This window comes from Taudactylus pleione, unplaced genomic scaffold (assembly GCF_031769625.1).
Source record: "Taudactylus pleione unplaced genomic scaffold, aTauple2 ptg000004l, whole genome shotgun sequence".
In the NCBI taxonomy this organism is placed as follows: Eukaryota; Metazoa; Chordata; class Amphibia; order Anura; family Myobatrachidae; genus Taudactylus; species Taudactylus pleione.
In genome coordinates, this window is record NW_028284407.1 from 2,519,358 (window position 1) to 2,591,446 (window position 72,089).

Below are 72,089 nucleotides of genomic sequence, written 5' to 3' on the forward strand. Positions count from 1 at the left end.
GTGTATTCTTTCTCAGGATATGTCTTATATGTCCCAGATTCCAAGGAGTCGCCAATCTCTATAAATAATTGTCTCTGTACATATAAGTCCAATAGCTGTGGGTAGGGTGTTCTTATATACGAAAATCCTTTGTGTACAAAAGTCCTTCACATGGATAGAGGTCCCGTGTGCAATAACTTAGGTCTGGTTGTTCCTATATTAGATCTATTTCCTTAATATAATTCCCCGATATCTTATGTCAGCATATTACTGTCTCCATCTCCACCATCTCCAGTGTTATTTCACACAGTGACGTGCGGTTAGGGTAAGCAGGGGAGGCAGAGCCTTCCCTATCATACTCCCTCCCCTATCATACTCCCTGTCATGCTCCAGAGTTTTGTTATAAAAACTGTGTTCTTATACTTGTTTGCCTCCCCAGCCATTGACCTCACCGCACATCACTGATTGCACATATGCGTGCGGTCACTCCACCTCGAATAGAATACGCAGTACCAGGAACGGAAGAGCCTTGGATGGAGATAAAGTGAACAGAGATAACGTACCAACCAATCAGCATCTAGACCCCAAAGATACTGTTATGCAACTGCCGATAAGGTAAGTATTGTCAGACTTGCCCAGATTCGGTGGTGCTGCTGCTGGTCCGCGTTTGTCCCGTAAGTGTTCTGCTGCTGCGTGAGTGTGAGGGAGGGTGAGGTAAAGTGAAAATAAGGTGTGGTCGAGAGTGTGGTATGGTAAAAATAGCTAATTTATTGTTATTACAGTAGTCATACACTACACTTTCAATAAGTGCTGCTTGTGTACAGCTATTCAAACATCATAAGAGTAAAATGATAAAACTTCAAGAGTAAAGTTCATGTAGATGAGGTAAATATATAAGTTCATCATATACTGTAGATTAGGTAAATATACAAGTTAATCTACATAATCCTGCATAGTACTTCATAAAGCTAGTACATGCTTTCCTACCTTTCCGGAATGGCCAGGAGGCTCCTGAAAATCCGGTGGTGCTTCCAGCCACTGGTAAAGGTGGACAAGTGTCACGGTTACTGAGGCCACGCGACCATGGCCGCCCACTTTCCCAGTGTAGTGGGCAGCACAGGCGGCCGATGATGCAATTCGAGTTGAATCATGTCATTGTGGCTCCGTCCCCCACTCCTCAATGCCAGTAATCTCGTCATGGCATAGAGGGGGTGGGACTATGGTGATGTGATCATGTCAACATGCCGCCAGACCCACCTACTGTACGTACGCCGAGTCCCCGCCCAGTGCAGTTCTGACCTGGCTGCCTCATCCTGGAGGAGGCAGCCAAAAGGTCAGCAAGTATGTGCTAGTATCAGCCCTTCTCTGTTGTACAATGTGGAATGGCTGGAATGTAATTTGCAGTCAAAACCATCGGGACTTGGACCAGTCCCATGCTAGGTGCAGAATCTCTGTCAGATTACTGTCTCCCAATGAAATTAAGCATCTGAGTCCAAAACCACTCCTGCGACACGCCCACAACACTCCCATAACACGCCCGTGAGAAGGATTGTCCTTGTGTGTCTGCATAGCCACCTCCCAGTCACCGCCCAGGAGCGCCCAATACATTCCAGTTTCCTGCGACTGGGCGGACACACTACGTGACACATGTGCCATTCGACTTCTTTTTAGGGATTGAGACGTATTCACAAATATAAAATTGCCAACTAAGTGAACATTGCGCCCGACTGAAAATGACCTCCAAAATGTCTACGCACAAGTGCATTTATGTCCAGCTCCACAATGTAAGCCATACCCCTTACTACATCAGCAGCTCTCTGCGCTCTACAGCCAAGCTCCTATCTTTCAGTGATTACCGCTCATCGCTCTTCACCCCTTCACAGACCCGGACTTCATCTGGTGATATACCGCAGACCGGCCTGGGAGTTCCAGCAGGAGGGCGGCTCTGGCCACATCTGCACATACGCCAGGTCAGCAATTTGACCAGCTCCGGGACCTCTGATCGGGACTTTACTGCAAGAAATGTACTGGCCTCCCAAGGCATAACATGTAGCTGTCTGTCATTAGACATAACAACGTGAATTTACTTGCTATATGCATTAACCCACTGCCCGCTCAGTTGTGATGCTGGATTGAGCATATTCACAGGCATCTACAGCAGCGGTTCTATGCCTATAATAAAACTGTAAACAATTTTCCTCTGTACAGTGCCTGTTTTAAGAACTTTCTGGTATTTATACCAGTTTATAATCCTGAGAGACTCATTGTGCTAATAGGGGTGTGAGCATGGGCGTAACTACCATAGTTGCAAGGTGTGCAGCTGCTGTGGGGCCCAGAGCTTAGGGGGCCCATCGTCCTTGTCAAAGTTACATGTGTTATATACATTTATCACTATTGGATGGTACATAGGGTGTCATGACCAGAGTTGTTGTACCTGGTGAGTCGCGGTCTCTGCCTGTGCGGGTGCTTCGGTGCAGTCCTACCAGTGGGGGTGCTGGTGTCTGGAGGTTGGCGCGTGGATGTCTGAGGGGTACAAGCCATGTGGTGACAGGTAAGCATGGCAGCGCTGCCATGCTGGGGATTGCTGGGTGCCGCCATCTTGGTTTTGGGCATGTGACCTGAATGGGTCAATCAGGTTGGAGCATCTTGTGTTTTACTCTCAGCATCCTATCATGCACTTTCCCATCTAATTAGAGTTTGTTTTCCTGCCAGACATTTGTTTTCAGCCACACATCACTTGGACTTTATTTTTGGCAGTTAATTTATTTATCACCATTTCATGAATTATAATACTAATATTAAACCTGCTGCATTTCAATACTGCAAACCCGTTCCAGTTTCTTCTCCCGTATCCACTCCGGGTTCAAAAAATAATCCAAACCTGACATAGGGGCTCTTACAAACTTTTGCTATGGGGCCTTCAATTACCCAGTTGCGCCCCTAGGTGTGAGGACTACTAAGGAACCAAAACATTATTAAACACTTACATTGTATCCAACCTAGAAACCATCTGATCCTTATTTGTGACTTTGATTCGATCCACACAAGATGCTCTTTATTGATTGAGAAATCATTACCATCTGCACTTCAGTATGATTTGAGCTGTGGTTACCAGAGAAGCTGTATTTTTAACCTTATTAAATGTGATATTTATTGTTTTTTTTAGATGTATTTGTGTGTCTTTATCTAGTCGTTGATTCTTAATCAATATTGGTCTGAGAACATTTTTGAAATCTGACCATTTTATAATACTGGTCTATGTAATATGACGGCGCTCCACCTTGTTGCTACAGTATTTTCTGCCTGTTCTGTTTTCAGCAGCAGCAATCTTACAGGGCCTCTATCTATTTATTCATTTATTCCTCGTCATTTAATCTATTACATTCAGCGCCCCCTGTGTTGTGATTTATGTGAGCACTCAGGTCACTTGTGGAGCTTCCCATAACGTGGAGGGTCCCAGCACGTAACTTGTACTTTGTCATTAAGGAGACATGACTGCGCACCCTGTGCGACTCCATTTTTAAAATGCGTACTTGGAAGATCTGCAATACTGTTGTGTGTGATATAAAACACCCTGATCTGGCTTTAAACAGGATGTGATAAATAACAACTGCCTAGAAGTTAATTTCTCTTTCTGGATTTCTATACGGTTCTGTACCAACCTTGCCACTGATACTTTAATTGTGATGAGGCTTAGAGGTCTGTGGGACCACAGCCAGAATGAAGTTGCACAACACATTCTTCCTGTTATTTTAACAGAGTAAATGCTCCCAGCGAGTAACCCCCCCCTCCATCCACTCTCCTCCTTTCTTCCATCACATCAGGGGAGGGCAGGAGGTGTGGGCCCACTGTGCTGGCTGGCTTTATGCAGGCACTGCACAGTTTAGTAGTGGAGTATGGACTGCTGAAGATGGAAGGTTACAAAACTTTTCTGCTCTTCCTGGTGTCTTCGCTGCTACTGGGATTAATTCTCATCATCTTTGCTTTTGTCTGGATTTTCGTCTACGCTGAAGGGCTTGGATGGGATGGCAGCAGTACTGAATTTAACTGGCATCCCTTATTAATCATCATAGGATTCATCTTCATCGAAGGCATTGGTATGTGTTTTGCACTATATACGTGAATGAATATTATATACCTGGTCTTACTATTATTATGTACCAGATTGTAAGACCAGACAGTTTAGGTTGTCTTTAGGCTGCTAACATCTTTTGACCGTGTCAGAGGATGGCAAGGCATGTTGGGACTTGCAGTTCCATAGCAGCGGCAGAGCCACAGGACTTTGGGTTCTGTTCTACAGTGAAAAGTAGGGAATGCAGCATATCCTAGTACGAAAACAAAATAGCATCAGTTTTATATTCACATTCCATTAATACCAGACCGTCACTTATACTGGCATACGTTACACAGAGTAGCTGCTGTTACTCTCTACACCACACAATCAACATCTGGCAGGAAACTGAAACTCTGGGGGTTTAACATAGTTAAACTTTGTTACAGGTTTACTCCAACCTTCATTTAGAAGCTGTGGGTCCATAGGTTCTCAAACTCAGTCCTCAGGACCCAAAACGTTTTCCAGGTCTCCTCACAGAGGGCCTGATTCAGATTTGGGAATAGATAGTTACTTGCTCTATGTACCTGGACAAACCATGTTGCAATGCAAGGGAGGCAAATACATGCATACTTTTTTTTGCATGCAGGGTAAATACTGGCTGCTTTTGCATGTAGCCCACAAATGCCAGACAGCTTTATTGTTAAACTGTAATTTAGATGTCAGTTTGGACACACCCCTCCCAGATCTAATGGATCATACATACGGTCAGATTTGTCAGATGAACGATTTTACCAAAGATTTGAACGATTTTTGACTGCATTAAAATGTATGGAATCGTCCAAGTCTGACTGCAAACACATCAGATGTCAGATATCGTTATCTGACCATCGGGAACGTGCATCGTTCAAATCGTTCATCTGACAGATCTGACAGATATGTCAGTTTTTTCCTTCAGATATGAACGATTGAGCGATTTTTTTTTTTTTTTTTTTAATCGTTATCGTTCAGATCTGAAGAAAAATCTGACCGTGTGTGTGCACCATAACTCTCTCAGCACATTTTACATCTGCCCCACCTGCAGTGCAGCTTGGTTTTTCCAAGATGATCAGTTACTTACTCTTTCTTTAGGGCCCCATACTACCCATCTACTGAGCAATCCGCCAATTCCCAGGTCAGACCGGAGCCGCCAATCCGTCAGGGAATCGGTGAAATTCTACATGTTAAAAATCCCTGATTTGCTAATCCCGATCCTACTTCGATCGTGTTTGGCAAATCCGTGAAATCCAACATGTGGCGACCCCGGCGCCTGGGGATCGACCTATTGGCCTGAACTGTCTCTAACAACAATATAATCCGGCGCGATATTACCTAATAATAAACTAATGAAAATACGGGTGATGAAGGGTTGCAGCAAAAACTAAACAAACTCTGTGTAGGTTTGAGATAAATAGACAATGGACATGAAATATAGTATGCGCTACCTATGATATCTACCCTAGAAATACATTCTATGTAATAAATTAAATAAATTGAGACAGGTAAGGTGGGTATAACATTGATAATTCTACTGGATACCCAATGTATAATAAAATCAATATACCGTATCAAAAAAGTACAAATATTAATTTAAATATCCCACTAAAAATTAATCACATTATAAAATATACAAATAATCATGGAATCGACCTAATAAAATACCAATATGATAGTGTTGCATAAAAAAAAATTAATATTGCTAATTACCGAAATCCCAAACATTAGCACATGAATAAATATTAGAATGTTCGCTTCTCCCAAATGTGCAGATATGATCGTATAAACGCAAAGTAAAAAGGGTCACAGAAGCAGTCCCGTATGTTGTGGTTTTTACGTGTTGTTTTTAAATTACATTCCACTTCACAGATGTGTATATTACACACTCATCGTCTGGTTTAAATGATGTATTTCACCGCTGCTGGCTTAGGTGAAGTATATACAGTGTCCCGACAATGGTTAGCAATAATGCAACTTGATCAACCAAGGTATTTCTTGCACAGATTCTTAGACAAACAAGGTCAGCCAATTAGCCGGGCATGTATCACAGCAATATTAAAGATGGCTGTCTCCAGTGGACAGACCACGTATACTTTGGATCTCTGGACGTACTCACGGAAGATAGAAAGATCGTAGTGATGGGCATACTCTTCCGGATCCAGAGTCCCGTAGATTCAGCTGGAGTACGGAAGAGTGTATCCGGATACTAAGGATCAGCGTTCCGTCAGTGAAAGCCGTAGTCCTCCTGTTAGTGTGGCATGGATCAGGGGCATCTTTGCAACAATATAACAATGGTGTATTAAATGAAAGGAGCGTCAATGACTAACGCGTTTCGTCACACGCCATGTGACTTTTTCAAAGGTGTAGTGTATGGGGGCCTTTAGGCTGCGTACACACCTATAGATATCTGTCTGGTGGGAAGGAAAATCTGGTCCATTTTCCAGTGTTTTGTAGCAAATTTCTATTGTTATTTGCTCCCATACATTACCAGATTTTCTTTTCCACCAGACGGATTGGACATATATCTATATGTGTGCATGCAGTATTAAGGCCCCCATACATCAGCAATTGATTGTGGCAATTCTGTATTTTGCAGATGAGTGCATAAAAAAATCTGTAATGTATAGGTACAGATTGCTAGATTGGGACATCCTAACATGAGCAACAAATCTTCAAAATGTTCAGTTGTGGTTTTCTGAATGCTGATGTATGGGGGCCTACATCTAGACGCCCGGCATTTCACCCTCGCCGGGATATGACAGTCGGGAAGCCGGCTGCCGGTATTAAGGCAGCCAGCTTCCCGATTGTATACCACCTGCAGTACACCAGTATAGGGAATTTGTAACCCCACTACAGCCAAGACAAAAAAAAATTTTTATACACCTTTAACCCAGCGCTGGTACGCTTTAACTCAGTTTGCAATAATGCATCAATACTAAAGTGCTGCAACTGTCATTTAAAGTAAGATTGCAGTGACCCAATCCTCATTTTTCAAAAATAAAGTGTGTTTACTACTCTGGAAAGGGGAATGTTGTCCATATGTTAGTGTTCACTCTAAATAAAATAATAATTTATTTGCGTCTGGGTGGACTAGCATTTCACGTGCTCTAAGTGACTTGGGTACTTATCTGCACTCACCATTTACTGGGATGATTGGATTGTGTACTGTGATTTTGAGCATCTTTGGTACTCGCGGTGATGTTGTTACTTGCATGGGGAGGCAGGCGCATTTGCTACATATGCATTTCGCATTTGTGGCCAGGTCAGCAGCTTTTTTTTATAGACGCATTACATATTATAATAAATGTCCAAGTCTGAATGAGATCCTATATGCTAACGTAATACAAGTTCTAAATGTAAAATGGCCTCACTTGGAAAAAGGTTTGATAGAGTTCCCTGAGCCAGGGGCGTAGAGATCTGAGCTGAGCCCCAGAATTTTTTTAATTTTCAGGGGACGTGGCCTAGTAGCAGAAGGTGTAACCACAACCCCTTAGATGAACAAATTGAAGAATATTTGCAGCTCAGTGAACAGAGGATCACCATAAACCCCTCAGCCAGGGACAAATCCGGGGGGCATTCTGTGTGATTGCTCTCCCCTGCACAGGCAGAGGAGCCACCCTGGCCCCACTGCAGCCCAGCACACAGCAGTGTGTGCTAGGTATGGGAGAGAGGCTGCTGCTGCTGATAGGCAGGGGTCCAGCGGTGGGCTCGGGCTTGTTGGAGGGGCCCGTCCGCTGCCTCCCCTCCCTCTTACCTGTAATTAGTACCTGCTCCCCCCATCTTGTCAGACCTGAGCCCTTTAGAAATGAAATGGTTAAAAGGTTCATTTAGTGAGGAATCCATCCTGAGGGTCTGTGCAGTCTAACCATCCACAATGGATATTGTAGCCATCATAATGGGCTCTGCCACATAGAGTTTATTGCACTATTATCCTGCTACCATGGTAAATAAACACATAAGAAGAAATGATCCTTGCCAGCAGTACACTCACTATGGAGTCATGGTCCCATGCACTTAGATGTCAGCCTGACCTTTCTCACCTGGGAGTTATTTGTTCCTGTATTTACACCAACCTTCTAACTGAATTCATTTGGGATTTGCAACAATTAACTGAGCTATTATAAATTTAGTTGGAAACTAAAGCTGGCCATACATGCTGCAATTATCGGGACGATCCGCCATAATTGTAGCGTGGGGGGGGCAACCGGGGGTTAAATATTGCTCGGTCGGGCATGCTGGATTGTCAAGCATGCCCGTCCGATGCGATATTACCCGGTAAACTGTCGGCCGCATCGGGCAGTGTATGCCCAGCGCAGCCGACAGACAGACATTTCCTGTGTTCCTTCCTACGGAAGGAACAGGGAAATGTCTCCTCCTCCGGCGGCGGAGCGCGGATGTCGGGCTATACACTGTGAGATTTCTCTCACAGTGTATGCCGCGGACATCTGCGGCTGGCAGCCGGCCAGATAAAATGTCTGTCGGTCTGACAGACATTTTATCTGGCAGTGTATGCCCAGCATTAGTAGAATACAAAATGAAATACAATATAAATGGACAAAGCACTGCAGGAACACCTATGTACTGATAATCATGTATTGATATTCACTGCATGGTGGAGATGGAAGAGGCAGCCTTATGTAGGAGAAATCAGCCGTCAGGAGCCACAATGACAATCTTTGAATTATTCCTAATAAGTTTTTTTTTATTTCCAGCCCTAAAAAGAGAAAAAAAAAATCTTCTATGTTACCTGTGATCTCCCAAGTACAGTAGTTCTGTTGCTAAGATAAAATTTAGGTACTTCTATACTTTTGGTTTACCAATTCCTCCTTATAGTAACAGATTGTTACTATAGATGTTCATAAAGCGAATTGGGGCCTGATTCAGAGGTGGAAGCAGGGGCGTATTAACGCCCCGAAGGGGTCTGTGTGGAGCGGGCCCCCTCCTCTGGGCCCCCGTATCTTCTTACCCATCCTCCTCCCGGGCGCCATCCTCTCAGTGATCTTCTGGAAGATGGTGCATGTGTACAGGAGAGCAAAGTATTTGACACAGGCTCAGAATCTTTACTTTCACTGATCAATGCAGTCCCTCCCTGCATTGACACCCAGTGTGGGGAGAGACGCCATGCACACTGCGCCCGCCGAAAAAGGGGCATGGCCTCAGGGAGGGGGCATAGCCTCGCGGCTTCTACCCGATCCCTGGCCCGTGGTAAGCGAACTTATCAATGGGGGGGTGCAGGAGGCACGGGCAGTGGCGGATCTCTCACTGTGACAGGAGCCAAGTACTGCACTTAATACTACAGTGCAGCACCCGGCTCCTGTCACTGAGGGGGAGCCTGCACCTTGGTGTCACCCATTGGCGGGTGACACCCGTGTGCGGGCCACACCCCCCTTGTGACGCCACTGGTTGCGCCATCTTCCCAAAGATGTCACTGGAAAGATGACGTCGCAGAGAAGGAGGGACCCGCTTGCTGGAGCAAGGTAAGTATACTTTGGGTGCAGTGCGGGCCATCCAGGGGCCCGTGTGCCCCACACACACTGCATCCATTCATTATAAATATGCTTATGGGTGGATGGTAATGCAGCTGCGACTGCGTATTCTTATGCAACGCGACTGCGTCTTTATGCTATTGCCGCAGCTGGTGGGGTTCATACAGAGACGCCCAGCGACTTACTAGCAAATCTTTGCATAATAAGTCACAGCATCAGATGCACTATCAGAGACAACATCAGACATTAGAGCTGCCCTATAGTTGCTTACAAAGTCCATTAACATGGCAGCCGGTGCAACTGCTATAAAAGGTGGTCGCTGGCTGCGACAAGCCCATGTCTAGCAAGCCCATCCCCTGTTACCACCCAGGCACGCCCACTAACATTGTCTCTCTCTGTGTCCAGATTCGTTCTGCATCCTCCAGGCAGTGATCATCGAAAGGCATGTGCAGACGCATACGCCGAGGAAAAACATCGGCCGCTTGCATCCGAAATCAACATGGCGTCCATTTCTGAATCAGGCCCTTAGTTCTGATACTTAAAGCACTAGATTTACTAGGCGGCAGCTTTTACACGGGTTGAGTATGAAATCCCGGCTGTTGGGATGTCGCTGGTCAGCATACCGACAGCGGTATTCTGACAGCGGCATCCCAACACCGATAGAAAGTAACGGTAAGTATTTTTCCAACCCCTACCCTAACCCACTCTCCACGGTGCCTAACCCTAACCTCCCCCCTAATTCCTAAACCTAACCTCCCACTCCCCGTACCCTAAACCCAACACCCCCTCCCCAGTGCCCAAACCTAACTCCCCCTTCCCCCTCTAGTGCCTACACCTAACCTTCCCCTCCCGACACCCTAATCCTACCATTCCCTACCCGGTGCCTAACCCTAACCTCGCTACCTACGCTAACCTCCCCCTAACACCCCGATACTTACCTTCGGGATACTAGTTCTGGGATCACGACCTGTCGGGATTTTGGCGCCAGTATTCAGACCGTCTGCATTCTGTACGCCGGGATACCGACTACATCTCCTTTTGCACACCTATTCCTGGTGGTTTTGACCCCAAAATTTTAAATGGCAATAATATTAAGTGCCAAACCAGGCATGTTTAGAAATTTCTGTTAATGCTGTTTTACATTTCGTGGTCAAAACCGCTGCTTAGTAAATCCAGACCAAAGACTGTAAACATTGGAGAACCCTGGTCATCATATTAGATGTAAAGTTGTTTTGTTAACCTATTGCCTGCTAAGTAGGATAGTCCAGAGGATTACTGCTTCTTCAGTGAACATAAGATATGAAGTTATGTGTGATTACAAAATACTGCATTATATACAGCTTTCATTGAGCATAAATGCATGTCTGGAAAGCCCCAGAAAGAACCCCTAGTGGAAGGATTGCACATATTGTCAACAGATGGTACTATGTAGTGCAGCTATGTTTGTTCCTCCTGTATAATTTGTGACTATCGGATAAATAAAGCTCTATAGCGTTAGCTGCAGGGGTTAACAGTGGCTCCAACCAACCATCTCCGGAGGCAGCTACCGGAATGCTGCCTTTCTCCCTCTGTGAAATATTCACATTAAAAGATAACGGCATCCAGAGCTAGAACTTTTATTTTTTGAAGAATCTTTTTATTGAAGGTTTTATAGTATAAACAGGGAAAGCTTTTATACAGAACCGAGCACGGTCAATACAGATACTGTATGACGGAATGCCAACAAAAGTATTACCGGGATTGCACACATAAATATAGAGTGTGTTAATTAGTAAAAAGATACTGGAGGAGATGTACTAAGCCTTGAAAATTGATAAAGTGGAGAGTGATAAAGTACCAACCAATCATCTCCTATCTGTCACCTTACAGCAGTGGTGGCCAGACTTTAGGACTCGATCTACTTATAAAGCCAAAAAAATCTTTCCTGATCTAAGCCTGAAAAAAGGGGGTGTGGCATGAAAAAGGGGTTGTGATTGCACAGCAAGGACCTGCCGAAATCACACATTGGCCCCCACAGGAAAAAAAAAACACAGAACCAAAAAACAAAGGCGCTATTGGGAAAGGTTTTTGACTCTTAAAGTAAATTAAAATTCCACTACCACTATCGAGCGACTGCTGCTCCCAAAAAAATTAGGAGCTGACCCTCAACCAAAATTCTCTCAGAAAAAAAGCATGCAAGGGAAGCGCAGCCTGAATCTTATTGGATATTGCTGTCACAATGACAGCGGTCAGAGACCGCCACAGCTTCAGTTCAGCGCTGCAGCCAATAAGAATCACACTGATGCTTATTGGATGCTGCTAGCTGCTGCTGGGTGGGCCAACATGATCAACTTGTTGAGTCTCTGCGGTCGACCAGTCGATCGCAATGAACGCTTTGGCCACCTATGCTTTACAGGCTGCGTTTGAAAAATGGCAGTTAGGAGCGGATTGGTTAGTACTTTGTCACTCTCCACTTTATCACTTTTCGAAGCTTAGTACATCTCCCCCAATATATGTAAAAGAAGCTAGATAGTAGTTAAAGGCAGTGATGTGTGGTGAGGTAACTGGCTGGGGAGGCACACATGGAGATGGGTCTGAGTGCTGGGAGCCTGTCTCATCCCCTATTCACTATAATGCTCCTCTCACTACACTAAGCTTCAGTGTCCATTGATTCTCCTACCTGCATCACTGTGTCTTCTCTTGCTGCTGCTGACTGAGCTCCGATCTCTAAACACTGCAGTGCACTTCCTGGTCACAAGATACATCCAAGGTGTCCATCAGTGCTCAAGGCACGCCCCCATATTCAGAGGCATGCCTCTGTTAGCTCTCTTTCTGTGAAGCTTACTGCCTATGCTGTGTCCCCCAGCTCTGCAAGCAGTGTCTGACTATACAGAAGCGAGGCTGAGCTGTTGCCGCCTGCAGTCCCAGGGAGCTCCACAAAGCTGGTGAGTATTAACTATAAAAATGATTACAATAAACAAAGAAGATATTTATAAGTTAGAAATATATTCTTTGTATAATTCTAATAATTTTATATCAATTCTCAGGAGTATGACAGGGGAAACTCTGCCTCCCCTGTCTACCCTGACAGCAATGTCACTGGTTAAAGGAGGTTCAGCTTCAAAATAGATGGTCCACAAAGTGGCCAGGTGTATCATGTATTACAGAAGTAATAAGTTCCTGCCGGTTCCATTCGTTAGGTGGTGTACAGCTATTGCCAAAAGTTTTGAGAATGACACAAGTATTGGTTTGCACAAAGTTTGCTGCTTCAGTGATTTTAGACCATTTTTTTGTCAGATGTTACTATGGTATACTGAAGTTAAATTACAAGCATTTCATAAGTGTCAAAGGGCTCTATTTACTACAATCCACATATTGAATGCAGATTGTAGTGTGATATTACCGAGTGAATTCGCATTGTGAATTCAGGCAATATCACAGGGCTTTACTACAAATCCCTTACAGGGACAGAGCTTGCGATAAAGCTCTGTCCCTGCGAATCCCCTTCGGAGCCTTATCACGGTATTTTCGAAAAAAATACCGTGATTAAGTGCCCGCGCATAAGCCGACCGGTCGCCGCTGATACCCCCCCGGCGCTAAGCCCTGCCCCCGGTGCTAAGCCCCACCCCCACGATCACGGACCCCCCCCGCGACCCTATTTATCAGTGTTCAGCAATAAGGTTGATTTTCTACCAATACTTCTCTAAATAATAAGCGAGAAAGTGTCTGCCTGTCTGTTTGTCCTTTATGCATGGCCAGAGTTTCGAACCTAACTCCACCAAATTTGGCATGGTGGTGTAGTTTGACCAAGATTCGTTTTTTGCCTAGGTTTGAACTTCGTCAGTGCTATGCACTGTCACACAATCCCATAAAACCGGGACACTCTTAAATATATTCTGGGGATGCGGGGCTGGCTTCATACACATACTGTCACACTTGCATCTCTTCCAAAGTGCTGTGTTATATCACTTTTCTAACACAGGCATACACAGTGTGCATTATTAGCATTTCAGTCACTGGGGTATATTTACTAAAGTGCGTGTATTTAGAAGTGGAGATGTTGCACAGAGCAACCAATCAGACTATACTTAACATTTATCTAGCACCTTCTAGAAGATATTAACTAGACTGGTTGCTATTAGCAACATCTCCACTTCTAAAAACCCACACTTTAGTAAATATACCCCACTGTCTCACCTTACAGCAGCTGCCCTTGGGGTTTTAGCAGAGTTCCTGGCAGGCTCATGAGCAGCTCAGCACTCAATACATTCTGGCTGTGGCAGACAGCATAATCAATCCACAATCTTTGATCCTGTCAATAATGTGCATATGGAGATTACAAACAGCAGGGGAGATTGGTCACAGCCACACAGTGCCAGGGCCCCCTTCTGTCTGGGATCGGGACTCAAGTCCTGACATACCCCCTTTTGGCAGCCATGTTAGATATGGTCTGCAGAGTGATTTCAGGGGATGATTCAGATGCGGACCCAGCGACAGGGATCACGCAGATTCCTGATTAGCGAGTATCTGTACATGCACCTGCCCCGTATTGCGATCCTGCACGCAGTCTGGCAACAGATTGTCAATGATTAACAGTCTGCTGCTGTTTGTGTGTGGAGAGGGGGTGGCGACTGCCTCCATTTCCCAAAACGGAGGCGTGTCGCCGCCGTTGGTAAGGAATGGAGAGGCCTGGTCCTCCGTCGGCTGTCGGATATATCCTGGCCTCTTTTACTCATATGCGGTGGTCGACTTGTGTGACTCAGCTGGCTGAAGGGTTTGCAGATGATCTGATGCAGCATCCCTGGACACAGCCCAGATCAGTAATGCAAGCAGGAGACGTGACTCCTCCTGCTGCATTACCATATTACAGCTATCCTTAGCTGCTACCATGTAAGCAGCTGCGATATCATATCCGTGCGCAGCTGAATCACCTCCTCTGTTCTATTGGGATTTCTGAAACTTAAGTGATTTTGGAAGCTGTACTGATTTTCTATTCTGTAAGTCAGTCTGCTTCTGTCTGTTATACCCTATTACAAACGGTATGAGAATACGCTTCCTGCACTGTCATTTACTCCTAATTTGCACAGTTATCCAGGTTATAGGCAAGGACAGTGTAAAAAATTGAAGACTGCAGGTGCACTTCAGGGTCCAGTCTTCAACCCGGGCAACGCCAGGTATCCTAGCTAATCTATCAATAAAATAGATGAGCTTAACAATAGAGAGAGGGGAGGTAAGGGAGAGATATGAGGGAGGCAGGGGGGGGGGGGGAGTTCACCAGTGATTAAGGGCTGTATGGTGTTTCACACTCTGTCATCACAGTGAAGGTCCTTGTTTGGTTAACAATCCATTATAGAAATAAAAAAGAATAATGTGTGCGTTTGGGACAGGTTCATGCACTGTAATTAACAAATAACTTTCAGTAGGTGCAGTGCCACTGTTAATAAGATCAGTGCTGTGTGTCTCAGTTTAAAGTTGTCATTTGTTACAAAATCAAGAAAACATTTCTTTAAATAAAAACTTGTATGTGTTCACTGGGCAGTGTGCTGTAAACGTTAAAAAATAACATATAGTAGGTTCAGTCCACCATTAATATCAGCGCTGTGTGACTCGCAGTAAGAAGTGATTGTCATTTGTTTAAAAAAATTAAAACTTTTTTTAATAAAAGTTGTGTGAGGTAAGGGACAGGTAGTGCACTGTGTTACAATAGCGCTCAGTAATTGCCATGCCACAGCATTAATAAAATAAACAATGTGAGTCGATATGGATCAGGATCATTGGATAGAAGAGCAGGAACAACAACCGAGTACTAGCGCTGCAGCTGCTGTCTGTCATAATGATATTAGTACTTCAACATCTACAAAAAACGGTGCTCAAGGGCATAGAGGGTTTAGGACAGGGCACCTGAATTCAGAAAATATTTCACAATGATAAAGAAAAGACATCATCACCCTAATAATAAAGGGAAAGTTTCCTGCAAAAATATAAATTTGCCAACATGCCATACACCACATACAGTGGCAAGGAAAGTCTCAGGCCTTGGCTTTTATTTGTGAATGGTGGTTCTACAGCTGCTGTCAGTCAGGCATTTTCTTCTGTAACCTCACATGATGGTGCAACACCTCACTCAGGGGTATATTTACCAAAGTGAGAGTTTTTTTTAGAAGTGGAGATGTTGCCCATAGCAACCAATCAGATTTTAGCTATTATCTTCTAGAAGATGCTAGGTAAATGTTAATTAGAATCATCAACCTTTCCACTTCTAAAAACTCTCACTTTAGTAATATATACCCCTCAAAGTCTAGAAGAGGTGTCAAAATTAAAACAGGCAAATCAGTGCAAAAAACAACACTGAAGAACAAACTGTGTTCAGAAACCTCACAAATCCCTGATTAGAGTCTAAAGGTGTCCACGAGTACTATCTGTGAGTCTGACATTTCTGATACTATACTCGCATAGAAGCCTTTCCACAATTTCTGCACCATCTGCAAATGTGGGGATGAGCAGCACAAGTAAAGATGGTGACATAGAAATTGAGGATGCTACTGAGGAAGTGCAATGGGAATGAGAGGGATATTTGTGTAGCTGACAGCGGCGCTAATGAGGATGTTGTTTGTGTAAGTAGAAGGCCATTGTCATGCCTGGGCATAAGACTTAAAAAATCCACCTCTTATGTGTGGAATTATTTTACCCAAATCCTGACAACCATTATCAAGTCATCTGTAACATTTGTAAAGCCAAAGTAAGTAGAGTTAGGAAAATGTAAGATAAAATAGGAAAATGAAAATAAAAAAGTTACATAATTATGGAGTTTATTTGGTATTATTCTAATAAGCACTAGAGAAATTATTTACAGCAGTCAACAGAAATGCTTGTAGACCATGGGTATATCAGAAAATCTTTCTACTTGTGGACTAGATTTAGGAGAAAAACATGGTATTATTATCACTCAGACTCTCTGGTGCACCAATGTGCTACAGGGGTGTGTTACCCAATTAGGAAGGAGGAGGGGGGGGATAGTATGGGTAGTGGGTCAGTCTCCTAATATTTGTTCATGTAAGGTAGGCTGATTTGGTGTTTGCAACTTTGCAGTGCAACTATTAATTTTCTTGGTTTCTTGTTTCAACCCTTGTCAGGAATCTTTGGTTATTAACATTGTATTCTGTTTTGCAAATTAGTTATATATTATAACAATAACCAATAAAAATGTTTGTCTATGCAAAAAAAGACCATCTCCAATGCCCCCAAAAATACAGCCCATATTGAAAAGAAAAGTGGTGTAAGATGGAATTGTCCTTGAGCCCTCCCATCACTATGTTGTCTATTAACCACTTAACTGACATTTTTTTTTCTAAATTCTGTGAAGAACATCTATTTCAACTTATCCAAAATTATTTAATAAAAAATAAATAAAAATAATAATATTTGTAAAATAAATAAATAGTTTTTTTGAACAGCGGATCACCACCATCGGAAACATTGCAACCATAGCAACTTTAATTTTCACAATGACTTCAGGCACCAGGTACACTTTAGGGGGTTAGGGAGGTTAATTTACTTTTTTTTTTTCCAGTGACTACTAATCTCTGCAGCTGTTGGGTTGGGGGGTCCTGGTGTGTTGACTGATCAGCAGTGATCGGCAGCACAACAGACTCTGGGGAAGGGTGCAGGCAAGCAGAGGGACTGGAAGGTCCCTCTGACAGCAGCAGCTGCAGGAAGATTCTCTTCCTGTAGACGTCCACACTGTTTAACTGGTTGCATTATTGGGACCAGATCAGATAATGCACAGCCTGGTGTGGTCAGAAAAATGCAACCATGCCAGGCAAGTGGTTAAAAAGGACACGCACAGTTTAACAAACCAAGCACTTCAGTGACAGGGATTGCCACTTTTGTGGCTGAAGTGCTTGGTTTAGGCCCACACAAAATAAGCTACCAATGGGCTTAAGGCAGCTGACAGTGTTGTTAATGATCTCTACAGTGGAAAGATGATGTCATTATCATCTTCACCCTCATCACCACACACAATATTACCTGATCCCTGCTGGAATCCATCATTACAGTAGCTCTGTACTTTGACATAATAGGCAGGAAAAGTCTTCCTCATGGAATTTATAGTTAATTTTTATGAACCTCATCTTTTCCACATTTTGAGGAAGTACACACTTGAGGGTGGGCAGCTTAAACAAAGCATAGCAAGTTAGTTCATGGGGCTACAAATTGCCTTTTTCCTCCCAGTAGTCAAAGGGATTGTCTGACATGCTCATTTGTACACAGTAGAGGTGTCACTAATTTCAGGCAATTGTTTTAGACCTAACCAGATGTCAAAATGTTGTCACTCTGGTGTGCTCAGTTGACTCATTTTCGTCACCAGTGGGTTTCTTGGGAGAAGCTCAGAAAAGGAGAAGACGTTGTCATGTCATGTGCCACTTGAGCTGCCAACTTGCTCACAAGAATTGCTTCCGCGCGTGCCTGACTTACACAAACAGCATCCTCATCATCAACATCCTCATTAGTGCCAGTGTCAGCTAAACAATTAAATTAACTTAATGAATCAATCCTTTCTTCATTTAATCTGCCTTCGACTACATAAATATATGTACTCCATTTCCCTGTACTGCCCTCGGGTCTCTGATCTAATTCTTGATTAATGAAAACATTCTTAGTTTCTATGGGGTCGTTTTTTAAACTGCCATCCTGTCTGCCACTGCTGTGTAGCAATGTTTCATATGTCTGTTTGAGCTGCTGCTCTGTTGCTTAGTTTAGCCAGCCAGCCATTGGACAATATTGATGAACAATATTATGAGCAGGTAGGTGGTTAAAATTGACGCTAAGGGGTATATTTACTAAAGTGAGAGTTTTTAGAAGTGGAGATGTTACCCATAGCAACCAATCAGATTCTATTTATTATCTTCTAGTTGGTACTAGTTAGATTGGATGGTACTTTATATCTCTCCGGGGCTTAGTACATTTACCCCTTAGGGCCACAACCATCTCTCCCTGACTTCACCTGCTATCCCCAGCTCCTTCCTGCATTATGCAATCTTATTCTCTGCTGGAAATCTGGGATGCAGATGACTCTTGGCAGGTAGCAAAACAAAGAATTAGACAAATTTTTTACTTATTCTGTTTTCGAAGTAGCAAACCTCCTTAGGACATCTGGGGCAAGGGCATTTCAAGAGAGTAGGGGGCCCGTGTGCAGTCCCCGTCACGGGCCCCCTCCTCTCAGGCCGGCAGCACACAGAGCACTGTGCCGCACTGATCGACTCCGGGCACTAGAGTGTACCCAAAGTCTATAGCGCATGCGCAGGTCACTGAGAAAATGGCCGCGGTGGCCATTTTCCTTGTACTACGCATATGCAAAACGACGGGAAAATGGCTGATGCTGACATTTTCCAGGGGTTTTTACAGCGCTGATACCGGCACCAGCATGGGACTCCGGAGAGGTAAGTATAATATGGGTGCAAGGTGGCCCGTGTGCACCGCACAGCCTGCACCCATTATAAGTACGCCCCTGATCTGGGGTCAGAACACAAGGTCGTAAAGCCTGCACCACATTATCTCCTCCCTTTAACTATAGGAAATAACTGCATAATTCTTGCCTTTTTAATTAAACCTTAGTAAGACGTTTTTAGGCAGGCACTGTTATGCGCCAGGGCAAATTTGTTGTCTGTGTTGGCTATACATGTGAAGAGACTGAGGCACATTAAACTTAGTTGCTGACATCTTATTTATCCAGATGGCACGGTGCTGCAAATCGTGTCATCACAGCCCCATCCTCTGGTGCAAAATGCCATGATTTGTGCCATTGAGCGAATTGCTTTATCAAGTCCCCAGTGAAATGGGTGGGATCTAGGTGTCCAGGAGAGCTTCCTTGGGTGTCTCCTGGACAGTCTGGGAGAGCAGGTAAGTATGACAATAAAAGTAACAAGCTTGGGGCCTGATTCAGCAAGGAACGCATGCTAGCAGAGGCACGCACCTGTCCACTGCGAGAATATGCTAATTAATGCACACGCACGGAGACCGCAGCACAAGATGCAGACGCCCAGCCCCATATTAAGCCGCCCATGTTCCTTTACTCACAGCCTGATCAGTACGCAAGATAGCGTAGACATCGGTAACAATAGTGGTTGACCTGACCTGCCACAGGATTTTACCCGCTTCCTGTGTACAGCTTACGGTATGGCGGAGTATGCCGCCGCACTGCCTTAATTATGCATGACCTTTTGAAAAAACTCCTGACATAGGAGAGAAACGCGTCAAGGAAGGAGCTTAGTGGACTGCTTTTCATTTACATATCCATCCAGCCTAGGCACACCAGCTGCACTTTCCTACCGGCCTCAGTCCTTGTGACAGCTGATATTGAGTGACTCACCATTGACATTATCTCTCTATCCCATACCCGCTGGCCAGCAGAGCTAGAGCGGCGCAACTTCGGGGGAACTACCAGGGCGTTCAATGCTCTGACAGCTGGATAACTATTTCCCCCCTCCGTACAAGGGGTAGCTGCTTTAGCAGCTATAGACTGGGATCTACGATTCACAAACACTCTCTTTCTACCAGTGAGGAGCTGCCGGAGCGGTGTTTATGCAAGGTACTCATTATTAAGGATTCCACTGATAGAAGGGAGACGGGAGATTGTGGATATCACCAGGAGAACCTATTTGGCACATTTTCCATCTTAATCAGTGCCTCACACACCATTTGCCTGGCTAGCGGGGATATCAATATTGTGTTTGCTGTGGGCCGTCATTTATTTATTATTTATTTATTTATTAACAGTTTCTTATATAGCGCAGCATATTCCGTTGCGCTTTACAATTGTCAACATTGATAGAACAAAACTGGGTAATAACAGACAGATATATAGGTAGGAAGGCCCTGCTCGCAAGCTTACAATCTATAGGGAAATAGGCATTGATACACAAGGATAGGTGCTATATATTGCATCTTGGTCCAGCCACAATGCACAGTTTCTTGGTTGGCTGTATGATCCAGTCACACAGGAATGTCGGCCAAATGTCATGAGGATGTGAGAGAAAGACGATGTGTGAGGTTGTGTGTGGACTGTAAAAGGGGATGTAATTAGATATGGAAACTATGAAGGTTATGTGGGCGGTTCTGGGATCTGATAAGCTTGCCTGAAGAGGTGAGTTTTCAGGGATCGCTTGAAGGATTGGAGACTATAGGAAAGTCGTATTGTGCGTGGTAAGGCATTCCATAGAGTGGGTGCAGCCCGAAGAAAGTCCTGTAACCGTGAGTGGGAGCAAGTAATGCATAGGGATGAAAGACGCAGATCTTGTGCTGAGCGGAGAGGTCGGGTAGGGCGATATTTTGAGGTGAGTGAAGAGATGTATGTTGGTGTGGTTTGGTTAATAGCCTTATGTGTAAGTAAGAGTATTTTGTATTGAATACGGTAGAAAACCGGCAACCAATGTAGGGACTGACAGAGCAGAGCAGCAGACGAGGAACGTTTGGCAAGGAAGATAAGCCTTGCAGCTGCATTCATAATTGATTGTAATGGCGAAAGCCTGTTTTTGGGAAGACCAGTAAGGAGACTATTGCAATAGTCAAGGCGGGAAATAATAAGTGTATGGATTAGAGTTTTTGCAGTGTCTTGTGTGAGATATGGTCGAATTTTGGATATGTTTTTTTAGATGTATGTAACATGATTTAGAGACAGATTGAATGTGGGGAACAAAGGACAGTTCAGAGTCAAGGATGACACCAAGGCAGCGAGCTTGTGGGGCAGGGTGGATTGTCGACTTATCAACTGTGATAGAGAGATCAGGTTGGTAACTGTTGTTGGGTGGTGGAAATATAACTGTTTTAGAAATATTAAGTTTCAGGTGGCGAGATGACATCCAAGATGAAATGGCAGAAAGACATTCAGTGACACGGACCAGTACAGTTGGTGATAAATCTGGGGAAGATAGGTAGATTTGAGTATCATCCGCATACAGATGGTACTGAAATCCAAAAGAGCTGATTAGTTTGCCAAGAGAGGAGGTATAGATTGAGAATAACCGAGGCCCTAACACAGAGCCTTGAGGTACTCCAACTGATAGAGGTAGCGAAGAGGAGGCAGAATCAGAAAAATGAACAGTAAAAGAGCGATCAGATAGGTAGGAAGAGAACCAAGAAAGAGCTGTGTCCTTAAAACCCAGGGATTGTAGTGTTTGTATGAGAAGATGTCATTTGTGACTATACACGTTTCATTTACCCTTGCAATATACCCTCACATACTATAGAGGGGATTTAGGAGTATCTTTTATATATATATGCACTAGGATATACAAGTTTATCTAAAAGTTGCTTTTTTGGTAACGATTATATCCTAGAGATTATTTATATGTTATGATTAAATATGTTTTTATTGGACTGCAGTTAATTTTTATGTTTAATACATTTATATGTACAATTATCTTACAGTTTTTTATTGTGTATTGACACCTGCACAGACACCTATTTTTCTCTTTTTAATTATGCACGACCCTATAACGGCGTTATAACACCTGCATTTCGCCTGACCACCCCCCGTCACCACCCACAAATGGCACTTCTTGTCTTATCAGAAGGGTCTGCATACACACTGCGTGTAGTCTGCGTACCATAACCCGGTCACAGTGGCATGTTCGCGCACGCGCAGTGCGATGCGTGCGCAGATCAAAAACATCGGCCAAGTGCGTGCGTTCTCTCCTTTGCGTTCCTTGCTGAATCAGGCCCTTGGTAAGCTGACATATAGAGGCCTCTTTGCAGAATTGCCTTATGCCTGATGCTATCTTACACCTTACTTTGATAAACTGGATGAAAATTTGGTCACCCACAAGTCAAATTGAAATATCAGATTTGTTTGTTCTACCTCGCCAGTGCCTCCTCTTATCTTATTATAGATTGGTGTCATTGAATCAATATGTGTTTTAACTGAGATTAAGGGTAGCGTGTGGCCATACATAACACTACACCTAGAGTGTATGCAGAGCACACAGAGGCCCAAAACTCTTCAAGAAGATAAAATTGTATTTAACTCTTTTCTCATTGTGGGAAAATGTTCAAGTTCTTTAGTGTGAACAAATATATCCCCAGATCATGTAGAGATGAGCGATTAGGAGTCTATTATGAGCACTTGTGTTTATATGTTATGATCTATTACTCATGACTGTTATATATTTCTCTATTCCATAGGAATGGGTTCAAAATCCCGGCAGTCGGGATGACTGCTGTCAATATACCGACAGCTGCATACTAACCCTCCCCCCTTCTCTCCCTAACCCTTTGTTTGTACATCCTAACCCTCACCGTAAGTGCCTAACCCTAACCCTCCCCCCTGGGGTACCTAACCCTAAACTCCCCCTCCCCTAGCCTAACCCTAACCCCCCTGTGATGCCAGGATGCTGCACATCAGTATTATAAGTACATCCCATTCCATCCCCTTCGTCTGAAGGAAAAAGACTCCTTCAGCCAGCATCTCATATCCGATGCCTGCGCCCGAAGATGCAGGATCGGATCAAAATTGCGTCAATCTGACATCTTTGTAAGCCTAAGGCAGAGCCGGCCCTAGCCAATGTGGTGCCCTAGGCAAAATTTTGACTGGTGCCCCCTAGCAGATAATCCCACCAGCAATCTGTGTTTATACGCGGATGTAGTTATATTGTCATCGGACTGGATGCCGCCGGCCGTCCATATACCAACGCCGGAATCCCGACGCCCGTAATAATGCTGACACCGATATCTCAGGAGATCAAGATACTGGCATCGGAATCCCGAATGCCAGACTCCCGAAGGTCCAGAACCGGGTAAGTATGTTGGTTTCCCCGGGATGGGTGGGTTAGGTTTAGGCACTCCCGGGGCGGGAGATTAGGGATAGGCACCCCCTGGGATTAGGGTTAGGCTACCGAGAGGGGGGTTACGGTTAGGCACCACCGGGGGTAGGTTACGGTTAGGCACCACTAAGAGAGGGTTGGGGAGGAGGGTTAGGGATACTTACCCCCAGCGCTCCCCCCCCTTAATCTAGCTCTGTGGGGTAGCGTCGCGGAAGGAGGGCGTCGCGGAGGGAGGGACAGCGGCAGAGCCTTGGAATGCCCCCAGGCATTCCAGTCGCCCTAGGCATTTGCTTAGAATGCCTATGCCTAGGGCCGGCTCTGGCCTAAGGCTACTCAGATTGGCCACCTCATCTGCGCTGCCGAGACCAGTAAATCTGCGTCAGTAGACATAAAAACTAGCCTTAGCGCTCCCAGAAAATGGGGATGAAACGCCGTGCAAGTATCAAGGTAACTATGGAATGTGAGTGCTGGTGAGTGTGTGAGAGAGTGTATGTGTAATAAAATAATACAACCTACAGTGTATGTGTCTTGTCATTACTTTAATATTTATTTTGCAGGGAGACTAGAGGTACCAGCGGGCCCTTAATGCCCCGCATGCTGGTATTTGTGCAGGGGAGGCTTGCTGGAATCTCTAGTCCTGTAAAAGACAATATTAGTTTATATATAATTTAACGCAATCAATGCTGCATCCACCATCCAGGGATGTGAAGGATAGCCCCAGGCTTCAGCCCAGGCCTGAGATACTCTGGAAAGAGGGGACCTCTTTATTGGGATCACCGGCCTGGGCTGACTAGTGTGGGGTGGTAAATGCTTTGGCCGGGGGACCCTGTGAAGTGTCCCCCGGCTGTGGCTGTTGGGTGATGACGCTAATGACCCACAGGAACTCGCATATCATGGGTACACACTAGACAATGTACCCAATATGTTTCTCCGATCCGCGGGATTGGATGACATATCATCTAGTGTGTACCCACCTTTAGCTTAGGGCATGTTTTCACTCTACATGTAAGAAGGGACTGTGGGAGCTCTGGAAGACAAAGACAGTGCCCATCACAGCCTTGAAGGTGATACCCCATCCTTGGTTGTTTTATGCCCCCACACTGCTGCTTTTTACCTTATCAGGTGGGAAGTGGGTGCAACATCTTCTGCTCCTCAGTATGTGTGTGTGGCACAACAATACAAAAACAATAAGGTTAATAGGCTTCTGACAAATATCAACCCTAGTGTGTATGTGGGTACATGTGGTACGGAAAATAGATTGTAAACTCCACTGAGGCAGGGACTGATCAGTATGGTTAAATAATCTCTTTAATGGAATTTGTGTGTGCTACACTAATAATAATGTTATTTTATTTATATAGCACTTTTCTCCCAATAGGGCTCAAAGTGCTTTACATTTACACCACACAAGATGCCGACATGTACGTATCCTGTAACGGTTGCAGCTTTGCATTTACACGCAATTACAGCTTTTTTAGCGAATGCAAACTGCCCCTGCATTTTGTATCGCCATTGCGGCCAACTGTGCATAAGGCCAAAGTGTCTAAATAATACATTATAACCAGGAGATAATTCTGACACCTCCTAAATCTACCTAAATGACCTATGGAGGAGGCACTGGAGCTCACTCACATCTGGTATAGCCACGTTTCTCTGTCATTCTAGTGTACTCTGATCTGTACCAACTTGGTATCAATTTAAAATGTTATGTACAGTATCTACTGCACTGTCCAATAGAAGCAGATTAGTCATAATAAGTACAGTAACAGGAACATGACAAAAGTCTTGTGAGTTTAGTATCCACTCCCTTCTAATACTGTTACAGTGTTGTACTAAGGCTAAACATTAATCCATGACACTGCACCTGTGCCTCTATTCTTAAGTTTATCAGTTGATCCCTAAATAAATGTCATAAGTGAATCATCCTTGATCCAGTTTCAACTGTGCAGGTTCTAGGGGCCTATTTATAATGACAAAATCATGCGGAAACAGGTGTTTCCACATTATTAAGGCACCTTTAGTATTGGGGGCTTTACAACAAAGGCTAAACTCAAGAGATATCTACTACGTCCAGGTAAAGTATGCAGCCGGAAAACTGGCTGCCTTAATACCGACAGCTGGCTTCCCGGCTGCTTTATCCCGGCGTGGGATAAATGACCGGCGTCTATATCTAGACGCCTGTCATTTACCCGACGCAAGGAGACCGGCGCTCGGCATCCCGATCGAAGGGATGCCGGGCACCGCGAGCCGACAGCCGCGGAGGGGGGAGGGTTAGGCTTAGGGCACCCGGGGGGACTTAGGGTTAGGCACCCCCCGAGAGGGTTAGTGTTAGGCTAGGGGAAGGGGGGGTTAGGTTTAGGCACTTAGGTTTAGGCAGCGGGGAAGGGGGGGTTAGGTTTAGGCACTTAGGTTTAGGCAGCGGGGAAGGGGGGGGGTTAGGGTTAGGCACTTAGAGGGGGGATTAGGGTTAGGCACTTGGGGGGGAGGTTAGGGTTAGCTTAGTTTATACTTACCTTAGGGACGATCGGGATTTCCAGCGCTGGGGCTGCCGCTGCAGAGAATCGAACTGCCGGCCATGCGGCAGCCGGAATTCCATACCGATTCCCCAGGTAATGCCCCTTTTACACAGAGATTTGGATCTGGGATATTGCAGGGGCAAGTCGGATCAACTTGGGTCCTTTCTCTGTGTGAAAGGGTCTACCTGGGGCCTCAACCCTGATCACTACCAGGGTTATTCCCGGGTTGCTTGCGGTCTGATACCACGTTTCCATCTGACTGCCAGGTCTCACCCTGGATTATGTTCACGTGCCCATCCCGGGGCCACCCGGCTGAGACACCATAGAGACAGACGGCCCGACACGGCATTAATGTTGGGTCGATGGCGCCATCGGTATCACGTGAATAACCGGCACTTGGAGATGATCTCCTCTCCATGCGCCAGCTCTTCCTATGCAGAGAACAGGACCCGGGTCGCATCGACCCGGGTTACACGTTCACACTATATCGCGAGCAGGGTTGAACAAGCGTTCTACCCTTCTCGTGACCAGGGTTGAAATACTTATTTCAAAAGGCCCTTTCACACTGCACAGTAACTCGGTTACTAAACGTTCATGTGAAATAACCCAGGTTACTGGAGCAAGAGTAAATGGGGTATGAAAGGGTGCGACCAGGTTATTCAGCACGACTTACAGTGAAAGGATCTCATTGGCAGTTCAGGAGAGCTGACACCCACTTTTCACTTTTCTCGTCTTTGTGAGCCTGTTACACAACATCCACTTCTCATGACTCACACAGGGCTCACATGGGTTATGTGTGCAAGGAGTCGACCCAGGAATAACCCGAGACCAAGGTACAGTATTAAAGGGGTATAGGAGCTGTGAGGCAGGCAGCTCATTCAGACCTGGACGCTAAGCTGCGCTCTCACGCAGCTAAAAGGAGCTGGGTATGCAAATGCCGCGCTTGCACTTTCTGGTGTAAGGATGCCCTCTATGCCTTAGAGAGCGACGGCAGTGAGCGCACACCGGAGTATAAAGACGCCCACTTTTCTTTCATAGCATACGTCATCTCCAGGAAGTGTGTGATTAATCGGTGACATCGAGAGCCATCGCAGCTGCACACAGTGCTTGAGGTAGACCCTACCCCTCCGCAAGCACTGCGATCACTGCAGACTGAAATACAACTAAATGACATCTGTAATGACACATCTTTGCGAATTATGCACACCCATAAAACTCCGTTTTGACGCCCAGAAACGCCTGCGTTCGCAGCACCACTCCGCCGTTCACAAGCACCTTCCCCTGTTACCACCCACAAATGGCGCTGTCACTCAAAGTACCGGCCAGTCTGTGTACTACGAGCGCACAATTCCTGGCCACAGTGACTGGCTCACGCATGTGTATTTTCAAATAATCGCCCATAGCGTGCATTCGCAGCTTAGCGAATGGGTCTGAATCAGGCCCCAGGTCCAAGACATGTTCAATAACACGGGAAAAAGCAGAGTCGAAGCCCCGGCTTTGGTCTGTAAGTCATATACAGGGACAAATGCATTGTGATCCGTGCTGAATCAGGCCCTAAGCCATCCTGCCTGAGCTATATGTTTTTTTCTACTTCAGGGTCCATAGGGTATCCACAGGATACCTTGGGTATAGGTGTGACGTCAGTCGCAGGGCACCAAAGAGTTAAGCTTTCAGCCTCCCAGGATGCACTAGGTCCCCCTCCTATACCCCGCCCCCGGGCCAAGGCACCCCAGTTTAGTTTGGTGCCCGGCCGGAGTCGGGTGCACCTGTTGGAGTGGGGGCTAGAAGAGCCCCTGAAGCTTATTCTTCATGCAGCTGTGGCTGCACATCTGGATGAACAGCATGGACAGTCAGTCCTGACGTCCATGCTGTCTTCCCTACACCCCGCCGGTACCAGAACGCCGGTACTGATCCGGGGATGCTGGTGGGCGTCTGGGGTCACAGCTAGCGGTGACCCCAGATGCTCCGGACCATGGCCGGATTCAAGGGGGACAGAGGTAAGCAGCGGGGTCCCGCGGTGGGTCCCCGCTGATCACATGGTCCTAAGTCCCCAGGCAGGGGGCTCCCTGGGGACTGGCTGCAGCGTGGAGCCAGGCGACCAACCTGCGCTTCCACTACCCCCTGGGACAGCGGACCGCAGCAGAGCGGTAGCGCTGCGGCGTCCCAGGGGTTAAATGCATGCCAGGGGAGCGCGCCTTCCCTGTCTCACAGCCGGCGCCTCCCCCGCTGCACACAGCCCTCTCTGCATGCTGCCGACTGGTCCTGTGGCAGCGCTCCTCCCCCAGGCCAGCCTCCTCTCTGCTCCTCGGCGGCCATCTTCTCCAGAACGCATGGTGAACGCTGCTGGAAGCGCTGGACGGAAGCATCGTGGTCTGGGTCCCCCCGCATACCTCTCCTCCGCTGTGGTCAGGTCTGTGTATGCAGCGCTGTGTCCTACCAGGCCCTGTGTCTGTGTAGTTGAGTGATCAGCGCTGTTAGTGCAGGAATTGTTATTTTTCTGCATTGTATGTGACTGTGCTAGCGCTGCTGCCTGTAATCTTTTCTTCTCTAAACTGTCAGCTTTATTACTGTCCCTGTTCTTTCTGCTAAAGCCCTTGCGGTGCGGTGCTGCAGGGTGGTCTCTCGCCTATTTAATACTTAATTGGTGAGAGAGGTCACATACGTGGTGCCATCATGTCTGAAAGTGATTTTCCCCTCCGGCTACAGTGTACCACGTGCAAAGTACCGTTAGCGGAGGGGGAGGGTAGCGCGGAGGGCCTTTGCCGGCAGTGTTTGTCCATGGCGCGGCCTATTACGGTTACAGCACCGGTACAGGAGCCGCCCTGGGCTTGTTTCGCTCAGGCGTTAACAGCTTTAGTGGGCCAGTTAGCTCCGCAGCCCGCGTTTACTCCGATGGGTTTGTCCCAGCAGTCTGTGGTGTCGTCACCCATGCAGGGGTTCCCACGACAATTGGTGGTACCCCACAGTCTCCCTATTTCCCCGCTCCCGGGTTCTCAGGAGCCAGCGTGGGTTAACTCCCTGACAAGTTCTGTACAGCACTTGTCGGATGTGTTGCAAGGGGAGTCTGTGATGCGGTCTCATAAAAGGCCGGTGGCGTCTCTGTCCGCTCCTTATGAGGATGACGAAGGGACGTCTGATGATGGGGAGATTCTAGATCCTTACGATCAGGAACCTCTCCATACTAAGGACGCTGATGCTAAGTCCAAAGTATATATTCCTGGACTTATTCGGGCGGTCCGCACAGCCTTGGTGATTGAGGACGAAGTTCCCCCAGCGGCTAAATCTAAGTATGCCTTTTTCAAAGATGTGAAGGGCGATGCCACAGTCTTTCCTCTTTCGGGTCAGTTGGTGGACCATTTAGAGGAGGCGTGGAAACAACCTGGCAAAAGATACCAGCCGCAGAGACGCCTGGCGGTGGCTTATCCGTTCGCGGATAATTATTTTGCTAAGTGGGAATCCCCTCCACAGGTGGATTCTCACGTGACCCGTCTTGTCCGTAGTGCCACATTGCCGATGCCATCCATGTCCTCCCTTAAGGATGCTACGGACCGCAAGGTAGAAATCTGCCTGAAGTCCGCTTATTCCCTTGCAGGGGGGGCAGCACGGCCGGCTATGGCCATTTGCTGGGTTGCCAGAGCGATGGAGCGCTGGGCGGATTCATTAGAGGCTTCTTTTGAATCCGACTGTCCGGCCGATCAGGCGGAGTTGATTGGCAATCTCCGTGATTCGGCCACCTACATCAACGAGGCGGCTCTAGACATTAGTACTCTGGTGTCTAGAATTTCTTCAGCAGCGGTAGCTGCTCGTCGCACCTTGTGGCTGCGATCCTGGAAGGCGGACGCAGATTCCAAGAAAGGTCTGGAAGCGTTGCCGTTTACCGGAGAAGTTCTCTTCGGTCCGGATCTGGATAAGATTGTGGCCACGCTGGCGGCAGCCAAATCTGCCTGTCTCCCGTCGGCCGCTGCTCCTTCTGGTTCGGGACCATCGTCCTTTCGGTCATCTAGGGCCCAGGGCAGGCCCAAACCACAGTCGTTTCCTCGACAGGCTGGCCCTAAGAAATCGGTCAAGCCCCGGAAGCAGGCATGGAGTACCAGACGTCCGGCCCCCAGGCCAGATGACAAGCCTGCGGCCTGATGGTCCGGGCCTCCCTTTGGGGGATCCCAGGGTGGGAGGCCGCCTGCTACAGTTCGCCCAGTGTTGGTCGACCACTACGACAGACACTTGGGTTCTGGAGGTGGTTTCCCACGGATACGCCCTCTCCTTCCGGCACAGACCCCCGGCTCGCTTCTTCACCACGGGTCTCCCATCAGACCGGAACAAGGCTACGGAGCTGCAGAAGGTATTGCACACTATGCTCCAGGCTGGAGTTATAGTGGCGGTTCCATTCTCCCAGAGGGGCCAGGGTTTCTATTCAAATCTATTTTTGGTACAGAAACCCAATGGGTCATATCGTCCGATACTCAACCTCAAAGCACTCAACAAGTCTTTGCGGGTCCCGAAGTTTCGGATGGAGACCCTACGGTCCATCATTCTGGCGCTGGAACCTGGGGACTACTTGGTGTCATTGGACATACAGGACGCTTACCTGCATGTCCCTATTCTTTGGCGCCATCAACAGTTCCTCAGGTTTGCAATCAGCAGCGACCACTTCCAGTTTCGGGCGTTACCTTTTGGCCTGGCAACAGCACCACGTGTTTTCACCAAGGTGATGGCGGTCATGGCGGCTTCTCTGCGGCTGCAGGGAGTCCGCATGTTGCCGTATTTGGACGACCTGTTATTGGTGGCAGGATCTCCAGAGCTCCTGTTACGCCACTTGGACCTGACCATTGCACTGCTGCAACGGCACGGCTGGCTAATCAACTGGCAGAAGTCCACTCTAATCCCGTCTCGGAGGATTCTGCATCTTGGAGCCTTATTGGACTCGGGACAGCAAAGGATCTTCGTGACGGAGGACAAGATCTCTGCTTTACAGTCAAGGGTGCGCAGTTGTCTGCACAGCCGCCGGGTGTCCTTACACTCGGCGATGAGGTTACTGGGCTCCATGGTGTCGGTGTTCGACATGGTGGAATACGCCCAGTTTCACTCCAGACCTCTGCAGCACCTGATCCTGTCCAAGTGGAACGGGCTGACTCAGTCTCTGAAGTCCCAGACGATTGTGCTCACCCAGGAGGTTCGCCTGTCCCTTACGTGGTGGTTACAGACGACCCACCTCAACAAGGGACGTCCGTTCTGGGTTCCAAATTGGGTCCTGTTGACAACGGACGCCAGTCTTCGGGGCTGGGGAGCAGTTTCGGGTCCACACTTGTTCCAGGGCAGGTGGACGCCGACAGAAGCGGAGCTTCCAATAAATATCTTGGAACTCCGTGCGGTCTTCAATGCTCTCCAGCAGGCACAGCGGTTTCTCCAGGGTCGCCCGGTGCAGGTCCAGTCGGACAACGCTACCACCGTGGCCTACATAAACAGGCAAGGAGGAACTCGCAGTCGGGCGGCTCTCGTAGAGGTCTCTCGGATCCTGGTTTGGGCGGAGCGCAATCTTCCGGCCATATCAGCGGTCTTCATCCCGGGAGTGCTCAATTGGGAGGCGGACTTTCTAAGTCGCCAGGACGTTCATCCGGGGGAATGGTCCCTGCACCCGGACGTTTTTCAACTACTGGTGGACAGGTGGGGTCTTCCAGAAATCGACCTCATGGCGTCCCGGCACAACAACAAGTTGCCGGTGTACGGGTCTCGCACAAGAGACAAAGGGGCGTCTCTGGTGGATGCTCTGTCCGTCCGGTGGACGTTCCGGTTCGCATACCTGTTCCCTCCGGTCTCCCTTCTTCCACGGGTAATCCGGAAATTCAAACAGGAAGGAGGGACGCTCCTGTTGATAGCTCCCGCGTGGCCCAGACGGCACTGGTTCTCAGACCTTCACGGTCTGTCCGTGGACATTCCTCTGCGGTTGCCGCTACGACCGGACCTTCTGTCTCAGGGTCCTTGCCTTCACCCGGACCTGACTCGGCTGTCTTTGACGGCGTGGCTGTTGAGACGGCCATGCTGAGGTCCCGGGGGTTTTCCAGCTCTGTGGTGCGTACCATGTTACGAGCTCGGAAACCGTCTTCCGCGAGGATATACCATCGCGTGTGGCATACGTTCTTCCAGTGGTGTCGACCGAGAGGTTATGCACCGCGGGAGTTTCGTCTGTCTCGGATTCTCGCCTTCCTGCAAGCGGGACTAGATCATGGGCTTCGCCTTGCTTCTTTGAAGGTACAGGTTTCGGCCCTATCTGTCTGGTTTCACCGTAGGATTGCTACAATCCCGGATGTGCGCACCTTTATGCAGGGTGTTCTCCGCATTCAGCCGCCCTTTGTTCCACCTGTGGCGCCTTGGGATTTGGCTGTGGTCCTGAGGGCTCTCCAAGGACCGCCGTTTGAACCACTGGGCTCAGTGGATCTTAAATGGCTAACAGCTAAGACTGTTTTCCTTCTGGCCATTGCTTCGGCCAGACGTGTTTCTGAGTTAGGGGCTCTTTCTTGTAGACCCCCTTTCTTGTTTTTTTATGGGAACAGGGCAGTGCTCCGCACTCGGCCCGAGTTTCTTCCCAAAGTTATTTCCCAGTTTCATATTAACGAGGAAATAGTTGTTCCGGCCTTTAACTCACCGGGTCTTTCCGTGGGTGAGGCCTCATTGGATGTTGTGCGGGCCTTAAGGACTTATGTTGACCGCACTTCTTCGTTTAGGAAGTCGGACGCTTTGTTTGTCCTCTTTGGCTTCCGTAAAAAGGGTTGGCCTGCTTCAAAGCAAACTTTGGCAGCCTGGATCCGTATGGCTATTTCTGAAGCTTATCTTCATGAAGGCCTACCGGTCCCTCCTTCTCTGAAGGCTCATTCCACTAGGTCTGTGGGTCCTTCGTGGGCAGCTCGACGTGGTGCCTCGGCAGTTCAGATCTGCAAGGCTGCTACGTGGTCTTCTGTCCATACCTTCGTGAGGTATTACAGGTTTGACACCTTCGCCTCTCAGGATGCTTCCTTCGGGCGGCGGATTCTCCTTTCTGCACAGGAGCGTCCCCACCCTTAAAGGATACTGCTTTGGGACATCCCCAAGGTATCCTGTGGATACCCTATGGACCCTGAAGTAGAAAATATGAGATATGGTAAGAACTTACCCTTGTTATCTCTATTTCTACGAAGTCCATAGGGTTCCACAGGACTCCCGCCCTGTCGCACCTGTGCTGCAGATGGGCTTTGCTCTGGTCACCGGTTTTCCGTCTCCCTCTGGTGAGAATGTGATTCTTGTATGTGTCCAGATCTTTGTTCTCTCTCTTCCTTCTCCTCCTCCGGCCTATGGCTTGGTAACTAACTGAGGTGCCTTGGCCCGGGGGCGGGGTATAGGAGGGGGACCTAGTGCATCCTGGGAGGCTGAAAGCTTAACTCTTTGGTGCCCTGCGACTGACGTCACACCTATACCCAAGGTATCCTGTGGAACCCTATGGACTTCGTAGAAATAGAGATAACAAGGGTAAGTTCTTACCATATCTCATATTATTTCACATGTGGGCACCATTCCAGAGCATGTGAGCAAAACGAGTGTCTGGGGAAGCAACAGAAGAACCTAGCACTGCTCTGGACATATATGCACTTATTGGTTTCCTTATGCACTGGATAACCGTATTAATAATTAACCCTATAGATGATCTATAACAGTGCATGTTTTCCAGATATCCTAGTTGGTACACAGGTGTAGTCATTACTGACTGACATTTTAAAAAATACACAGGTGGTACTAATTATTTAATTTGTTATACTGAGGAGAAGATGCAGCACTAGTAAAATTGTTATATACTATTTCTATTGTGGTCATGGCGTGGGCTGGGGAGGGGGTTTCAGGCAACCGGAACCACCACCCCCCCTGCGTTTGCCTTTGGTATATGTAGCAGCACAGTTCATATAATTCTCAGGGTTTTCACCAATATATAAATTACTGAAAACTAAGCTTTTTGGAGCTTTACCCTTTATTAGCCGTTAGCCATTTGCCTATAGGCTGCTGCCCATAATTTCATAGTAACGTTCTGTACTGAAGAGTGGATAAAATCTTGGTTCACAGAGATCAGCAGATCAATAAATCATTTTATTCAGAACGACTCAATTCAAACAAAAATATGTTGTCCCTAAGAGTCCCGCCAATACTGTAGTGTATTCATTTCTTTTATTAATGTAATATTTTTGGATGACTTGTAATTCTGAAAATCTATAAAAGCAATTTTACATTACAGAGGCACAAAAAAGTTTATGTTGGAATCAGGGGCGTCGTTAGAGAGGGGGGGGCCCGTGTGCATCCCCCGTCACAGGCCTCCTCCCCTCACTCCGGCGGCTGGCAGCCGACTGACTTGGCTGGCTGGCCACTGCAGAATCAATAGACTCTGGGCACTAGAGTGTGCCCAGCATCTATTGCGCATGCACAGTTTGCCGGAGAAATGGTGTGGCTGCCATTTTCCCGGCGATTTCCTCACAGCGCATGCGCAAAACACCAGAAAAATGGGCGCAGCTGCCATTTTCCGGCGTTAGAGCAGCGCTGGGAGACCCGACGCGGGACCTCTGAGAGGTAAGCTTTACATAATATTGGTGCAGGGTGTGCGGTGCCGCCCCCCCCCCCCTGGACCCGGAGGCCCGTGTGCACCGCACACCCTGCACCCATTATAAATACGTCCCTGATTGGAATGAAGTTAGTTTGCACAGAATTATCTGCATAGATACTATGTGTCACTGTCGTTATGATGTTTACATAGTTAAACAATGGATGGCGTACAGTATGTTTAACAAGATGTTATAAAACATTCCAGCATTATGTGTTAAGCTGGGTACACATTAGACGATGTATTGGCAATTTCCGATGGATTGTAATGCCTGCAGTGTAGGCCAATCTGAAGATATCAGGAACAACGCCATCAGTATACTGCTGCACTAAGTGCACTGCTGGCCGCCATGTAGAGAGGAGGGGGCCTTGGACAGAGACTGCACATGGGCGCTGTTGTGATTGAAATGCATATCAGAAATGACAGTATTAGAAATGATGTGGAAAAGCTAGGCGTTCCTGGGCGGTGACTAGTAATGCATGCAAAAATGGGCTGTCTCATGGGCGTGTTATGGGGTTATTACGGGCTTGTCAGTGACAGCTGCTCTGTACACAGACGCACAGATGGAGGCCTAGGAGGCCAAACTCAAAGCCTTGTTTATCAACGAGTTTATCATTCACAGCAAGTGATAAAACTCCTTGCGTATGATAAATGGTGCTCCAGCCAATCAGCTCCCAACCGTCTTTTTTCCAACAGATGACCGTTGGGAGCCGATTGGCTGGAGCACTATTATCATACACAAGGAGTTTTAGCACTCGCTGTGAATGATAAAACTCATTTATAAATGAGGCCCTCAGATGGAGAGACTGCTCCTGCCATCAGGGTGGCACGAGTTTCGATGGTGCGACCAATGTTTACAGCTTTAAGCTCCAGACGGCAATGCAGGGGCACAGACGCTGAAAATGGGCATCTCGGTCCGTGCACACTCTCTACACAGAGGAATAGCTTTGTAGCGGTTTTAGCGTAAAGCTGCAGACACGACTTCAGCGAAATATGCTAACACTATGCCGGACGCTGCATGCATCTTTTACTCTGGCCCATAATGTTATGAGTAGTGAGAACTACCTTAAGTGTGTTCATGTTGCTAACACTTTGTGTCACCTCACTGTGCGTATCCTTTTGTTCCCAGCAATTATAGTGTACAGATTGCCATGGACCTGGAAATGCAGCAAGCTGTTCATGAAGTTCATCCACTCCTGCCTGCATCTTATAGCTGCGGTTCTTGTAGCAGTGTCTTTGGTGGCGGTGTTTGATTTCCATAATGCCCAAAAAATCCCCAACATGTACAGTCTACACAGCTGGTTTGGTATGGCTGTCGTTATCCTGTTTGCTTTGCAGGTGAGCTTGTTTTCTCCTGTCAATCATGCATGTCCATTTTTAGTGTCAAATGTTAAAACAATGGATACCTAGTAGAGATAACTGTGAAGAGTGAGTAATATGGGAAGGCATCTACTGACATGCACAATGCTCTGTACAGTTCTCATAATAAAGTCTTAGGGAGTATATTTACTAAAGTGAGAGATTTTAAAAGTAAAGATGTTGCCCATAGCAACCTATCAGATTCTACTAAACATTTAACTAGCACCTTCTAGAAGATTACAGCTAGAATCTGATTGGTTGCTATGGGCAACATCTCCACTTCTAAAAACTCTCACTTTAGTAAATTTACCCATTAGGGCCAGTCACTACAATATTACTAATCGCATATGTACTAAGTTACTAACAAATGCGAGTAGTATTGCAAAGGACAGCTATTACGATAAGAGCTGCCCTCTGTGAAGCAGCCTACACCAGTTGAGGGGGTCTCCGTCCCCTCCGATGCCTGGGAGCTTCCTGCTGGTGACCTCTGCAGGAAGAGTCAGGCTCCTCCACCTCCTCCTCCCTGCACCCGGAAAAAGAATAGGAGGAGAAGGAGGCGGAGGACCCAGGAGGAGCACAGGCCGGATGGAGAAGTGGGGGAGCTGGCAGGAGAAGTGTGGGACGGCGACGAGTGGATGCGGTAAGTAGACCATAGGCTTCTATAGGCTAACGCCAGGAAAACCTGGCGTTACCCTCCGCACCGAAAATAGGGCGGCAGGGGCTTAGTACATATGAAAATGCGGCCTGTGTCAGACCCGCTCACAAGCGGGTCGATTGTTAGGCAGTGTGCACACGCGAGCCCCGGAGCGAGCGCAAAAAGCACTCGCTCCAGCGCTCGCATCCAAAAGGGACGGCTGTCGATGTTGATCGACAGCTCGCCCCGTTTGGAAGGTGGGGCGGGGCGGTGGCTGGCAAACTGAGGCGTTCCTCTATTGGAGCAGTAAGTCCACTGGGGCTTGCGGCAACGAGACCCTACCGCAAGGGTCTCCTCGCAAGCCCAATGGTCGCGATGGTCTTGACCATTGCGACCATCACCTAGCTGCTCGCATAAGCTGTGATGCAGCTATGCAAGCGGCCAGGAGGCCGCAACTAAAAAAAAAAAAAAAGTCCTGATTCAGAGCGAGAGTTCTTTCAGAGCGTCCAGCTCTGAATTGGGGACTTAGGGCCTAATTCAGACCCGCTCGCGAGCACTGAGCGGGACTGATAGAGCCGAAAGCACTCCAGGGCTTGCGGCAGACCCTACCACAAGGGTCTCGTCGCAAGCCCGATGGTTGCGATGGTCTTGACCATCGCGACCATCTTTTGGACGCTCGCCAGGAGGCCGCTCAATAAAAACAGAGGGACGGCCCTGATTCAGAGCGAGCGCTCTGTCAGAGCATCCGGCTCTGAGAATCAGGACCTTAGTGTGAACATAGTGGAGGTAACGTGGGCGCGCCTATAATGAGTGCAGAGAGTGCGGTGCATAGGGGCCCCTGGGTTCAAAATGGCCCACATCACATACCTCATACCCATACATTTACACTTACCTCTCCGGAGCCTGCAGAAATCGCTGGGAAAATGGAGCGTCCACCAAGGATTTGCACATGCGCGGTAAAGAAATCACCAAGAACATGGTGTGGACGCCAGGTTTCTCCAATGCATGCAACAATAAAACTGTGGTTTTGTAAGCATCATGTTGGCCTAGCACGTCAGACGTGCCTAGCATGCCTCTGGGGCATGGCCACACCTATTTAGGCGACATTCACTATGACACAGTCCCCCACCCAGCATTTCACCCCCTGTCCCTATTCTGAGATAACTAATGTTGGTCAATGTGGTATTGTGGGTAGAATCAGTATTCAGTCTATACTTTCATTAGGAAGCAGGCACATCACTGAAGCATAAGGATCCTCTTCCTCTGTAATGTCATTATTTCCTAGTAAATTAGAAGGCTGCTTTCCCATGAATATTGGTTCTCCCAAAATGGCTGCCTGTGTATGTGGGTAACTTAACATTAGTGCCTGCTCAGGGCCGAGTTCTGGGATCACATTTTACATTGTGAAACCTGTTAGAACAGGGGTAGGCAACTTGTGGCACTCCAGCTGCTGTGGAAGTACACCTCCCAGCATGCCTGGCCACTATTGTCTGTTAGGGCATGTTTCGACTGTGGCAGGGCATGCTGGGATATCCAGTACCACAGCAGCTAGAGCGCCACTGGTTGCCTACCCCTGTGTTTAAAGGTGAATGCAGATTACTTCTGACGTCATTGGGACCTGTTAAAAGACGACTGTGGATAGACTCTGTAAGCTGCTCACATGATCATTTTCCAACCATATTTATGGACTTGCTGGATCATCACCTGGCATTGAGTTTGTGTCATTATAATAATCACCATTATGAAAGCATACCAGGCTACTATATGCACATTCCTCACTTTATTTATATATATATATATTTTGCATTATCACACACTAGAGAAGGGCAGCAGATGGTCCATACAAACTCATTCAATTTCATTCATTTATTCATTCATTGAATGCATGAAATAAAAACCTTCATTAAGTGGTCATTTTATTTTCCAGATTATTGTTAGTATGATTGTCTATTTGGTTCCGATCACCCCCATTTCTGTTCGAGCGGCTCTAATGCCAATCCACGTCTACTCTGGCCTGCTTCTCTTTGGTGGAGTGATAGCATCAGCTCTTATGGGGATCACAGAGAAACTCATTTTCTCACCGTAAGTATGGTGACACACAGGTAAAACCAGACTATTGATAGTACATTATACAATTGATCATTTAGATAATATTGAAATATATATATTTAGGTAATAGCCCTCATGTAATACTGTAACATGCGAGATACAATCATGGCTGCCATTACAGCGAGTCTGCCCGTATTTTTAAAGCGGCAATAATTTAAAAGGCTAAACCTCAGGTAGTTGAATCAGACCCATAGGGGCATATTCAATAGGCTGCGGGAAAAGCCAAAAACCCGCACCTGCGAGGTTTTTCCTGCAGGTGCAGGGTTTTTTGCTATTCTATTAGGTGCGTGTTTTTTTAAAATCATGCGTCGGGAGGTTTTTTGCGCACCTCCTGAGCAAGCATAATTTTTTGCAGAAATCAGTGTTCTTAGGAAAAATCACGTGTACTTGCTCTGACACCGCCCCCCCCCCCTCCCCAAAGGACTAATTAAGCAATTGGAAGTATCCAATTAGCTTAATTAGTCCTTAATTACTCACCTTCCGAAGCGCTGTCTTCTCATCTTCTTCTGCATCCAGTGTCGGGAGCCGGCTCTTCTGCAGCAGCGGTGAGTATGTCAGTGTGTGTGCTGTATGTAAGTGTGTATGAGTGACTTTGTGTGTGTATGAGTGCATGAGTGCGTGTGTGACCCCCGGTGCGGTGTGTGTGCCCCCCCCCCGGAATGGGCGCTGGGAGAACTACATCTCCCAGCAGCCCTTGCTCCTCCCATCAGCCCCCGGGACTCCCAGCAGCACCCTCTCCAGTAAGAAGAGAGAGGGGAGGCCGCCGGGAGCCGCGGATACCCGGACAGGTAAGTGCTTTTTTTTTTTTTACAAAATTTAAGCGGCGCATGGTTTTCAGTGATGAAAACCCCGCGGCCACTGTTCTTTTAATTGAATCCCGCGGGTATCGGGAGCGCGCATACCCACGGGATTTCGAAATTGGCCGCGAGGGGCGCAAGGTTTTTTCCTCGCAAAACCTCGTGACCAATTGAATATACCCCATAGTCTACTTTTTGTGACTCTGAACTATCATAAAGTCATATGACGATACAAAAATAAATAACATAAAAAATAAAATAATAAAAATCAATACTTGATTGATGGTGGCACATTGGGCCTGTTCAGACCCGTTCGCTAGCAAGCGATCGCTCAGAGCGAGGAATGTTTTTCAATGTGCACATGTGTACGCTTCACAATGTGTGTGCGCGAACTAGTACAAGCGATGGGGAAACGCTCGCCAAGCATAGACAGCCCAGCTAAATGAGTGACAGGTCAAGCCGTTTGTGGGAGGTAACATGGACAGGCCAGTGCCTGTGAAATTCAAAGCCGTTTTAGAGGCAGGCATAATTAACAGCCAGCGTCATAGGACGCGTCACTTGGTCGAAATATACACTGAAGTCCTCGCAGTGCTTGCGGCAGGGTATAGTCAACCTTAAGGCTGCGACCGCTTCCGATGGTGCTCGATGTACCAATGGTTTCATGCACTTCCTGGAGATGACGTACTCAAGTGGACGTCTTAAGACAGGCTGGTGGGTGTCTACAATCACAAAGTGATCGCACGCCAAGACAAAGTGGGAGTGCTTATGACTTGCCCTGCGAGCGGATGCCTTGACGTCACTTAGCTGAATTTCCATATGCTGGGAGCGAGCGATCGCATCTAGCGCACGGGTCTGAATCAGGTCCATTGTCCAGAAATGTGTTAAAATTAGTTTAGATTATTCTACTACACATACAGAACATAACATGTTCCCCAAAGTTTTACTTATAACTTTTAAAGTAATTGACATAATTTAGTGAAATGTGACACAGACTTACCTTGGTCTCTGGGAAACGGCCTCACTGGCAGGTGGTGAGGATGCCCTGTGTGAATTTTGGATTGCGCTGCTGACTAGGGTGGTGAACAGCTGGCCTTCACTTTGCGTATATGTGAACAGCTGGCCTGGATGCTAATGGCGAACATTTGCTATGACTTCCTCATGTTTCTCATAGACCAAGGTATGTCTGTGTCACATTTTACTAAATTACTTTAATTACTTTAAAAGTTGGAAGAACAACTTTGGGACCAATAGCGAGTGAAACACCCTGTAGAATAGTTCAGTTTTAATGGGAGTGATTTTTCACATGAAATTTTGATTTTCCAGAATTAAACTACTTGAACTAATCAATCCCATGTTTCTCCCTCCTTAGGAAATATTCACCCTACAGTAGTTTTCCACCCCATGCCATCTTCGTCAACACTCTGGGGCTTCTTATTGCAGTTTTTGCTGGACTGATTATGTGGATAGCCACTCGACCAGCCTGGAAGCGCCCTCCTGAGGGCACCAATAAAACCCAAAGTCTTCCTTATGGCGCTGAAGTCATTGCTGCAAATGAGTACAGCAACACGGAGAAGTCTGACATGGAATTAAATAGTGAGACAGCCAGAAAACGCAACTTATATATAGATGAGGCGGGACAAAGGTCAACCATGTGAGGACATGAGGGAAACTGACTTTCTGTAGAGCTGCATCTGGATTTCATGATTACGCTGTTTAGATCTTAATGTTCAGACATATATTTTTCTGCATAAAAAGTATCCTTTATTTACTTCTGGTGGGTATTTTGATCACACAATGAATGTGGTATAAGATATGAGATTTATTTTTCTATAAATGAACATTTCTTCTGGAGTAATCTTAGACATTACTGGAATTAACATAATATTACTTTTTTTCAAAAACCGGCTACCATCCATTTTTGGGGGTTACCTCATAGCACTGTCACCATTATTTAGTATATTTGGAAAGAGTAACGATATGACAGTTAACATTATATGAAATAATTAGCAATATATATACATTTATAGTTTTTCACTTATACATGTATAACATACTTGCCGGCTCTCCCGGAATGTGGGGGAGATTTCTCTGAAATAGTGATGATCTCTCCTGACTCCCTGAAGAGAGGTACAATAACTACATGTGGGTGAGCGGTGCCATAGCATAAGGTGTAGCTCCCTGGAGGCGGCACCGTCGCTGCCCTGTGGCAACAGCATTTGACTTTCAGGGTTCCTGGAACGACACCCTGCAGCCTGTAGCACTACCTGGAGCATCCACGCTGTGCTCTGCTTCCTGGTAGGGATGGTCATCGACCATCGATGGTTTCGGCCGATGTCAAATGCTTTTGCCATCGATAGGGGAGAACCAGATGGTTTCCCTCCAGCTAAGTGTAAGCATAACCGAATGTTGTTGTTGTTGTTGTTGTTTTTTTACAAGGTGTCGGGACTCAGAGCATAGCTCCGCCCCCAAGCACCCACAAAGCCCCACCCCCAGATTCTGATTGGCCCACGGGGCAGTCAGTCACAATACAGGGATGACCATCGATTGGTTAAACCGTTAATGATCATCCATTGAATAGTTTGTAGCCATCAATGGCTACTTGCTATTTTGCCATAGATGGTAACACCACCGATGGCCATCCCTACTTCCTGGTGACAGCAACCCTGCCCCTTCAATGTGATGTAATGAAGTGACATATTCTTTACACATGTTCTTCGTCACCGCTGAAGAGTAGCAATCTCCCTGTAGCTGAGCCAGGAGGGCGCAACACCGTAGTGAAATTAGTAGAGAGCAGCAAATTTTTAATGTGCAGTCACAGATATGGTAAAGCATCTTGCATTAGTGGGTTAATGGGCTAAAGAACACACTGTATCTGTGAAGGCTCTTTCTGTGACTATTCCAGATGTTTTTACTGTGACAACTGTGCATTGAAATTTAAATAATTAGTTCAAAGCACTCCTAATGCATATGCATAGTAGCCCCGTTTTCTAGATGCTAAATAATAATATACAGTACATCAGAGCTATCTGATGTATACATAAAGCATATTATATTGCAATGTTCTGTACTGGCCACATTGTAATACAGCAGGGCACTATAACATACTACGTCCTTTCAGAATATAATAGGCAATATCTATTAAAGAAAAAAAAAATTCTAAGAAAGCATAGAAAAGTTTTATTTTTTTCTAATTATTCTAATTAAAGACTTACTAGGATATGAGGTAGACTTGTATCATCTTTCTGTTACAGACATTTTTAAGAACAATTTCAGATTCCACCACATTATGCTCCCAATATGTCTTGTATACACAAAGCTTAGGGTCCTCCATTATACAGGTACATCACACCAGGGGCGTATTTAGAGAGGAGGGGACCCGCATGCATTCCCCCGTTCGGGACCCCCTCCTCTCTCCCCAGCCGCCAGCAGCAGACTGACGGTGGCCGCAGCAGCAGTAGACTCTGGGCACTAGTTTGTACCCAGAGTCTACCATCACGCCATTCTTCTGGCGATTTCCTTACTGCACATACGCAAAACGCCAGGAAAATGGCTGCGGCGGTTATTTTCCGGCATTTTGTGCAGGGCTGAGACACCCAACGTGGGACCACGAAGAGGTATTAGAAAATATGGTTGCTGTGTGGGCCCCCCCTGGGCCAAGGGGCCAGTGTGCACCGCACACCCGGCACCCATTCTAAATACACCCCTGCATCACACGCTACATGGACAAACTTACATACATGAAAGAAAGAGATGGACATTGTAAATATGTTTGGGGCTCAGTAAAATACAATACAAGATGGTCGCTCAATACAAGAACACAGAACCATTTATCATGTGTCTGTACTAGTTCTTGTCTCTCACTTTATAATGAGTTCTAACTCTGGCCCTGATTCAGAGCCGGACGCTCTGACAGAGCACTCGCTCTGAATCAGGGCCGTTCCTGCTCCTTTTTGGAGCGGCCTCCTGGCCGCTCGCATAGCTGTGGATGACCACCCACAGCTATAGCGAGCGGCCAAAATGATGGTTGCGATGGTCAAGACCATCGCGTCCATCGGGCTTGCGACGAGACCCTGCGGTAGGGTCTCGCTGCCGCAAGCCCAGGAGTGCTTTTGGCTCTATCAGAGCCAATAGCACTCCCACTGACATCACTAGTGATGTCAGTGGGGCCGGCTTCAGACGGTAGGCATTCCCATGGGTACGCCTCTGTCTAGGCAGCCGCGGCACGCCCACCAAAGGGGGCGTGCTGTCAATCAACATCGACAGCACCCCCCCTTTGGTGCGAGACTCATAACGACGGCTTGGCCGTCGTTATTCGGGTCTCGCGCATGCACACGACGGAGCCGCCTCTGTCGTGCGCATGCGCACTTGGGCATCATCGACCCGCTTGCGAGCGCTCAGCGCTCGCGAGCGGGTCAGAATCAGGCCCTCTGTCTGGATACCAATCTGCATGGACGTAGTTATAGTGCATGCTTGGAGTGCCATTGCTATGGGACCCAGAGGCTTAGGGGGTCCTGGACTCTGTCCCTCTTCCGCTCAGTAAAGCTGCACACTGATAGGATCCATCTCCTGCACTCCTGTGTCATGCTCACAGGCGCTGCTGAGCTAATCAGTAAGCCCAGCACAGTCAGAGAGTAGGCTTCTCCTTCTTTATAGCTTGTCCCCGCCCCCCATAACGTGTACTGGCAGCACTAACACAATATGGCATAATATGAACTGGGGACACTATGTGATATAATGTTAACTGGGGCACGTCTATGGGCAGCGACGGACGGGGCTGTATATCAGCCCTGGCAGTCCGCCCTGCACTCGCGTGTGAAGGGAGGCGTGGCTAATGCAAATGGGCGTGCTGCGAGTCACGGGGGCTGGCCTCGCGATGCGCCCCCGTCTATTCCCGGCCCAGCACAGCCGCGGCCGGCCCATACACTCCTCCACCCCTTCCGTCTCCGTGATATATTAATGATTCCGGAGCCGTTGAGTAGAGGACGGGGGACTCTTCCTTCCCCTCTCCTCGAGCCGGTCCTAAGGCCATCAGTCCTTCTGGCATATGCCAGAAGTGCCCGATGGCCAGTCTGGCCCTGTCTATGGGGCATAAAATTAATTAGTGTACTATTATGGGCCAAAATATGAACTAGGGCACACTTACTGTATAGTACATATAATGTTGTGTTGTGGGGCATAAAATGGACAACCAATGTGGAGAGAGCTGTCTCTCTAGATTCTAGAAGGATTGGGAAGGGCCCCCTTGAAAATATTGCTGTGGGGCCCATAAAGTTCTAGCTATGTCCCTGACAATATGTCTATGCAATGGAGGTGAATTAATAAGATGGTCATATAGAGATATTAGACTATAATCTGTTGCATATAAGGGACAGGTGATGCACCAGGCTGCTCAAGGGTCAGATGTATCCCACAGTTGTTACTATTATTATTACCAGTTATTTACTGTATATAGTGCACACGTATTCCGCAGCGCTTTACAGAGAATATTTGGCCATTCACATCAGTTTCTGCCCCAGTGGAGCTTACAATCTATGGCCCTCATTCAGAGCCGTTCGCTATTTGCGGTCATTCGTTCAAAAACAAGGGGTGGCTATTCAAATGATCCGTTCGCACATTGCAGTCTGTTCACACCTCTAAGTCTGAACGAGCGAGCAAAACATACGCTCGTTTATTTGATAAAAACGCCCCCTGGCCGCTCGCACCATACGTCATGTCCGCTATTTATTAGATTAATCGAGTACATCGTACAGCGTATGAACTGCTCGCTATTCTTGTGGTTGGTTTTTTCAACCGCTATTTTGCGAGCAGTTCTGAGTTTAAAAAAACCAAGTGACGTGGTCAATGACGCTGCTGGATTAATTATGCACACCCTTAAAACGCCCGTTTTGACCTTTAAACACGCCTGTGTTCGAATTCCACTCCCCCGTTTTCAAGCACCTTCCCCTGTTACCACCCACATACGCCTCATTCTGTCACTCAAAATAGCAGGCACTCGCTATATAGCATACAAACGATTTTCGGCCGCACTGACTGGTTCGCGCATGCGTACTAAAAACCGTACGCATGCGCAGATGTGCGAACATCGCTCGGAACGAGCGGCTCTGAATGAGGGCCTATGTTCCCTACCACATGTACATACACAAAAGGGTTATTTTTTTGGGAGCCAATTAACACACAAGGGTTATTTTTTTGGGAGCCAATTAACCTACCAGTATATGTTTGGAGTGTGGGTGGAAACCAGAGCACCTGGAGGAAACCCACGCAAGCACTGGGAGATTATACAAACTCTACACAGTTAAGGTCGTGGTGGGAATCGAACACATGACCTCAGAGCTGTGAGGCAGTAATGCTAACCATTATGCCGTCTGTGCTGCCCATTAGAGCTGGGTATACACTATGCGATCCTTTGTATGATATCTTGTTCCATTCGGAACGATATATCGTATGGACTGTGCAGTGTGCCCGATCCGCCGTTTAGCAGATTTACATACATATCTGAATCAGGTCCACTGTACAAAGAAGAGAGACATCTTCTGTTTATACAGCCTGCCCTAGATATAGTTATCTTGGCAACAAAAGTGATAGGTAGAATTCACATTGAAGGTAATGTAAGGCGAACCTATGACTTTCGCTATTCGCATAACTCACGTATGGTATTGGACAAGGTGGCAGCTTGCTTATCGGAACCTTTAGGGCCTGATTCTGACACTAGTGCACTGCTGAACGCAGATTCCTGATGTTTGGGAATCTGGTCAGGCGCAGGACCAGGGCCGACTCCAGGGGTCAGAGCACCCTGTGCCGGCCCATCACATGGCGCCCTCTCATCGCGCGCGGTGACGCCGAGCGCGACCGAATTTGGGGGTGTGGCCTAATTATCATAGGCCACACTCCCTATGTGACATTATTTGGAGGCGTGCCCGCATGGCACACATGCGTAAAGCCCAGCAATCCGTCAATGGCTGGGCTTCCCCCAGCCCTCTTCCATCAGTGAATGGATGCCGCGCATGTGCGCGGCAACCATTCACACTCCGGGGGTCAGGCACCGCCGCACAGCTGCGGCGATGGGGGGCCCCAACCTCCCAATTACACCACCCGCGGGCCACTTCGGCCCGCGGATGGAGCAGCGGGACAGAACTGTCCCGCTGAAATCGGGATGCTGGGGAAGGGTGCCGCCCTCTAGGGGTGGCGTCCTTGTGCGACCGCACTGGTCGAACACCCCTAGAGCCGGCCCTGCGCAGGACCCATTCTGTGAGTGCTAACTCACCCGCAGACTGTCAGCGATTGAGAGTTTGCTTCAGTTTGTGGATGGGGATTGGGCAGCGATGCCCTCCGCATGTCACCGTCATTGCGGGTGAGGGAAGAAGCCCGGATCTCCGTTGGCTGATGGAGATTTCCTGGCCTCTTCCTCTAAACTGCGGCGGCCGGCTGCGGGACCCCATGGCACGCAGATTATCCGATGCTGCGTTGGACAACGCAGCTTGGATAAGTAATGCACAGGAGGCGTGATACCTCCTGTGCATTACCATACCTGCAAGGATCGCAATTGCAAAGCTGCCTGCATGCATACATCATATCTATAGCCTGCGTGCATACATCATATCTATAGCCTGCGTGCATACATCATATCTATAGCCTGCGTGCATACATCATGTCTATAGCCTGCATGCATACATCATATCTATAACCTGCGTGCATACATCATATCTATAGCCTGCATGCAGCTTTGCAATTACGATCCTTGCAGAATCAGGCCGTGTGTGTGTTTATGTGCTTCATGGAATTTTATTCAGAGGTCTATAAAGAATGTGTTGTGCAGTTTACATGCCCAACCAAGCCTAGAATGTGCTTTGTCTGAGAGACAATAGGTCCTACATCACAAATTGCTTTGTGCCAACACACAAACTTGAACTTGAGCCATGAGCAAAATCCTGAATCTCATTGTTTTGCTGTTTGACTGTGCACTTATCCACTGAGCATGTCCTTTTCCATTTGAATACTTAGGTGCCTATTTACTAAGCAGTGTTAGGAGACAGAGGGCCTGATTCAGACCCGCTCGCAAGCGCTGAGCGCGCGCAAGCGGGTCGATGTTGGCCCAGATGTTGGCATGCGTGAGACCCGGATAGCGACGGGCAAACCGTCGCTCCGGGTCTCGTACCAAAGGGGGCGTGCTGTCGATGTTGAGTGACAGCACGCCCCCTTTGGTGGGTGTGCCGGGGCCTGGCTGCCCAGACGGCCCCACTGACATTACGAGTGATGTCAGTGGGAGTGCTCTCGGCTCTGTTTGAGCCGAAAGCACTCCAGGGCTTGCTGCAACGAGACCCTACCACAAGGGTCTCGTCGCAAGCACAATGGTCTCGATGGTCTTGACCATCGCGACCATCTTCCTGGCCGCTCGCTGTAGCTGTGGGTGGTCACCCACAGCTATATGAGCGGCCAGGAGGCCGCTCTAAAAATCAAGAAGGACGGCCCTGATTCAGAGCGAGCGCTCTGTCAGAGCGTCCGGCTCTCAATCAGGGCCAGAGTGGAAAGTGATAAGGTGCCAGCCAATCAGCTCCCAACTGTCATTTTTCAAACAGCCTGTGAGATGACGGTTGGGAGCTGTTTGTCTGGCACCTTATCACTTTCTTATCACTTTTCAATCTGTCTCCTAACACTGCTTAGTAAATAGACCCCTTATTATTTATCATAGCAAATGAGCATTTACCCAAAGTGCCAACACATACAGAATAATAACATACTGTATATCCCTTCTTCTGGCTCCTCCGACAGACACATATGCTGGAATAGACAGAGACCAAGAAAGGGGAAAATATCCTCTGTCATATAAAAAAAATGAACTGGGAGAACATAAATACTATAAAACTACATGACAGCCTCAGTCAGTCCAAATCAATGGTTACAGACCCACATACTATGAACCACTGAGTGTACAATTGTATTGGCATAAATACAACAATAACCCTGTACATATGATTATTGGACACCCTATTGGGGTTACTATGCTCAGTGTGACCTGGGTTTCAGCATTCAGGACAGTTTTTGCTTAATGAGCTGGAATTTCAGCTGCCAGTAAATTTCAGGATAGATCTAAAATAATGAAACCACTTGCTCCGACAAGTAAAGTTACCAAACTTAAAAGTACCTACTATAACATTTAATTGGGAAAAACAATTTTATTACTCGATTATATCCAATAAAACAGTGGAAAAAAATGACAATCATATATTTATGGTATAAAATGTGTGCTAATCTTGTATTTGCATTGCTATGCTGAACTCAAGTAACTGAATATACTGGTGGGACCTGCACCAGGTGTGCAGGACCCTGGTCCTGCCAACATTCTGCTGAAGTTACAGATCTGGCTAATGTGGTAGATCTAGAGATCCTGGGGCTGATTTAGAGGTGGACGCAGAAGTGCCTGCAGCAGCATCTAATGGCGGTCGCCCGTCTGCGCCTTTTTACAAATTCCACGACAAAGTCCTTCCCTGGTGTACATCAGTGCGTATGAATTTGCATGGTCTGAAATGCTGACTTTCAGTGTCCGTACACGCATTTATACCGATTGGTGCGTCCTTAGATGCCACTATCGGTCGCACCATCGCCCTATAGCAGGTGCAGTTTCTCCCATGTCTGTGGCTATGCGTCTGTGCGGGCAGCCGCATCACTGACACACCCGCGACACTCCTTATAATACGCCCATTAAAGGGACCATATTTGTGCACATTTGTAGCCACCTCCCAGTCACTGCTCAGGACGCCCATCACATTGCCAAGACCGTACATCTCGATTGCAACAGCGCCTTACTCTGTGTAATGCATGCGACGTACAAGCTTTTATGAATTTTCGTGCATGCGCAGTTGCAAAAAAAAAAATCGCTCAACTAAGTGAACATCGGCGCATTGCGGGCGGCCCTTGCACGCGCTCACCATATGACACGATGGATGATGCTTACACGTTGAGAGATGAAAAAGGTCAGCAGAAATATAAATAGGGCATAAAATGATAATATATATATATTTTTTTATAATTATTTCAAAATGAACATGTTATGCCAAAAACCAGCTGTTCTACAGTTTATATTGTACATACAGCTTGACAATATCTATAAAATCAGACAGTGGACTGTTAACGTACATATATATGTAGCAGGGATATATTATTACATTTGTTATACTGCATATTTGCATGTTACTTTTTATTGCAAAAAAAAATAAATGTAAATTGTAGCTTTATGCACTGAGTGTTATATAATGGAAGATACTGTAGTTCTATAGCTGCTGATTTCAGGGGTATCCGGATGATAGACCGACGATCAACCCAGATGGTTGACAAGGGTCAAAAGGTCAACTGACAAATGGTCGACAGTGCAGAAGGTTGACAGGGTTAAAAGGTAAACTGGTTCAAATGGTCGACAGTGCAGAAGGTTGACACGTTTTTAAAAATTTTTAGGGTGAGGATGAGGTTAGATTATGGTTAGGTTTAGTCACTACGGTTAGTGTTAGGTACTAGGTGGAGGGTTAGGATTAGGGTTAAATTACAAAAGTAAACGTGTATACCATTTTTGTGTGCGACCATGTGTGTGTTGACCATCTGAACCTGTCGACCTTTTGTCCTTGTTGAACTTTTAACCATGTTAACCTACTGGTGTTGATCTATTGGATGTCGATCTAGGCGCTGTCAATCCATTATACCGCCCCGGATCATGCTGCAAGATGAAGTTCAATATCAGCTCAACATCAACTGGTTTCTGGCGCCTTAGCTAATGTGACTTACTGATAACTGTAAGGTGATAGGAGAAGGTAAAAGTATAGTCAAGGTTGTTTTTAAAGATAATGGTGAATGTGATTTAATATGTCTTATATTAGGAACTGTGCACATATACGTTCATATCTCTCTGTCCACTAATCCCTCTCCTTCTTTATTTTCATGGTAAAAATAGCTGATTGGTATAATTGAATCGTTACCACCAGCCTTGCATTGGCATGTCATTATTGCTTGTTAACCATAACCATTGATGGTAGGCTAGTGCACATGAGCAGTGGACAGCTGTGGTTTGCGCATATATGGAAAGAGCTCTGCTATGGACACAGAGTTTCTCCTTCTTGGTGTACTCAGCAGGAGTGACACTTGCAGCCATCAGAAAGCAGCTATTGAGTAGGGGATGTAGTTTGCAAGCCGACGGTCTAAATCCCGACCGCCGGCTTCCAGATGTTCTAATCCTGGCGTGGTCAGGGCCGGATTAAGGGGGGGGTGACAGGGGCGATCGTCCCTGGGCCCCCACACCTGAAGGGCCCCCACACCCATCGGTGTTAAAGTGAACCGGAGGAGATGGAACCAGTTCCGCCTCCTCCGGCCAAACCAACCACGGCGCCGCAGGGAGGCACCATTTGCCAGACGCCCGCTGAGATTGTAATTAGCGGGCGCCCGGCAGCTGGAGACTGGAGCTCACTCGGGAGCTCCGGGCTCCAGCTCACGCAGTGTACTATGGGAGAGACGTCATGACTCATGACGTCTCTCCCATGGTAAAAAACTAAAAACAACCATCCAGCGCTAATTTGACTAAATTTAAAATTTAGTCAAATTACCTGTGTGTAGCAAAACTTGATGTATAAAGCAGCAGAGATAAAAAATGTGCTAGTGGTAACACAGTTACACACCTGTGAATCGGGTGTGTTGGACAAACAAAATATGTGAAGGAACCCCTGCGCTAATTAATATGCTTAAGGGTTGATATGGATGAACTGACAATCACCACACTGCTATAATTATTTATAAATCTTTACTAATAATAAAAATAATGTAACAATATCAAATTGACCGGTCAATATACAATATAAAAGTCACCATAATATAGTGATTCAATTCTTAGATACATTATCACAAAAATATGCTGAGAGAGGTGAATCCAAAACATAACAAGCATATAATATGCAATAGGTGTCTTATATTAAATGTCTCTCATAGATAGTCTCAATATAAGAGATAAAAAACAAAAATCAATCATCCAGTTCACAGGGAAAATATTGGAAGTTTCACACTAAACGTGTGATCCCGCTGCAATGCTCTAACCAAAGCGCTGATCCTATGTAATATCAGACAGCCGGCTCCATGTTATTAGGAATCCTGGGTGGCATCTAATGTACAGCTCCGTTTAAATAGATGAAATAATGTTTATTTCCAAGTATAGCAAGGTTATTGTCTGAGGAGGCTGCATCCACGGAGAGACAGTGTATGAGCGGCTCACCTGATGGTGCAATAAAGATGCTTCAGCCGCGTCTCAATCCCAGCCTCTACTCCGACTACCAGCAAACGTCCTCCGGAGTCACTGAAATCCACGTCCCAGCTGCTGAACACCACCAATGTATTTGAATGAGTCCCAATGTGTCCTGGAAGGATACCTCTGACCGGTTTTGCTCCACAATGCTGGGGCTTTATCAAAGAGTCCAGCGACCCCGGAGGACGTTTGCTGGTAGACATTATTTCATCTATTTAAACGGAGCTGTACATTAGATGCCTCCCAGGATCCCTAATAACATGGAGCCGGCTGTCTGATATTACATAGGATCAGCGCTTTGGTTAGAGCATTGCAGCGGGATCACACGTTTAGTGTGAAACTTCCAATATTTTCCCTGTGAACTGGATTATTGATTTTTGTTTTTTGTTTTTTATCTCTTATATTGAGACTATCTATGAGAGACATTTAATATAAGACACCTATTGCATATTATATGCTTGTTTATGTTTTGGATTCACCTCTCTCAGCATTACATTTTTGTGATAGTGTATCTAAGAATTGAATCACTATATTACGGTGACTTTTATATTGTATATTGACCGGTCAATTTGATATTGTTACATTATTTTTTATTATTAGTAAAGATTTATAAATAATTATAGCAGTGTGGTGATTGTCAGTTCATCCATATCAACCCTTAAGCATATTAATTGGCGCAGGGGTTCCTTCACATATTTTGTCTCTCCCATGGTGCAGAGGAGCAGCCGGGCGGCGTAGACGTAGACTGCAGCGGAAGCAGGGCTTAAGGTCAGTAATAGCTCTTTTTTTATTTTGTAGTGCAAGCGGCTTTTTGTACTGGGGGCATTACCCGGTGGGGAGGGGGGGCATTACACCTGGGGGCATTACCCGGTGGGGAGGGGGGGCATTACACCTGGGGGCATTACTCGGTGGGGGGGCATTACTTAGGGGGCATTAATTTTTGGGGCACCACTTCTGGGGGCATTACTATTGGGGCTCTACTACTTGAAGGCAGGGCATTACTACTGGGTCACTACTACAGAGCGAGCATTACTATTAGGGGCACTAATACAGGGGTACTACTACAGGGGGTATTACTACTGGAGCCACTACCACAGGAGGCACAACTACAGGGGTATTACTATTGGGCAAACATAGGGGGCATGACTACTGGTGGACATTACTATTGGGGGAACAACTACAGTGGTATTACTACTGGGGGTATTTATACAGGGGGCATAACTACAGGGGGCATAACTACAAGGGCATTACTACTTGGGGCATTACTACTTGGGGCATAACTACAGGGGGCATAACTACAGGGGGCATAACTACTTGGGGCATTACTACAGGGGGCATTACTACTTGGGGCATAACTACAGGAGGCATGACTACTTGGGGCACTATTAATGTGAGAATTGCATAAAGGGCACCACTACTGTGGGCACTGACACTACTGAGATCCCCACTGTGCATACCCCAAGTTCGTCACATTTAATACGGGCCTACACATGTTTGTTGCCCAGGGGCCCCCACCGACCTTAATCCGGCCCTGGGTGTGGTACGGCCGAAGTGATGCTGGGCACCGGGCGCGGACAGCCCCGGGGGGAGGGTTAGGTTTAGGGCTCCCGGGGGGGGACTTAGGGTTAGGCACCCGCCCGGTAGGTTAGGGTTAGGCTTGGGGAAGGGAAGGTTAGGGTTAGGCACCCCCGGGGGGAGGTTAGGGTTAGTCACCCCCTGGGGGACTTAGGTTTAGGCGGCGGGGAAGGGGGGTTAGATTTAGGCACTTAGAGGGGGAATTAGGGTTAGGCACTTGGGGGGGAGGTTAGGGTTAGGCACCCCAAAGGGAGGGTTAGGGTTAGGGGGGAATTAGGTTAGCGATACTTACCTTAGGGACGATCGGGATTTTCACCCTTGCCGGGCTGCCGCTGTCGGGATTTGAACCGCCGGACGCACTACACCCTTGAGTAGAACCATGTGATGGCGACAAGCAAGTCAAGGAAATATAATAACTAACACATTTCTTCTTCTTATCTGCCAAAACGGTTTAAAGGCTATTTAAAAAAACAAAGCAAAAAAAAACCATGTCCATGGGATTGCTGCATTATGATGTTTGCACATCTTTTTCACCTGCTCTAAATTTGTTTTGCTGTTATCAAACCTCTGTGCCTGATGCATTTACTCTAATGTAATCACAACTGCAGTCTCTCACGGACCGCAAAAGCGAAAATATGCTGACGTCTCCAGAGCTTAGCCGACCGATGACATGCAAGAGCCTAAACATCTGGAGCATCGACACAGATCGGGCAGCCACGTAGCTTCTAAGTCAAGTCTGACCTGTCTCAAACACTATGTCAAACACAGAGCTCTCAAGCTGCGAAGGAGGTCGCTATGGCTAATATATGCACGCCCATGAAATGGAGTTTAATGGTCCCGACACGCCAGCGTTTGTTTATCCACACCCCTGTTACCTGTCCCAAATGCTGACTACCTGTCACTCACTTTGCGAGTGAATCCTCTGTGCGAGCATATATTCGTATTCTCAAACTAATCACTGCACGTGCGCAGTATGGCTTTCAAGTGTGAAAATCGCTCAATTTGCATAAATATCGGCATCGTGTAAATCTCCGAATCAGGCCCTATGTGTGCAGATTACTTGTTGACCAACTTTATCTGAAAGATCCATGAGTTGGTTGACTTAAGAGTATAATTGCATCCATGCAAATGGTTTACTGTAAATACCAAGCTACTAAAAAAAAAAAAAAAACAGAATGATTAAAATCTGCATAAAACATTTTCTATGCTGCCCTAGACATTGCGTAATTTGCCATTATGGTAAATATAGCCCCACTTATTGAATATTGTTAGTGTCTCTGAGGTGTATTGGATATCTACTAAGTTAATAATGCAATTAGTGTATTTTTATGTCAGTTACTTGACTGAACCCAAGCTAATTCTGTGAGAAAGTCCTCAAAGTTCGGCAGTAGGCAATAATTGCTTCCATAGGATGAGTCTTTTTTATGTCTCTGTATTTTATCAAGGATTATGTATTACATGGGTGATCAGACAGGACAGTTACTCAGATGTTCACAATTTTACAAACAAAATTATAATCTGCATATTGCATAATTATATAGAGATCCACAGAGGGACCTGCTTGCAAGAGCTTACATTCTTTATAATAAGTGTCACACCTATTGTACTGCTTTACAAAAGTTCAAGTTTTCAGTAAAGTTGGACACTGAAGCACATCGGACTGAGACATCCATTTCGTGATCTGATATAATATATATAAAAGCAGAGGCAGCCATTTTGTCAACTTAACCAATGCTTTTGAGAATGTCTATCACTTCAAAATGAAACAGTAACACCAACCAATAGCCTGTTTTGTCAGTAATATCACTGGTTCCTCATGAATTTATTCCATTGTCAAGAATATCGGTTAAGCCTACAAAATGGCTGCTTAAACTCTGTGTAGATGTAATTGAAGTTGTGTTATATTTTTCGTCACAGAAGAGAACCATTTGGCTGGGTTACCTATCAGAGACACACCAAGCCATCTAGTCCTGAGATGCCGAGTTGATAGGGAAGAAGTCAAAGTTGATGGGTTTCAGAATGTAGAATCGTGTGGGAAAAAGCCAATGCCGATAAACAGATAAACAAAACAATTCCAACTTTGGTCATGCACAAACTCCACAGATGAAGTAGCCAAATTAATTGACAGGTAAACATCATCATTGGCTTGGTCTCCTTCCAGTTTCGAACTGGCTCATTAGGGAGCCACAGTGATTCCAATTGCCCTTGGGTTCCGAATCTTCCCCAGTGTTGACCAAGGCACTTGCTGCCGCTAACCTAAAGCCTGCTGTGCCTCATTTTTCTGTTATGTTTATAACCACATAAACTAAGCACTGGCAAGACATTTATTCCTGGTGATTTTCTTCTGAAGGGGGTCAGACATCATTTGCTGGATGTTCCTGACTCAACCTACACTCTTTCTCTTCTGGATTGGATTCCTAGAAGAAGTTCTCCTCCACATGGACTGGAAAACAGTAAATATAACTTTCATATGACGCTATCCTGTCTGTGCCAGCTTTTCTTACCACATCACTTATTTGTGGTACTCTCTCTTCCCTTCACTCACCTGTGCCAGTACCTCTCCACTTCACCATTCTGTGCAAACCATTCTTCCCATGCCCTGTCTGTACAAAAGGAACAGTACTCATATTGGTGGGACACACTTTCAAGTTAAACTATAACTTTTATTCAATCCAGTTAAAATAAGATTAACACCATAAACTTAAATGCACATGAGCTGAGATAATTATATAAAAAAAAATTGGATTTGATGGAAACTAGATTAACAAATGTATATTTGAACAAATTATGGGCCTGATTCAGAGCCGAACGCTCTGACCAGAGCGCTCGCTCTGAATCAGTGCCCTCCTCCATGAAAATGGAGTGGCCTCCTGGCTGCTCGCATAGCTGTGGGTGACCACCCACAGCATATGTGAGCGTCCATGATGATGGTCGCGATGGTCTTGACCATCGCGACCATCGGGCTTGCGACGAGACCCTGCGGTAGGGTCTCGCTGCCGCAAGCCCTGGAGTGATTTTGGCTCTGTCGGAGCCAAAATCACTTCCAGTGACATCACTAGTGATGTCAGTGGGGCCGGCTTTAGACGGTAGGCGTACCCATGGGAACGCCTCCGTCTGGCAGGCACGCCCACCAAAGGGGGCGTGCTGTCAATCAACATCGACAGCACGCCCCCTTTGGTGCGAGACCCGGAGCGATGGAGCGCCCGTCGCTAGCCGGGTCTCGCGCTTGCCCACGACGGAGCTCCCTCCGTCATGCGCATGCGCAGTGGGGGAACATCGACCCGCTTGCGAGCGTCCTGCGCTCGCGAGCGGGTCTGAATGACCCCCTATATTCAAGATAATAATAAAAAAATACACACAAAAGAATGAAGAACACAAAGAAAAAGAAAGTAATTGCGAAAAAAGTGAAGGGTTTTCTCTTTTAGGTGAATTGCAGCAAAAATATAGGTGAGATAATGGTAATAGATTAAAAATATCACCACAAACCTATTAATTGTCCAGTCAAATATGACCACATTGGTAATTGAGGCATCCCTCCATATGCTGGGAGGATAGGAGTCTTATGGTGTGTGCACACTATACAGATATATCTGCAGATGATGGTTGTTCGTACACACTGAACAACCATCATCTGTGTCTGCCCGCAGGTGGGGGGGCATGTCCCGCCCCTCTCCTTGCGGCTGCCGCTGTGTGTGTACGGGCGATCTGCAGACCGCCCGTACACACCTGCCAATCCACAGATATGTCTGCAGACATATCTGTCCATCGGCTGTGCAGCACAGCCAATGCGATATGTTGGTGAACGCCGACGTTCACCGACATATCGCGGGTGCACACTGCCTGAAGGGCAGCAGTTATATTGGCCGATCAATTGATCGGCCAATGTATCTGTCAGTGTGTACCCAGCTTTCTCTTTTTTTTTCTCCTTTTATTCTCCTAAATGGCAGATAGAACAATTAAACCACATATGCTGTTTGCTTATCTAATAAGGGTCTGCTGTCCCCCAATGTACTAATGCATTGGATGGGGATGAGAATCCCTAGATAGTGGCACAGTAGCAAAATAGGCAGAGCTGTTTCTACTGTCTGCATTAAACTCCCAGATGAAGTGCAGTGCCGGCTAGTAACTTGGGGGAACGTCTGATGAGAGCACAGCTGAGAAAAAAGTAAAGTTCCTGAGAGAGGTTATCGCCCGTGAACAAATGTTTGTGGTGTGGAGGTCCTCCATGCACACAGAGATACCCCCTGAGCAGGAACACAATGCGCGTTTCGCCAGGGCTTTATCAAGAGCTTTCTTAATTTTAGTTGATTTTTTTTGCACAAATAACTAAATAGTGTAATATTGATACATTCTGGATCATATTTATCAAAGAGACCCCCATTAGCTAATGTGGTTTAGAGACACTGCTGTTCAGGGATTTAAGAGTAAGATTTATCAAAGCACGAAAAGCTCTAGCCTTACTGGTGATTAATATATCATAGGATGTCCTTAATTGCAAGGGTATACTTTCCCTTATATACTGCATTAGCCATGTCCTTCATTAGCCATGTGGGCTGACCCTCAAGTTGCTAGCCATGCCTGTCTGGTTACATGCCACACCCCTTCCACTCTACGTCATGTCCTCTATCATTACATTTCCCCTGTGGACCCTTTATAAGCCTGTCCGACACTGCTGATTCCGGTCTGTTGTCAGCAAGAAAAAAAAAGAAAGTTAAAAACTCCTACATTTTAAAATAAGTGTGTGTGTTTGCATACCCTGCTCTCAGATGTTACCAGCGCTAGTAGCAAAATCAGGAAGACAAACAAAAAAAGCTGCTACCAACACTAGGCTTTGATAGGCTGGGCGGGGTACACTAACGCAGGGTAACACACAGAATGTGGTCCCTTGTCATAATGTCCTGCAGTCCCAGCACTAGAGTTCATCCCAAAACTATAAAAGTGCTCTGTTTTTCCTGGAGGACTGTACATCCCAGCAAGCCCTGTCATGTTAAAAGCTTATGGCTGCCAGGGTATACTAGCAATTCAGAATCACACAAACAGCTGAGCAACAGTCTAGTCCCATGATAAGTTAAGGGGCGTGGGAGGTATTAGATCTGTACAGAGTATGTCTATGCCTGAACACAGCTGCACAAATATGAGCAAAGGTACCAACTATGAACTAGCATGTGCTCACAGGGGCACCGAGAGGGGGAAAGCAGGTCCCAAGCCTGTTGGAAGGACCCAGCGGGGACCCAGGGTCTGCTGCCACCTCCCACAGCCCCCTCTTATCAGCGTCAGCTCAGTAGTACAGCAGTTTCCTCTGCCAGCATTTGATGTGTGAGGGGAGGGATCAAACTGATTGCCACAAACCACCCCCCGGATCTGCCTCTGGCTGAGGGGAGAACGGGCCCTCCCCCTTATTTGTAGGGGGTGTGGCCAGGCCCTCTCCAGTACAAGGCCCATCACCACTCTCTACAGCCCTGTGTGATCAGCAAAGTTGTGCAATGAAAGAATTGAACAACAAATAAATTGCATACAAAAGTTAATGTTATAATGCAAATAAACAGCAGTTACTGTGGCAACAGTTTTCAATCAAACACCTTGATGAAACATGCATTATGTTTTACAGATTATTCATCTATCTCTCATTACGCGACTCTACTATTTTGTGTGCCTCTATGTTTTTTTAATCTTATAGTTGACCTGACTTTACCTGCCAAGGTTATACATTGTTTTAGTGCATATAATCATAGTTTTACAAGTATCTGATAGCCAAGAAATGCTGATGCATCGGGTACCGTAAGTGCAGAGCCGTAACTATAATTTTTCGTGCCCTGTGCCAGAAAGAGCATTGGCGTTCCTCCCCCCCCCCCCCCCCATTTTTCAAACAGAGACATAAGACACGCACCTGAAAAAGGGCTGTGGCCTCATGGGGAAGGGCCAGGGATTAGATAGGAGAGACCAGGAGATACTGGGGATAATAGAAGAGGAAGCAACAAGTGAGAATGATAATAAACAGGAAAACTGACAGACCCTAACAGCGCTCCCTGCCCTGCGGTGCACTACCCTAGTTACGGCCCCGCGTGAGTACCATGAGTGACAATGCCTTTTTTAAACGTGTCTTTTGCTAGGGATGTCTTTAAGAACATACTGCATTTGTGGTTTACTTGCTTTATTATGTGGATACCCTTGAGATGGGGTCAGCAGATTAAATTTCACATTCTAACAGAGGGCCTGATTCAGACCCGCTTGCAAGCGATATGCGCTCGCGAGCGGGTCAATGTTTGGCCACTGCGCATGCGCATGCCGGAGCCGGGTCCGACGTGCGCATAAGCGAGACCCAGCTATTGACGGGCACTCCGTCGCTCCGGGCCTCGCACCAAAAGGGGGCGGCTGTCGATTTTGATCGACAGCTTGCATCATTTTGGAGGCGGGCAGGGGGGGTGGCTGGCCAAACGGAGGCGTTCCCGACGGAACACCTGCCGTTTGGGGCGGCCCCACTGACATCACGAGTGATGTCAGTGGTGAGTTTCCGGCTCTATTTAGAGCCAGAAGCTCACTGGGGCATGCGGGAACGAAACCCTACCGCAAGGGTCTCGTCGCAAGCCCCGATGATCGCGATGGTTGAGACCATCACCTGGCCGCTCGCAATAGCTGTGGGTTATCACCCACAGCTATGCGAGCGGCCCGGAGGCAGCACAAAAAACAAAAAAACGCCCTGATTCAGAGCGAGTGCTCTTTCAGAGCGTCCGGCTCTGAATTAGGCCCAGAGTACAGAAAAGGGCAGCACACATTTCCACATAGGCCTATATCTTAAAAAAAAAACACAAAAAAACTTTTTTCTGCCTTTACTGTTGTTGCAATTCCCTAAACAGAGTATGTCTAGAGTATGTCATATTATTTATTATCTCTTGTCAGGAGACTGTTTTTGTATATTAAAAAAACTGAATAAAATTTAAATGTTTAAATTATGACATATTTAAAAAACGACATCTGAATAGACTGAAGTGTGCACACATAACTTTAACATATTTCAATAGTGAATTGGTATTGTTATTTTTGTTGTACAGTATGCCTTATAAATATATTTGCAAGTTTCATTTAAACTTTACTCAACTCAAAATTGTCTAAAACATTTCAACAATTTATTTTGTCCTTTTCCAATATGTGTTTGTGTCATCTTGTCCCTGGCCCTCAGAGATTCGCAGCATTGTACAGCTGGGACAGGGTCATATTGATGCCATTCAATGGCGTCACCAAACCCCTGGACAGTCCAATTTCACTAAGGAAGCCGGCCCACTCTCTCTGGAAACCCCGAGAACCTTCCAACATGTGGACATTCTGGGAGAGTTGGTACAGTAAGTGTGATACACATAGAAAGGTATAAAGTAAAGGGGAGGGATGTATTTTGAGGGCAGACTAGTTAAACCTTCCACAGGCTAGCCATGGCCCCATAGGCATTCTGTTTTGTGGGCTACGGATATACCTGGCAGGACCTTCATAGGCCAGTCCAACAATTACCCCTATCCTAGTCTATTAATTCCATGGTGCCCAGGAACATCAAGGAGTCATGAAGAGGTTAACATAATCAAAATTTTACAGCTACGGTTAGCACAGCAGCAAGGCAGACAGACACATTAGAGAAAAGGCGTCATAATGCATACGTAGTGGGGTGTATGTGGAAAGGATGTCTTTTAATAATAAATATTTTGAACATCTAACCAATGGCAGCTCTAGAGGTGGGGCTGCAGCACAGTCCATAATTCCAATAGGGGAACCACACCAACTGCCAGTGACCTCCTGGCCAGCGATGTTTTGCAGCATTTGGAGTGGCAGTTGGTGTGGTATCCCCTATTTGGGCAGCGCTGCAACCCCATTTCTAGAGCTGCCGCTGCAGCTAGCTAATTCCAATGATGTCCGACCCCCAAACTTGGATCGTGCGTCTGCAGTTAGAGATGGTTGCACTTTCAGCTAGGTACACACTGGAGCGATGTCGGGACGATGTGCCATTTCGTAATGACATATCGTCTACATCGCTCAGTGTGTAACCATGGTTGCACGCTCCCGCAGGCGCTAGAAACGGTCGCCAGGTTTAATGTGCAGCGATATGGCTAGCGGCCAATGCATTAGCCTCCAGCAGCCTACCTCTAATGCCGTCATTGTGCAGAATCTTGACATTTAACTAATAACCAATATTTCCTGGGCATTCTTAGGTAACAGCATTTTAAGAAAAAAACGTTTCAATAATACAGTCACAAATAGCACTTCTTTCATGCACTGCATCAAGATCGAGGTTTTAAAACAAATTGAAGTTGTAATGAAACCTTGTAGCTAACTTGTTAGCATTGCACATTGTGGCTGTATTACACTGAGGAACATCAGCGGTGCAGCTTATTTCCTGCCCATCAATGGTCCTTTATAAGCTGTGAACAAAGAGTCACATTCATTGCACTCATTTCATTCCATGGGCAACCTCTTGAGTAAAGTAATGTCCACTTTTCAGCTACAATGTTTGAGGTCTTAACATACAGCAGGAGATTCTAATCAAGTATTAATGACCTCACTGCTCCCTATAGTGATTGAGAAACCGGATTGGCACGCACCAGTGACAGTCATCTGCAAATATTCTCTGGTACAGGAACAGATACACAAGTGTTGTTGACTCTTCCCTGCCTCCAGCTATGTTTAGAACATACGACCAATGTAAATGTTGATAACCCGTTCTGGCCTGGGTGTGTAGTGTTCTACCCAGCAATTTCATATTGCTTCCTAGAATAATAAATGCTGCAAAATTACATTATATATATATATAAAATCACCACAATGTTAGCCATCACTTAATGTTTTTTCAACTCCCCCCCGTTCCCCTTTTAGCACCTTTATTTGAAGCTAACTGTAATGGGACCTATCCATTAGCAGATCTTTCTGAAAGACAAAAGACAAAAGATTTATCTTTTGAAAATTCCTGGGGCTGCTGTGACAGACATCTGTCATGTACATGACAGATTTTTGCAAACGACGAACGATATTGCATGACATCATTCTGGGAATGGATTTTTTTTTTTATGTTTTATGTTTTTTTATGTTTCTATTCATTTTCATTAAAAAATCGTTCGCCGTTTATCGCGGAAGGATATTTCTAATATCTGTCAGCTATAAACAATAATTGACCAACATGTTGGAGAGACAAAAGACCAAATTTGTCGGATGCAGGAGTGCGCATTTTTATCGTTCAGAGCCTATCCATTAGCAGATAAATTGATTGATAAAATGATCGTTCATCATTCAAATTTATCTGCTAATGGATAGGCCCCTTAACCCTACAAAAAATGCAATATTCTTTTTTAAATAAAAAGTAAAAAAATTTTAAAACAGAAAAAAAATCTAAATTATTCCTGTGTCATGATATCAATGCATAGTAGTCACGACACATGTAATAATTTTACACCTCACGTGCACCACACCTGTGTTATCTGCGTCTAAAAACCAATGGCTAGTTTTCTACCCAACGGGCCAATAGATTTAGTTATTTTGGACATTTTTGTCAGATACTGATATTCGATGCCAGGAAGTGTGTTTACTTTGTTCATTTGTGGGAAACCTATCATTCGGATTCAAAGCCTGGTGTGTGTGTTCTGCAAAGGGTTACTTGTACCAACATTATTGTATGGTGGTGCTTCTACACCTCAAGAAAACAAATGGATACTAGCGCACCAAGATTTCTAGAGGGCATAGGATGCAAGCGAGCTGCTGTATAGGATATCTGACTAGATCCTTAAGTATTGACAGAGAAAAAGATATACTGTGCTCAGCTAGCAAATATTACTAACGTGCGGTATCTATGAACCAAGTATGAAGTTAATCTATGTTTAGCACGTATGGTATGATAAGACAATATGTAACAAATACTTAGTAGACAATGTGGATATTATGTAATAAAAAATGATTTATTCTCAAAGTGGCTAAACCATGTAGAGTGGAAAACCTGCACATGCACACAAACAAACAATATCCTACCAGATCAGTTAGGAATGAGATCAAATCAGCATTGACTAATCAAGGACCATGGGATATATGTGTCAGGATATAGTAAATGGATAGTGAATATCAGGCCAAGGGGTGATAATACTAAAAGTGATAAAGTGCACTGGCGTGCACGATCCCAAATTAATCTGGATGCTTGATGTCAGTCTTTTAGTCAGAAAGCGGCGTCACGCTGTAGTGGCAGCAAGAGGTGGTAAAAAGTTCAGTCTGAGGTATGGTGCCCGGGATGATCTTCACGGGGACAAGAGTACGGTGTATATGCCGGGGAGCAGTAGCCTCCTGGTTGCAGTGTGATCCGCTCACCGTGTCAGTATCGGAGGTTGCGTGAATGACCAAGCCGCCTCCGACCTGCAACACCGGGGATGACACTGGGTCCAACGGGAGACTGCCCGGCACCGCCGCTCACTTGAGTAGCGTGCCGTGCGTCTACCCCTGTGTAACCGGTGACTTACCTGTCTCACCCTGGGATTCACCGCTCCTTCCCCTGCCGGCTATGTTCCTCCAGATGGTAGAGTTGCTAGTAGTCTCCTCCGTGATGTGATCACCTGATCGGTGGTCACGTGTGTTGAATGGGTAATTAATTCAGTCTGGATATTCTTAGTCTGCAGCGCACACTCGTACTGGTAGCCACAATAAAAACAGCAAATGCTTGGATGTATGGGATAACTCCAACGCGTTTCTGCCTGGATGGCCTTTCTCAAGGAGTAATGTGTTCTGTTCCTGTTTGTGTTAAATAGCAGAGTTTCTTCTCTCTGATTGGTCATATGCACACTGGGAGGGTTTAGAGTGCTAATTAGCAATAGAATAGGCTTGCATCAGTGTATATATACTCTACACCTGATCCACAGCAGTATACATATTAAATCTATTATAGATAAAAGCAAAGGTAAGAATCTATTACATTAAGTACTAGGACAGTATAAATTGGGTATGCATATGATAATCATACATAAGACATGTCCTAATTAATAATATATAATGATACACCAGTATTCTACCAAAAGGAGTACCCCCATATTAGCAGATACTAAATGAAAATTAAAGTAGTAAGTTTATTTTCCATATATTCCAAATAATAGACAGCGGTAGACTGATATTAAATTATCTGCAGAAGTATCTAATTCATCCTGAGCTCCATATTTTAGGTGAGCATTGGATTTGCACACACATACAGTGTGTCTAGAACTACCATCACTCATATCATTTATATCTTCACCACTAAGTCGTGTGTGCAAATCCAATGCTCACCTAAAATATGGAGCTCAGGATGAATTAGATACTGAATCTATTTGCACAAAACTGCCCAGTCTGTTACTCAGAAATCGTTAAGCCGCATACACACTTAACGATATGATCCATGAGCAATATTATTAAGGGGTCTGTTTACTAAGCAGTGTTAGGAGACAGAGTGAAAAGTGATAAGAAAGTGATAAGGTGCCGGCCAATCAGCTCCCAACTGTCATCTCACAGACTGTGGGGTCTATTTATCAAGCAGTGAAAAGCATGGAGGAGTGAACCAGTGGAGAAGTTGCCCATGGCAACCAATCAGCTTTCAAGTAGAATTTATCAAGCACAGTCTATAAAATAATAGGTAGGAGCTGATTGGTTGCTATGGGCCACTTCTCCACTGGTCCACTTCTGCACACTTTTCACTGCTTGATAAATAAACTGTGTTTGAAAAATGATAGTTGGGAGCTGATTGGCTGGCACCTTATCACTTTTCACTCTGTCTCATAACACTGCTTAGTAACTAGACCCCTTAGTGTTTTCCCTGAACTGGCGGGTTCAATGTCGGGAACAACATTGAGCATACACACTGAACGATATCGTTAACGATGTCGTTCAGTGACGGCACCCTCCCTCATCCCTGAACATGCACAACCTGACGATAACATCAGGTTGCCCTGCAAGTTCAGGCGATAAAAGACATTGTTAACGATACGTGCTCCTGCGAATCATTAACGATATCATGCATACACACTGGACGATATTGAACGCTATGAACAATAACGATATCGTTTTAGCCCATATCGTTCAATTTATGTGTATGAGCCTTTACACCGAAAAATTGTAAGTGTTGCATGGATGCATTAATCAGGAATTTGAAGCCCTTTGCGTTTGGGAAGGAGGATCAGGGAGATGCATGAAAGTGCAGTACAGAAAGGCCAAATTTATACGGCATGGTCATGATTTGAGGGCCAAGTCTTGTCTTCCCAATTGAGACAGCTTTGTCCTACAATGGGAAAGTGGGGAGGTATCTCCCAATTACCACTACTCCGCATAACAAAGCAGCAATGAATGAGTGCCGTGTACACCTTCCACTAGTCAGTGAGTATTTGAATGGACACTTTTCAGTGCTATGCACTAGCCCGGGTGTGTGGCCACACACCTATTGTTACATAGACACGCGCCCATCATGACATGGTCAGTCTATTCGATGATCACAAATGTTGGGAGGTATGAGCTAAGCATGCCCGTTTGAATTTGTACTTATTTTGAGTCACAAGGACCTCTCTCCCCTCTTCGTGCCTTAACCTAACCCTCCCCCCTTAGAGCCTAACCCCCCCAATGGTGCCCAGGAGCGCCGAGAGCTGCGCCAACCCCGGGTGAAGGGGGTGTGGCCTAATCGCGGGAGGCATGACCACACCCTCTTAGGAGAAGGGGAGGAAAAACATTTTTGCAGCGCAGTGAGCCCCTCAGCCCAGCGCATAGCCAGTGGGGGGTGCGATCAGTGTGATCGCTCTCCCCACAGACATTGGGGACTGCTGTGGCTGCTACTTAACAGCCGCGAGCAGTGCCCTGGTCTAGTCTAGCCTGTGTGCTGGACTACTTTGATGTAAGAGGGAGGGGGGGCGGCGCCGGACCCTGGCCCCTCCAGAAAGCCCGGGTAATTAGTACCAGCTCCCCCCCTCTCGGCGCCCCAGGTGGTGCCTAACCCTCCCCCCTAGGGGTGCCTAGCCTTAACCTCCCCCCCAAAAAACTTAACCTAACCCCTCTACGCTCCATATACCTAACCCTCCCCCCCCAAGGCTAACAGCTAAGGGCGCCCCGGACTTACCTCGTTCGGCCTGGCGTCCTTCTGCATTCCGGCATTAAGATAGGTGTAGGTATTTTGACGCCAATCTTAAGTCCCTTGTCAGGATTCAGCTGTCGATAATGAGAACGGCGGCATCGCTGCTGCCAGTCTCATAACTACATCCCTTCTGAAGTTAATGATGATGATTGTTGTATCCTTGCTATGGACACATCAATACACTAAATGTAAGCTCTATGTAACTCAAAATACAGACATGCTTTGCAGCATGAGAGCTCTCATTGTGTCAGGAGAGACGCAGTGTGTGAGACAGGCCAGACCTCACTCAGAAGCTGCGTGGCTGCCCGATCTGCATCGATGTTCCTGATGTTTACGCTGTTTTACATCATCTGACGCATATGAGAAGGCAGCAGTGGGCGGCCCTATGCTCAGGTAAGCTTTGGTAGACATTAGCATATTTTCGTAATTGCAATCCTTGAGAGATCGCAATTGCGATTGTATTAGCGTAAATCTCTGAATCAGGCCCTTAGTACATAAATCTCCCACCCTCATTAACTTCCAGGATATCTGCTCTGGGGTCTAAGATCACCTTCAGATATTTTCAACTTGCGACACAATGAGCAAGCGGTTAAAATTGTCAGGCCACACCATCATTTTATTTAAGGAGAGGTTTTATCTTTGAAGTGCCCTTAGTACACATTATGCCACTTTATAGTGCCCTTAGTACACATTATGCCACTTTATAGTGCCCTTAGTACACATTATGCCACTTTGTAGCGCACTTAGTACACATTGTGTCACTTTGTAGCGCTTTTAGTACATATTATGCCACTTTGTAGCACACTTAGGGCCTGATTCAGACCCGGTCGCAAACGCTGAGCGCTCGCAACCGGGTCGATGGTGGCCCAGAGCGCATGCGCACGACGGAGCCGGCTCCATCGTGCGCATGCGCAAGACCCGGATAGCAAAGGGGAATCCGTCGCTCTGGGTCTTGCACCAAAGGGGGCATGCTGTCGATGTTGAGTGACAGCATGCCCCCTTTGGTGGGCGGGCCGGGGGGGTGGCTGCCCAAACGGAGGCATTCCCATGAGAACGCCTACCATTTGGGGGAGAAAGTGGGAGAGCTTTCGGCTCTGTTTGAGCCGAAGGCTCTCTGGGGCTTGCGGCCACGAGACCCTACCACAAGGGTCTCGTCGCAAGCCCGATGGTCGCGATGGTCTTGACCATCGCGACCATCATCCTGGCCGCTCACATTAGCTGTGGGCGGCAACCCACAGCAATGCGAGTGGCCTGGAGGCAGCTCCATAAAAATAAAAAAAGACGCCCTGATTCAGAGTGAGCGCCCTGTCAGAGCATCCGGCTCTGAATCAGGGCCTTAGTACACATTGGGCCTGATTCAGAGCCACTCGTAAGCGGCAGCTCGTTCGCTCTGAGCGATGTTTGCCCAACTGCGCATGCGTACGGATCGTTATACGCATGCGCGAACCAGTCAGTGCGGCCGAAATTCATGTGCTCGCAAAATAGCGAATGCCTGATAATTTGAGAGACAGAAAGAGGCGTATGTGGGTGGTAACAGGGGAAGGTGCTTGAAAACGGGGAGTGGAGATCCGATCGCAGGCGTACTTAAAGGTCAAAACGGGCGTTTTATGGGTGTGCATATTTAAAACAGCAGCGTCATTGACCACGTCACTGGGTTATTTTATAGTCAGAACTGCTCGCATGATTGCGGTAGCAAAAACCAACCACAAGAATAGCGAGCAGTTTATACCCTGTTCGATGTACTCGATTAATCTAATAAATAGCGGACATGCCGTAGGATGCGAGCGGCCAGGGGGCGTATTTTTCCAAAAAACGAACGCAAGTTTTGTTCGCTCGTTCAGACCTAGAGGCGTGAACAGACCGCAAACAGCGAACGGTTCATTTGAATAGCCACCCCTTGTTTTAGAACGAACGACCGCAAATAGCGAGTGGCTCTGAATGAGGGCCTTTGTGTCACTTTGTAGCGCCCTTAGTACACATTATGCTACTTTGTAGTGCTTTTAGTACACATTATGCCACTTTGTATTGCCCTTAGTACACATTATGCCACTTTATAGAGCCCTTAGTACACATTATGCCACTTTGTAGCACCCTTAGTACACATTATGTCACTTTGTAGCGCCCTTAGTACACATTATGCTACTTTGTAACACTTTTAGTACATATTATGCCACTTTGTAGCACACTTAGTAAACATTGTGTCACTTTTTAGCCCTTAGTACACATTATGCTATTTTGTAGCGCCCTTAGTACACATTAAGCTACTTTGTAGCGCTCTTAGGGAGTCATTCAGACCCGCTCGCGAGCGCAGGACGCTCGCAAGCGGGTCGATGTTCCCCCACTGCGCATGCGCACGACGGAGGGAGCTCCGTTGTGCGCATGCGCGAGACCCGGATAGCGACGGGCTCTCTGTCGCTCCGGGGCTTGCGGCAGCGAGACCCTACCATAGGGTCTCCATCGCAAGCCCGATGGTTGCGATGGTCTTGACCATCGCGACCATCATCATGGACGCTCGCATAAGCTGTGGGTGGTAACCCACAGTTATGCGAGCGTCCATGAGGACGCTCCTAAAACAGATAGGAGGGCCCTGATTCAGAGCGAGCGCTCTGGTCAGAGCGTTCAGCTCTGAATCAGGCCCTTAGTACATATTGTGCCACTTTGTAGCACCCTCAGTACACATTAAGCTACTTTGTAGCGCCTTTAGTACACATTATGCTACTTTGTAGCGCCTTTAGTACATATTATGCAACTTGTATTGCCCTTAGCACACATTATGCCACTTTGTAGTACCCCTCAGATCACATTATGTTACACAGTGCCCCAAGTTAAGTGCCACACTCACTTGGTCTGCTCTCCCCAGTCTGTCCTGCCACAGCTGCTTCACACAGTCACACCACTGACGTTCATGCTGGGCGAGTGTTGTACTGCCTTTTGTGTGCCTGGCCCGGCCAGTGTGTGTCCGGAGCCAGGTCAGTGTCTTCTCTGCACCATCTAGCCAAGGCAAGCCAATGTGTCCCCTAGCCAGCAGGCCCACTGTGTTGCGGCACACTGGTTGAAAATCACTGCTCTACAATATTCTATTCTTCAACCTGTTTTCCGCCTCTGTACATACTATTTCCCCCTGGGCACACAAAAGTTATCTTATGTACAAGACTGTTATGTGAAGCAGTAATGAACACTTTCATGGAATTCATATTTATCGCATCACTTGTCCTAACAAGATTAGTTTGAGACCTGTAGGTCACGCATGCGCACTTGTCTCACTGCTCTGAAAGGATTCTTGCATCAGCTGTCTCCGTACTGGAGCAATGATAAATTGCTCCGGCGCTCACGGCGAGTTCAAATTTTAATTATCGGGTCCGTTCTGACCCCGATAATTACCATGCTGAATAGAGCCCTAAGTGACCAGAACAAATATTATAGATCGTCCTACTAAAGTCTGCTAAGAGTAGCTGTTGCTCAGCACAGGAGTATGCCATCAAAACAATTTTAAATCCAGAGTTATCTGATATGAACATGTAAACTGCAGTGAGAGGTGCAGGTGTGCATGAGCAGGAACAAAGTTGCAAGTGGGTCGATTGTTGCAGAGGCGTCACAAGGGAGGTGTGGGACACATCCGGGTGTCACCCGCTGAGGGGTGACACCAAAGTGCCAACTCCCCCTCAGTGACAGGAGCCGGGTGCTGCACTGTAGTATTACATGCAGCACTCGGCTCCTGACACAGTGAGGGAGCCGGCACTTCAAACAGACTTGTCCCTGGGGGCAGTCCGCATTTCCCGGACCCCATGAGTGACTAAAACAGGGGGTTCGGGTCAAGCCCATACCCACAGGGCCATGCCCTACTCGTGAGACCACACCCCCTTCTTGTAATCGGTCGCGCATCAAGCCTGACCACCCCTATTCGCACCAGGTGTCACAAGAGGGAGGAATGCCACTGGATTTTTGTGTTACATACACCATAAACATGGCTGTCAAGATTCTGACTGGGATCAGCTGTTACTTACCGCAGCGCCGGCTTCCCCTCATTAGCGAGAGCAGTGAGACGTCAGGTGCAGCAGTGGGTGACTTGGTGAGTATTCTCCCTGGGGCCGAGGTGACTGTCATGCAATACTCCATATCAGAGTTCCTGCGGCGATGGTTGTGGGCGCAACTATCTTGGCTGCATCACCTGATGGATCCTTATCCAGTGGTAGCTGTGTCAGTTCTCAGCTGACTTGCTCAATGGACAGCTACCTGGGGGTATAAACAGGACTCCAGATGAACAGGAAATTACCTGATCAACTTTGGTATACCCAGATGGTCACTGTTTGCTTCGTCCAGGCTTCACATGCTATTTGCTATTTACAAGTGCCATACCCTGGTACAGCAGAGCTACAGAACACATTACCTGTGTGTGCTAATTCAAGTGCCTTTGCCTGTGTATTATTTACAAGTGCCATATCCTTGTCTTTGTCTGTGTACAACTCCAAGTGCCACCTTTTGGTGCAGCAGTGCACCAGAATACCTTTACCTGTGTACTTGGTACGCACAGTGTTGTACAAGTACAGATCCTCAGCTCCTCATATCCTCATTCTCCATTGTTAGCTGCAGAACGTACTATTCAGTGGATTTCCTTTCTCTGGTCTGCCACAGCACCTCTTCAGGAAACATCTCTATTGTGCTTCTCTGTACTAGTGGTGCAGAGATTATAATTCCAGTGGGCCAAAGTGGTGTGTCTTTCTCTGTTCCCACTCGCATCGGATCCCTGACCTGGGGGCCGCGACCTGCTTGGCGAGTGCAACTGAAACCCATATCCCGCTTGAAAAGGTCACTGGTGAACACCTCCCGGCAGGTTAGACTTCGCACCCTAAGTCAGGTCTCGCCAACATCCGATGCTTGTGGACGAGGAGACTGAACATCCAGGCCCCTCGCTCCTGACTCCTTCATTGACCCAGGACCACAACTTCCAGCCCCTCAGTGGGGGACTCCAGGATGCTAAATGTGACAGTGGCCAGTTGAAGAGAATTTATATGAATACAGTAAGGCCCTGATTCAGACCTGCTCGCTGCCGAAGGCAGTTCGCAGGGTCTGATGGGCGTGTTTTTTTTATTTTTCTGGCCGCTCGCTAAGCTGTGGGAGACCTCCCACAGCTTGTGCGAGTGGGCAGGAGGCCGTCTCGATTATCACGACCATCGGCCTTGCGACGAGACCCTGTGGTAGGGTCTTGGCTACTGCAAGGCCAAGTGGACTTCCTGCTCTAATAGAGATGTCAGTAGGGCCTCCCACAAACGCCAGGCGTTCCTAAGGGAATGCCTGCGTTTGTGTAGCCACCCCCCCTCCCCGCCTACAAAACGGGGTGAGCTGTCACTCACCATCAACAAGCGCCCCGTCTTGTAGCGAGCCCCGCAGCGACTGAAGTTCAGTCGCTTGGCGGGGCTTGCGCATGCACATGGCGCATGCGCAGGGCGAAACATCGAGCCACTTGAGAGCGCTGTGCGTTCACGAGCAGCTCTGAATCAGGCCCTAAGTTAATTTTACTTTTTTAATTCTATTTTAGTATAACAAATGCTTGTAAACATCAGTGAACTAATTGAAAGGAACAACTTTATTTAAAATTGAATGACAAGTGTGGCAGTATCACCAGAGATGGCGCTGGTGAGCAGCAGATTCTGTGTGGGGCAGGAGAGATCCACCTACACAGAGAAGAAAAGGATTCTGGGAAGAGGTGTAAGGGCTGCCGAGTGAACTCAGTCCAGGGAGGACTGAGGCAGACCAGTTAGACAGAGCTCAC

At 46.7% G+C, this 72,089-nt stretch overlaps 1 protein-coding gene across 1 annotated transcript; it reads left to right on the forward strand.

The window, feature by feature from the left end:
• The first annotated feature begins 3,803 nt into the window (after positions 1 to 3,803).
• Positions 3,804 to 49,606, forward strand: CYBRD1 (cytochrome b reductase 1). Its single transcript, XM_088470497.1, has 4 exons — positions 3,804 to 4,076; positions 35,605 to 35,813; positions 38,396 to 38,550; positions 40,744 to 49,606. Exons 1-4 carry the CDS (start codon positions 3,845 to 3,847, stop codon positions 41,027 to 41,029), a joined length of 882 nt encoding a protein of 293 aa, XP_088326623.1. The 5' UTR covers positions 3,804 to 3,844; the 3' UTR covers positions 41,030 to 49,606.
• The last annotated feature ends 22,483 nt before the right edge of the window (positions 49,607 to 72,089 follow it).

What these genes read in the sequence shown, in the direction of transcription:
- CYBRD1 (XM_088470497.1), top strand. Translation starts at nt 3,845, where the DNA reads ATGCAGGCACTGCACAGTTTAGTAGTGGAGTATGGACTGCTGAAGATG. An exon ending in CATCTTCATCGAAGGCATTG is followed by an intron (nt 4,077 to 35,604) that starts GTATGTGTTTTG and finishes TTTTGTTCCCAG; the next exon opens with CAATTATAGTGTACAGATTG. An exon ending in TTATCCTGTTTGCTTTGCAG is followed by an intron (nt 35,814 to 38,395) that starts GTGAGCTTGTTT and finishes TTTATTTTCCAG; the next exon opens with ATTATTGTTAGTATGATTGT.